We start from the raw sequence: 72,089 nt of genomic DNA on the forward strand, positions 1-72,089 counted from the left end.
AAACTAGCTCATAAAAGGAGATATTTCATCTCTCCTCTCTTCTCTTTCAAACTAGATCAAAAAAGTGAGCCAAACTGGTCCAAAACTTGTCCAAAATGGATCAAGCTGAAGCTGGAAGCCTCTAGATCCCAGTTGGACTTGGTTGGTGGCCTCCCTCTCTTATAAATAGAGCCCCATTCCTTTATATTTTTATCTTAGTGTATTTACATGCCAGTATAATCTTCAATTTAGTGTAATTTTATTATCCCTCTACTTGCCTCTCCATTGTGAAGCTTTGGAGCTTCACTAAACCTCTTCCTGTCTTGGAGATTACCCTCTGCTTATTATTGGTGACCAAGCTTTCTCTTGTGGACTTTACTTCTCTCTAAAGAATCAAGAGAAAAACCAAGGGTAAGCCTAACACAAAGGTGTTTTTCTCTCTTTTTCAATGGTAATCTTCTTCCCAACCTCTCTAATTATTGGGAAGCATTTCAATCCATGGTTTCTTCTTAAAACCATGCTTTTATTATTTTATATTATTTAAATTGATTAATATTCATATATCGAGGAAGATATTCATGGATTGACAAGAGAATTATTTAAGTGAACTGTAAAACTATGAAATTAGATCTCATTGGTTGACTATCTGGTCTTCAATGGAGAGTCCGGATGAGACTTGTTTGTAAAACAATGAAACTGGAACATTGAGAATCACGATGGAAACACTATGGTTTTATTCTAATTCTGTCTTGAAGATAGTTGAATCTGAGAAAAAGGTAATTTCATATTGGGTGTATAAGTGGTGTGTCTGTTTAATATAATTGCATGCTAGGGGGCCTGGGAACTCTTTCCCTTGGTACCTAGGAGACAAGCACAACCTAATTTTTATAAAAAGGGATCCCACCAATTCAATGGTGGCTGGCGGTTGGCTAACCCATGGGCTGTTGGGGTTAGGCTAGATCGGTGGATTCCTATAACAAAATTCAGTTCGGTTTAAGTTATAATAGTTAAAGTAAGTCACAGGGAGATTTTGTTCTATGGAAAAGAATCAACGACTGTGCCTCGCTTCAGGGAAAAAAAGTGATGATTTCTATGAGCCAAGTGCAAGTTCCTCCTTGATTCGGCCATGTGACTTGCGGGTTTGGTCGGAATACAAAGGATAGATAAGGCCCTTGACTACGTTAAAAGATTTTCCTGTAGGAATCGCCTATGCTTCTGGGCGAGGGAAGTTTTTTTCGAGAACCGTCGGATTAGTCTCTTGTCCGGACATTCATGGGCGAGGCCCTGAAGTGGGAAGCTCTGCCCTAAGTGCAAGGCTACTACTTCCACTCTGCGAGCACTCCAGAGTTCGATGCACAGAGGGGGTAGGGCTCTCACAACTTAAAAGTCTAAGAGAAGTTAAGGACTGTTTGACTTAAAAGCTTGTTTTATACTTGAAGTTGATTTTTATTGATTTGAGTATGCATGCCCTGAAAGATTATGGACTAGAGATGAACGTAAGATGATATGTATGACTTGTGTTTGCTTTATTTTAGAATGAATGATTGATATGCATGTGTTTGATGAGACTCGACATGAGATTTTGAGATTCGGGCCAGCTATCCTTAGATAGGGAATGTCGGACAGAGAATGAGATTTATATCCTATGGGAACTATGTGGTAGAACCCAGAGAGGACGAGATTCAAAAAGAGGCATACTCGGGATAGCTGTGATGTCCAATGTAGAGGTTGGGTAGACGGGCATTGAAGAAAGTCCTAGATTGGCTGGATTTTGGTCATTATGAGTAACCATGTTCTCGAGCATGGTGTGATGACAAAATCTTTTAGATAGACACATACATGTACTTATTGAGATGCTATACTTTAATTGATAAAGATTTATAGTATGTGAATGTTTGTTTGAGATTACATGAATCTTTGCTTATGTGATAAGAATCTTGGATATGGTATGCATACTTGAGAGAATGCTTGTTTAAGATATGAGAGAGAGAAAGAGAGAGAATGCTTGTTGAAGAGAGCGTACTCGTGAGAGAGATACGCGTACGTGTGAGCGAGAAGAGAGTGTGTACGCGTGTGAGAGAGAGAGAGAGATGGAGGCTGAAGCTGCAGGGGTCAAGCTGTCCTAATCTGCTGTGTTCCCTGCTGCTGCAGTCGCGGCTGTCACCAGCAGCCCACCAACCTGTTCTGCTGTGTCTCCTGCGGCCGCGGCTGTCATCAGCAGCCCACCTAGCAGCTTCCGCTTACCTTCTGGTGAAGACCTCAGCTTCCGAGTGCCCCCGCTGCGCTGCTCGTTCCCCTCACTGTTGCATCCGGAATACGAGGTCGTGAGGCAGCACTGCGAGGGGTGGATCCTAGGTGTGGCGCAGCCTCCATCCGCCGCCGCCCGCCAGTTCCTCGTCGACTGCCTGCTGCTCTGGCGAAGCATACCCAACGGCATTCTGACACGCCTCATCCACGTCACCAAGATTATATGTTGGCTCATCATCGCCGACGATGATGACGACCAGCCCGATGCCCTCGGCTCCGACTACGCATCCAGCGCGCAGCACGCTGACCTTGTCATGGAGATCCTCCGCAACGGTCACACTGATCACCAAGACCGCCCCCATCAGTTTGATTACTCCCCTTCTGCATCCAAGGCCACGAGAAAGAGTAGAGGGGGGATGGAGGCACTCGCCGAGGTGTGGGAGGAAGCGTGCAAGGACATGCCGACTGGACTCCGCGCCCGATTCACTGCCACCATGGCCGACTACTTTGATGCCGTCAAGGTGCAGACGGTCTTCCGCAGCGCACATCGGCTGCCGGACGTGGAGGCCTACATGGACATCCGCCGCCAAGCCTCTTTCGTTCTTTTTTCATTCGCCCTCGTGGAGTATGCAGCCGGCATCGATTTGGACGAGGACACGTATGCCAACCCCCTCATTCAGCAGTTCCGCAACACTGCCATGGACTACATCTGCTTATGCAATGACCTCATCTCCTGCCGCGTTGAGAACGCTGAGGACTCACCTTGCCCCACATTCCAAGATGCCATCAATCGTGTCGCCCGAATGACGGAAAGCCTGGACGCTTGCTGTGTCTCTCTCATCGTGAAAGCAGTCGTGACACTTCATGCACTTGAATGCCATGCCATAATATTTTAAGCTCATTAATTAAAGGCTCAAAGTACACATCTATATTATTCACCTTGTTTTCGTTGGGCATAACAAGGGCAAGCGTCACATGATCTTTCTGATGGACTTCCAAGGAGGGAGCTTATAGCTCACCACCATGATCATCCATATGCTCCATGATGTCAATCTAACACCGAATGGATTAAATGAAGTCATCCCTAATCCTAGCCTCAAGTGATTGGATCCTCTTTGAATTTAAGCCATTGCTTGTTAATATGTTTCCAAGCATGTGAATCCATCGGGACTCTCATTATACCATCGATGGATTGATGTTGTGCACTCCATGTGATCAATGAGCTCGAAAATGAATTTGCATCAAAACATGTGTGAATGCATACAATAATGGGAAATTGCCTTAAAATCCTTTTGAGGAATCCTTGTAAGTTGCAAATCATTTTGATACCAAGGTGTTATGCACTTTGGAAAATTGATGGCCTTGTTTATGAACACCTCGAAAGAGAATATAATCATCAGTACATGCATCTATCCATTTGTAATCCATGCCAAATGTAGCTGGATTTCCTCTTGTTTTTTCCATTTATTTGAGTATACTATTATTTGGAGGAAGCATCTTCTTTAAAAGTTTGTCAAAGATTGTACATTTAGAACCTACACGTCAAAAGCTTTCTAATGATATGCTACATGAGGGGGTTTTGACAAAATATTGATAGGGGGAATTATAAATTTCCTAAACTCCCTAATATTGTCTTAGATTTGAAAAAAAACATATCTTGAACAAAGTTCCACAAGCACCGTAGGGTGCAATAGCAAAGAGCATGGTGGTGAGATATCTTATTACCAAAAAATAAAGAGAGCTTGACGAAGATCATAAAAACCTAAAAAAATAAAATACATAAGGCGATACTTTAGCAACATATGCATACATAATTGCATTTTAGAAATCATGGTGGATACAAAAAGGAAAAGGATCATAGAGTCAGAGCATAGAGTCATATGCATAAGGGTTATATATAAGACTATGCAATAGAGTCTTATGCATAAGGGTATACAAAAGACTCTTCTGCATACGACTTTGTAAAGAGTCTTATGCATATGACTTTGTAAAGAGTCTTGTGCATAAGATTATGCATAGTGTCTTACGCATAGAATCTTATGTATAAGATTATGCATAGGACTATATATAGACTCCATGCATAAGAATGGAAAGCCTAAACCCACTACACTCACTAGCTCAAGGATAACCAAAAGAAGAAAGCTTACCTTTAACGTGTCATTGGGAAGATATTAGGGAAAACCGAAACTCATTTTGGGAACTTCTAAGAAATTCTATATTTTCCTATTTATTTGATGTCAAGAATGTCTAAAAAGGAAAAACATGATCCAAAAGAAACATTATAATATCCCCACATAGTACTGAAAAGGTGAATCTATTTAGATTCTCATGCATTTAAGATGGAATATATGACACTAACTACGTTACACATCATATTAATGAACACTAACTATTGTACACACCATACTGAAGGTATTTTCTATTGTACACACCACACTGAAAACATGAATCTATTTAGATTCTCGTGCATTTAAGATGGAATATGTGACACTAACTACATTACACATCATATTAATGAACACTAACTATTGTACACATCATACTGAAGGTATTTAGTATCAAATATTAAATTCATCAAATTGTTAAAATTTGGAGGGAAACAAATAAGTTTTGCGCCATTATTCCTAGTTTGGTACGATAAAAGGTCTCATTTGCATTAGCCAACAGACAACTTAAAAAATAGAAGGAGGTGAACTTTCAAACCCAAAGAGGCTTTATCATCTTCATAATATAGATATTGAAGCAGATTATGCTCTAGTTTAGAAAAGGAGAAATAGTCCACGCATTGGTGCTATGGAGAGAGAGAACATGAGCTCATTCGGATATTGCACCATATTGATCTATGGTGTGATGGCTCAATTTATCACAAATGCCCAATTACAAACTCTACTTTCTCTTTTTTCAATCCAAAATCACACTTAAGATTTGTAGGGGATGGTTACCAAGGTCTACTTGGGTATATATCAGGTCACTCGACAGTTGTTGCAGATGTGTACAAACACTTATATCAACAAGAAGCAATAGACAAATGTGAAAAGATTGTTGAGTGTTCAAAGTTGAAGGAACTACTTTGCAAGAACTTGTTAAAGCAACATAGAAATAATACATTTAAGTCTAGTATGATTGTCAACTTTGGCACTCTGGCTTGTCCACATAGTTACTTTCTATTGTCTCAAATACAATTCTTGTTATTCCTTCCACTGCAAACATTGGATTGGCATGAACACTACTTGTTCTTGTCTCCATTGTCAACCCCTCGCTTGCTTTTTTCTATCAACATTAGGAACAATAACAATGCGTTATATAGCTAGATGCAAGGTGAAACATGCTACAAAATCAATGATTTAGTTTTATCTCATGAAAACACTTTGATGTATGTTTCTAAGTCCACAAGGATTGTTAATGACAAGTCTTAATGTACATTTAGTATTGCATCTAAATCCATGTAGCTGAGCAGATAACTTCATGAAGATCTTTCCATGTAGCCAAAATTTTGGAGACCTAGCTATGTGACCAAATCTCCAATGTACATAGCTTTGAGATCTAGGATTGCTCAATGAGATTGAGAAGATTTGTATTTACTTTTAAATCTTCTAAGCATAAGGAAATGAGCACAATCCATATGTCCAAATCACAAGACATTGAAAAGGATTTGGCAAGGGGGGGTGACCATAGAACCTAAGCATAAAAACACTTTGGCAAGGGGGTGACCATAGAGCCTAAGCATAAAAACACTTTGATATATGTTTCTAATTCCACAAGGATTGTTAAGGACACAAGGCTTAATGAACATTTAATATTGCTTCTAAATCCATGTAGCTGAGCAGATGAGTTCATGAAGATCTTTCCATGCGGGCAAAGATTTTGGAGACCTAGCTATGTGACCAAATGTCCAACGTACAAGGCTTTGAGATCTAAGATTTCTCAATGAGATTGAGAATATTTGGCTTTACTTTCAAATCTTCTAAGAACAATCCATATCTCCATATCCCAAGGCATTGAAAAGGCTTTGGCAAGGGGGTGACCGTAGAGCCAAAGCATAGAGATTTAGAAGATTGCATTGTGAATTTACCATGGTAACCAAATCTCCTATTTACAAGGGATTGATCCCAATCCAAGGGTATTTGGCTTAACCATAAGCAATGAATTGAGAAGAATTAACATGTAATCAAATCTATGATTCACTATTACATGCTACACTATCCTCTCCCAAAGCATCTCCCAAAGCAATGTACAATGCTTACCTTCACATGCTAGTATCTAAGCTTGTATCTCTGAAAACTCCAAGCTATGCTTGTGGTAGCTATCTCTAATCCTTTGCCTCCTCCTCAAGCTATCACCATGAGGTTCCCTCTCTTGTCATAAGGACACTCACTCCTCTCTACTCTTAGACTCATGGGCATAAGTATAAGAGGAACATATACCGAGAATAACTCTCTCTCTCTCTCTCTCTCTCTCTCTCTCTCTCTCTCTCTCTCTCTCTCTCACCATAGACATAAGAGAGCAAGGAGATAAGTGTAGAGTCAATTGGCATAAAGGGGGATTTTGTCTTGCATTATAAGCATGTTGTTATTTATACAATTGGCCCTTGTTCACAATTGGGCACCCAAAACTTAATGAAAGATAACCTAAAAGCTTACAAGATACATAGAATTGTGGAATTACTAGCCATTCTCATAATTACAACATTTATAGTGCCATTTCATGACACTTATTGTGCTATCTCTCTTATGTAATGGAGAGATGCTAAGTTAACCCAGAATGGGGTTAACATCCCCCCTACTTGATGGAGAGATGCTAAGTTAACCCAGAATGGGGTTAATATCCCCCCTATTTGATGGAGATTCCATCCTTGGAATCTATTGCCAACAGGGCATGCTGCCCTAGATATTCTTTATAGTGGCTTTTCCTTATCTAGAGAACACAAAGGGTGCAGTGAAGAAAGTATAATGACCTCCAAAATTTGGTATTAATAATGTCTTCAAAGGTGGTGTGCATGTACGATGGCAAGGCAGTGCATCCACTGTCGATGATAGTAGTACATGATTCTATTGTCAGAGGACCATTTATTGAGGTCAAAGCACATGTTTTACTAGTTCTAGTTGTGGACATAATCATCTTGAATGGCATGAAACCACCATCATGGGAGCACCATGGACCATGGATAAACCATGGTAAAATTCTTATCAAAAAATCAAGCTTAAAGTACACCCTCACATATGATTATAATACATCATGAAGTTCTCCACCCAAAACCTGTTTATTGAACCAAGAAAACCACCCACAAGCACACTCAACAATTAGATGATAGATTCAAGAAATTGTCATCATCATCTTCACTCTCACTATCACTCTCTTCTTCCATATTGCAAGAAAGAGCACACACACGAGAGACAATTTGCTATAAGAACCAAAAGAGAGAAAAAACTTGTGTGAGAGAGATAAAGGAAACAAAGTTGTAACTTCCTTCTCCCTAACCACCCATCATACGACTTCCAACTTCTTTTTGTATTATTCAAAAAAAATTATCATTATGGATGTTTTTAGGACCTTAGAAGTAAGTCTTGATCCAAATGACAAAAGCTTCGACCCTTCAAAAAAAATTTGGAAAACACACACATTGTCCATGGCTCTACAAAATGTGTCCTAAAGTACTCAACTTGTTTTACCTCGACTATTAAAAGCCCATTTGCCATCCCTCCCTTAAAAAAAATTGGATTCCCAAAAACCTTCAATTATTGGACTCTACCTCAGGAAGGGGGAAGCCGAGCATGCTTCTACTTTAGTTGCTTCTACTTCAATAAGAGAAGCTTCATATGTAGTTCCTTCATCAAGATCACCCTTACATTAACAAGCCTCTCACATAAAATATCTACTACGCTAGAGATGCTTGATGTCTAACCCAAAATAACACTTCCCACATCTCTTCTAGAGGAAGAACCAATAAGCGTGATTCAATCTTAGAGAGTCCCTTTCCACCCTTATGCCTCAATGTCAACATTCCTATGGTGCCAAAGTGTTCTTCATTGCACCTACCTCATCATCAAGAAAAAAGGAAAAATTGGCTTCAAAAGGCATACATCATCCTTTAAGAAGTCTATGGTGGGGATGACGGCAAATAAGAAGAGGGATGTACAACCAAATTCTATATTTGTACCCCAAATACTATTTTGTTCCTTGACAACTTAAGTTCACACAAAGGAGGAACCTGTTGGGAAAAAACAACTCCTACATGTACAATAAAATATCACTTATACTAACAAACATAAAAAATTAACTATTAAAAAAAAGCATCTAAAAAATAGAACTGAGCACACATATGAGAAGAAGAGAATGCTTAAAATATGGCAAATTATGTTCTCATTACTTCTTTACGTGTAACCTACAAGTCTGAAGCAATGGATTTCCCTTGGTGTGACAGTAGTGCACCTATTCTAAATCCAAATTGTTAAGAATAGCATTATCAGGGAGTGTCTAGCATACCATCTTTGTAGACCTACTTTCATTACTTTTATGCATCTTTAGAAGCAACTTATAGTGTAAATAATTTCATTGATTTGTTTTTATTGCAATTCCATCCCACTGCTCTATGCCATGCATGTAGAATATATATGCTCTTTGCTGCGTCCCATCTTTGTTAGCAATGTAGGAAATATTTCCAAAGCTATAGGACTACTTTACTCTAATCCATTGGTAGGAGTAACGCTGCAAAGTCGTGTGATGAGCTAAGTGTTCTATATGCGATTGGTGGACCTAACCAAGTACGAACATCCCAAGAGGAAGTAATCGAGCAAGGAAGGTAAGAGCGTTACCTTGCACTCACCCCACCACTTTATGAGATGCCTTCACCAATACCATGTCCATTCTAGGTAGCAGTAGTAGTAGGTGAGTTTATCAATGCTTTTTAGGGAGTAAGATGCTTGACCAACTTACCTGTAATACCTATGCCCTTCCATAGCCGGATACACTGTGACCATTTCCTACTCTTCCACAAGAAGGTTATGTTTTAGGAAGCCTAAATGAGGGGAAAGATCAACCAAGTGATGTCAAATCAGAGCTTACTTATTCAACTATGGTTATTTGATGATGAGCTTCTAGATGGAATTGTTTTATAGATTATCAAGTTGTAGTCCAAGAACCAAATCCAGATTCTATGACTTGAAAACACATGCAACAGAGTGAGATGGACACATATCCTCCATATGGGCCGAATTTTCCACTTGCTCAAGTGTACCCTACCTTAAATTTAGCTTCAAAATTGTTTCTTTACTTTTGAAAACTTGCATTCATGGAACTAACTCAATGAATAGAATGAACTACTTCGCAAACATGCATTCATGGAGCTAACTCAATGACTTTATGACTAGAAGGACCTACTTTCTACTTGTCATCACTTAGAGGAACTCTAAGGCCATATTATTTCTTTGTGATGTCCCTATTTGACTATGACTAATCTTACAATATGCCCATGGAGTGTGCCAAGTACTTCCACTCAAGCTTTAGTGAACTTTAGGTGAGCTGTAGGTTTAAAAAATAATAATACTAAAAGAGGAAAAAAAAAGGGAAAATAGAGACCAAGAAGATAATTATCGGCATATAGGATCCTGGTAAGACTCTTGGTTACTTATGGTGGTGCCAATACCTTGGTTCTCATGGGATAACTATCGCCATATAGGACTCTTGGTTACTCATGGTGGTACCTTGAGGCCGATGCCTTAGTTCTCATGGGATAGGACCTTGTGTCACTAATAAACTAATATAAAGAAAAAGGCTAAGCCATCGCCATAATTAGTGAATACAACTCAAACAATTGGGTACTTGTCGATGAAGTCTGGACAGTCGAAGAAGTCCCAAGTCATAGGCACACTCCCACCTTCATTGGGTGCACCTGCCTTTCACTGGTCTTCCAGGATTGTGCACCATCAGGCATGCTTGTACTAGCTCAGGCAAAAGGGTACAACGCGGAGGAAACATTGCCGTGTTCTCCCAGATAAGCTTTGCTTCCGGATTCCCTAGTGTTTCTAAACTTCACTGGCTCTCACAAATTTTGAGGGCGTTGTTAGCACTACCACTCAAGAGATTCTTGGTGGTCCTTAGATACTCTTAGTAGAGATCTCTGTCTTTGGAGCTCCTTGGCTTCTTTCTAGTTAATCTTAAAGCTTTTACTTTGGTATTGAGGTGGTGAGAACCTGAGCAACAATATTGATTCTTGTGAGCTCAGCTCTTGCATAGCGAGGCCTCCCTTAGCGAGATGAAACACTTTGAATTTGGGCTACATTGTTTAGACTCTTAAAGTTTTTTTAGCTTCCTTAGATTTGGGGCTACGCTGTTTAGACTCTTTAATTTTTTTAGCCTACCTCTTTCAAGGCCTATTCATAAGTGGTTTGTAAACTATTTCTTATCCTTTGCTTGACTTGGGTTGTGGTGATGAATTCTAGAACTATTGTCTGTCTAAGTTTTCTTCAACTCTTTCTTGGCCTCTTCATCTGCTTTTCTTGCTCTCTCGATTTTAGCTTTGGCTCTTTCTTTTCGTAGCCTCTGTGCTTCCTGTGCTTTTTGCTCTAATTCCTTTTCTTGCACGTTCTATTGTGCTAACTGGTTTGTTTGCTCACGAGCTTTGTTCTTGGGAGTTATCTTCCGCCTCCTTATCTTTTCTTTGACTTGCCTCAGCCTCTTTTATGATTTATTGTTCTAAACTTTTGATCGAAATTTGTGCTCGGTCCATTGAGGCTCTGGGTTGTGATCTCTTCTTCTCGATTTCCATCCCTTCTCACATGATGTAAGAATTATTATTTAAAAATTTAATTCTTCTTTAATGTAATTTTGAATGAGTAATAGTTCAGTAAGGCAGTGTTTTGTCAGATATTGAGAACATAATTTATTCTTTAGAAACATATTGGAATCAAACAAAGAAAACGTGAATCCTAATAACCTTCGATCAAATAGATGAAATGATTGGTGCCTTATAGTATTGCAAAGGACATGATTGAAGATAAAAAATATAAAAAGGTGAAAATCAATGTTGTGAAACAATTTGTTGATAGCAACAAAGTTGATGTTTATACAATTCAGGAAGCATTAGATGAGAGTGGTGTTAGCAAAAAAGGGTATATTTCTATCTTCAAAACAATATCCAGAAAAATGCAAGACCAAATAATCAAACGCATGCTTCTACCAAGACTTGTAGAATTATGGAGACCAAGAAGCCTCTTAAATTAATAGGTGGATGAGTATATTGGACAATGTTTCCATATCGAAGGTTCTTTTTGAAGGTATAAAAGGCAGCACAATATACAATGCATGGAATAAGATTTTCCTTGACTTACAACAACTTCAAAAAAGAATAGCCAAATTATACAGTATCTTGTTTAAGGAATGTAAAGGTCTTTTTAAGTTTGTCATCAAATTGGATGAATGTGAGATAGTAAAGGAAAAGAAGGTGGAATGCGTGACAGACACATTGTTGGTGAAAAGGCCACTTGATCCATCCATGGTAGAAGATAACCCAAAGTCTTTGTGTTCATTCAGAGAAAAATATATGGTGGTTAGGATCATTTAAGGTAAGAAAATTTTTCAAACGTATGTCATCTGTATTAAGACCACTATTGAAGATCTACTTATGTTATCTATATTAAGACCACTATTGAAGATCTACTTATGCTATTTATATATTTACAGTTTAAGATAGAGGATCAGGAGACCCTAAATTGGTTGTTTCATCAAACTAAAATACCATCTATTATAAAAAGTCAAGTTCAAGAGGAACTACTTCATGTAGAAGGGAGAAATGATTTTCAAGTTGAATGACCTCAAAACACTGAAGTGTATGCATAACATTAGCAAAGGAGGTAACTCAAAGTCCCCATGCATATATTGTAACGAGCCAGCATCAAAGTTCAGCTAAAAGTGGTGCAAGAAAGCCCCCAATAGAAATAAGGTTGATCCAAAGTACAAGCCTGTCCCTTTATCTAATGTACACCATTAGGAACTCAATGGAGTCTTTTTGGGCCCTTTAATTTGCCATGAGGTTATGGAAACGTTTAACTTTTTGACAAATAGGAGCCCGCCATGTAAGCAAAAACCAATGGTTTGTAAGAGAGGTGTAAGAGTGGTCAAAGGGTGCACTTTTTCCCCCAAAAAGGGGAGGGGGCAATTTTACAATTTTCGGACCTCCATAACTTCTACATACAAGCTCCGATTTGAGCGGAGATTACAGATCCGTGATCTACGCATCAAGAGCTTTCCATAGATATGTTACATGATATGGTTTTATCCGCTAGATTTTAAATTCCATTTTCCCCCCAAAATTCAAATTCGAATAAAGTAGCCGTTTTGAAGCTTCTAATTAGAAAACGTTTCTTCTTAAGAGAAAAGGTTTGACTCCCTTAAACTGCCAAATAAAAGGGCCCAAGAAGACTCCATTGAGTTCCTAATGCATGTGCACATTGCGTGCTTTATGTCAAATCATTGAAAAACTTGTATTCATGTACATTGGATTTGCTTGGAAACTTCATGTAGAAAAGCAAAGAAAGTAGGCAATCTAGGCATTGGAAAAAGTTAAAAGTCAGGTCCTTGAGCTCATTTGGCTACTCTAGCTAGTGTAAACACCTATTATAAAGCTAGGATCCTGTGACCCTCACTCTAGGATCCTGTGGCGCACCTTTGTAGACAAGCGGTGATCGCACATACAAAATAATAAATTACAAGTTTCTTTTAAGTGAAAACTAGCATTTTCGATGACATCGACCAAATTGGTTGAAAATTGTAGGATGGCCAACATTGGCTACGTAGAAGGATCTGGTAATAGTACTTAACAGTGAATAATATGAGTTTCCAACATGAAATCCAATGCTAATGAGACACCTGCTACTCATGTCACTCCATGCACGTGGTGCGTGCTTCAGCCCATAAAATGCTTTCTTCAATCTATATACATATGTGGGAAAATTTGGGTGTACACATAACCCTATGGCTATTCAAAAAAACACCTCTTCTTACAACTCTCCATTCAAGAAAGTATCCTTGACATCCATTTAAATGTAATTCCCAACCTTTAGATGTAGCCAATGAAATCACAGATATCTTACAGTATAGCCATCTTAGCCATTGGGCTTTGTGTATATCCCTTGGCAACTAGCCTTGACTTTTAACTTTCCACAGATCCATCCGACTTACATTTTTTGACCTTATAAACCCATTTATAGCCAATCACATTCTTGCCACTTAGTGATTGATGAGACTAAATCCCATGTATCATATGTACCAATGCATCCATCTCTTCATCCATAGCTTTGTTCTAGCTTCTTTGCCAAAAGCCTCATCAAAATAAGTAGGATCCACATGCTTCACCATAGATGTCATGTATGCATAATGCATAGCATATACTCTATATGTCAATCTCTACACTAGATATCTCCTTGATATCTCACCCTTTGTAGGCTCTTGAATGGCTATGGGTCACTACTAGATCCATGAACTCTAGCATGATGTGGTGATACATAATTATTATATCCCATAGCTGTCCTAATCATTGGAATTCCCAAGTCATCATCCAGACTCTCTAAACTAGATGAGTCAAAATATAAATTCCCAATGCCGATTTCTTCAACCTTCTTCTTGTCTTCGTCCAATGCACTACTCTTAGTGCTCACATGATGTCTAAATCTCCTTGACCATGGATTTACATCATCACTACTAGATGTCTCATGTAGCCTAGACATACTAGTAGACTTCTCCAAAGGTAGGTGTGCATTCACATCGATAATTGCACCAAAGGATCAACATAAAACTACTTTCACCACCACATGGGGGACCTTTGTGTATAAGGTCATTCCCTTTGGACTGACCAATTCTCCCATAACATTCTAGAGGTTAATGAGTATCGCTTTCAAGGATTACGTACAAAAGTGGCCAGAAGTGTTCATCCTACGATGACCTTTGTGTGCATTTGTAATGGTTGGAACATCTATCTTGTCCGAAAAAGGGTGTTTAAATGGTCTCAATTCTATCATATATCCTAAAATCCTCTGAAATGCCAAATTTGGGTAAAGCATGGAGTGATATTGGGACATATAGTGTCCAAAAATGGGATTTCCATAGATGATACTAAGGTAAAACTCATACTAGAGCTGCCACTGCACCCCTCAACTAAAAGCGAGTATAACGGTTTACGAGACACATGGTCTATTACCGATGCTTCATCGTGTTTTATGTTGATATTACTAGGTCATTGTATAAGATTTTTATTATCTTTGAATAGACTGAGGAGTGTCATGAGGCTTATGATGAATGGAAGAGGGCATTAGCTAGTGTACGTATTTTGACACCACCTAATTGGGATCTCATATTCCGTGTGTATATCAATAGATCATACTTCATAATTAGGTGTGTTTGGCGCAACCCTAGAGAGCATAAATTAGATTACCCAATCTACTTTGTGAGTTGACATCTTAATGAAGCTGAGATGAATTATACTATAACCAAGAGAGGGAAGGACTAGCTGCCACACGGAGTATGTAGTAAAAAAGTACAGACACTACTTATTGGCTAATAATTTTTTTTTCTTTATAGATCATGTGCTTTGTTATATCTTGTTTATAGGGCCTTGCATGATGGGGTGAATTACTCGTGTTTGTTATTGTTGCTATTAATGGAGTTTGGCTTTACTGTCATAGTAAGGAAAGGTTCGCAGCATATAGTAGTATACCACATGTTGAATTAACCTAATGGAAAACTTGCCACCACTAGTATTGATGATGAACTACCAGATGATACTCTATTCAAATTATATTGGTTACTAAATGGAGTGAATAATTCTCTAAGTATCTTGTCTATGGAACTAGAAGCCTCATGTTCATCACTATTGGGGGTTCCCAAATGATTGTTAAAGGTATTGGGATACTATGAAGGGAATAGAAAAGTATAGGTACTCGAACAACAAAGCCCTGAAGTAAAGCCATCTGTATAACTTGTCACATCAACCACCAGTTACCCAATCTACCACAATCAAACCATTAGGAAAAGTTGAAAAAGGAACAAAAATTAGGAATGGGTCCTAGCCATTAATCCACAAATCACCCAAACTACCACAACCAAACCAGTTATAGGAAAAAATGGAAAAGGAATGAAAAGCAAGAATGGGTCCTAGTGAAGAACACCACCTTTCTAAATTAAGTAACAAAGTAGGTATGGGTACTCAAAAGAGGACCAAGTTGAAAAACTGAGCTCACTAAGTTTGACGATTTGCAGGGTTGAGCCTAGGTGGGAATGGCGATGGAAATTAGTGCCCTACTGAAAATGTGACTGGGAAGCCAGAAGAACCTAAACAAGATCCAGAACAACCTTCCCAACTCAACATCACAAAACATGCCAACCAAAGTGGGGTAAAATAGGTGAACTCCAAAATTCCCTACCCCAAGTGTAAAGTTGTCACCAACAAACACACAACACATGTCCAAAAAGGACATGTTCACACAAGAACCTACTATAGATTCTATGGATGGAGCAAGAGTTGTGTTCCATAGAAGAATTGTAGATGGTACATCAACACACCCTTTCTATAATAAGAGCTTTATCTAGATATACTTGGGTTTATTCATGGAGCATCAGGCAAGAAAATCATGATAATCTTGAAGCATAAGCCCCAGAGGACTAACTTGCTAACAATCTAACACCCCTTTGGAAAGCTTGAGATTCTCCGCCGCCGTGATTTTGTAGAATCATGTTCCATAACATTTTCTCAAGTCATCCTGAAAGTCTATAATCACTCCTACATTGCACCATGATCAGATATGGATCCTAACATGGCCATAACCTCACAGTCTTGCCACTATGATTTTGGTTGAATCACGACCGCCGTGATTCCTACACCTACATAATCACACCATAAAGAATGGGCAAAGGTAATCTTTTTCGAACCCTAAGGGATGTTTTCTGACTAGTAAGGATGGGATCACATAATATATTTTCCTCTCACTTGATGTGAGTGTACCATTGTTCACGGTTGTGATCACGGCTACTGTTGACATGATCATGCCAATCATTGGTGTGATCACAGTGCATGCAGTCCCATGCCAAGCAACCCTACACGCCTTCTCTACAACCCTACACGCCTTCTCTAGCTTGGGATCTTTGAGGAGGGCAGTGAACTTAGATCCATTGTCGTTGACCTTCTTGGGTGGGTAAATGTCAGAGAAATCCATCTTCTTTGAGAGAAATATGTGGGCCTAGATCTGATGAGCAGGCATAGGGCATCTCTAATAAGGTTTTCTATAGAAAAACAGGCCTCTTGGATCCATCCACACCTATAACCATGTCCCTCTTAGTGCCTTGTTGGTAGGAGGCTAGAAACTCAGTATAGAGTTTTATGCTGATCTTGCATTATAGGCCTCTGCGAGGGTCTTGCCAAGCCTTATTTTCTCCAGCTTCTCCTTGACCTCGATGTCATTCACCAACTACATGCATCTAGGTCAATTATACTAAAAGGAAACTTTTTGTTATCCACTATCTCGTTGTGGTTGAGGATTGTGCTCTAGCACTAGTGCATGAGTGCTGGTCCATGAGTGGTTTGAGATGTCCAAGACAGCTTGCTTTTTGGTGGACCTACTTGGCTTTTCCCTTGGATCGCTTCTTAGGGGTCTCCTCCCATTGACATCGAAGATGAGGAAATGGGTGACCCTGGTTCCTTATACAATGGATCAAGTTGGTATCTTTGCACCATGATGCTAGTGAGGGTTTGTGGTCATGGGACTCGAATGTCATGCAGATAGCAGGCAGGCACACAGGTGGAACAACTGAATTCGAAGAAAGGTAAAAAGTCAAAAATAGAAAGAACAATGCTAATAGAAGGGGTACTTGTCTATTTATAGGCAAGGAGAATCATGACTACTAAGGACTTAATTCAAAGGATGATCATGCAAGTGAAGCCCGTCGATAGCTATAACAAAGTGGATATGCACAAGGTCTATCGTCTACTCGTCCTACCTAGGCCCACATCTTTCTCTCAAAGAAGCAAGATTTCTCTAACATCTGCCCACCTAAGAAGGTCAACAACAATGGAGCTAAGTTCACTACCCTCAAAGATACCAAGCTCGAGAAGGCTTGTAGGGTTTCCTCCATGATCACATAAGTGAAGCCCATCAAGTGGATATGCACAAGTTTATTTCTTGCACAAGTGAAGCTCGTCGTCACGCGATAGGAATAACAGAGTGGATATGCACAAGATCTAGTGCTTGCACAAGGGTGAACAAGAAGATTGAGAAAGCATGCTCCACAAGGGTTTCACACACTACCTCATGAAGCATGGCAACAAGGGTGAACAAGACGATTGGGCAAGATGCTCCATAGGGCTTTCACACACTACCTCACAAAGCATGGCAACAAGGTGGTGAACCCCTATATCCTAAAACAAATTTTATGCCATGCTCTTGGGATTCCATTGTCGGAAGGTTAGCTCAAAGAACCCAAAGAACCCAAGTTTGCCACCCTAGAACATGATACAATAAGAATGGAACTATCGGAGGGTTCAAAAATCATAGCAAATATAAAGAAGTTGGTGGCGCAACTTGGCTTAAGCTCTCTAGAATAAGCAACAAAGAAAAGACTAAACAAGATCCCTAAACAACCCCTTTTTGTTTACCCGCCCGCTTCCACTCATCTTGAAGAACATGAGAGTATTGTCGAAGAAGCCCCAAGTCCTCCTCCACCATCTTCTCTAATCCCACAAGAACTTGCCACTCTAGAGTGCACGTACAAGCCACTTTACCTAGCATGCCACTCTAGGAGCCTCCTCTAGTTATTAATTGAAGCATAGAGCCACCAGAAAAGCTAACCTCTACCACACCATCCAATTCCCTTTGTCCCCCCTTGAGATTCAATGGACCCATTTGAATTGGAAGATCTGATCGCCCAAGTCCAAACCCGAGCCTCTATCGAACCCTCGTCTTCTAAGAGGCATGCATGAGAGATCATTCAAGTAAGTTCTAGAGAAGATGTGGACATTTTAGCCAAGTGGCGCTAGAAGTAAAAAGCAACATAGCGCGAAGAAGAAAGCTTCAAACAACTCATCCTATAGCTACAAGATATCGGCATAACAACCAAGCAGGTTGTGGCAGTCCAGGAACTAGAAAAGGGCCTTCTCCACTACCTGAAGCCGAAGTAAAATAGGGTGGAGGATATCTGAAGCAAGGAGAGCAAGAAGATTATGAGATGAAGGCGTACATATCCAACCTTAGTATCCTTTCTGCCCAAATGGAGTGTATTTTCCATATGCAAGATTTTTAATTGCCATAACAACAAGGCTCAATGCATAATTGATGGGGTAGAAATAGATAAAGGAGGTTGAGAAAAGGCAAAAGGAGATCACAGAAGCCAACCAATGACCTCACACACAGTAGGTTCAAGAACTTCTCGACCATATAGCTGGAATCTCAGAGGCAAGAGGCGATTGAAGAAATATCATAACCCACTACAAATCCAAGTAGAAGGCCTCACAATATAGAAGGACAAAACTAAGGTGGTGGAGCAACAGGGGCTAAAGCCCAAAAATAATTATTGGATCTACAGACAAAGCTTTCCAATGCCAAAGATGATCATAAAGCCATGGAGAAGGAGTTAGAAGAGAAAGACAAAGAACTCAAGGCTACCATCAAAGCACAAATTGTGGCTTAGGGGCATCTGGTGCAAGCAAATGATATGTATGAAATTAGATGCTCTGGTGATGATGACTATGAGATCCAGGTTAAAGATCTTAAGGACACACTGCATGGCTTACAAACAAAATGGGTGACAATGTTACAGACAAACACCGAAAAGTCATTTCTCACCTAAATGAGAAAATACTGAGTGAAATCAAGCTTACAGGTGGAAATGAAAGTGCTCCAAAAAGATACCCTCCAAATTTGTGCATTATTTAGTACATTTTATGACTCTCTACATTGAAAATTATCAAGATTTTTGGCTATTAAAATTATTTATTTCATGAGATTTATTGTAAAAATCATTGTAAATTGACATGGCATATAGCTGGTCCGCACTTTGTAAAGCCATGGCCAATATGTGTGCTTCCAAAAAATATTTCAAAGGGTTGAAAATTTTCCCTTTTTGATCAAGGCTTATTTCTAAGGTCCTAAAAACATATATAATGACAAATTGTTTTGAATAATATAAAAAGAAGTCAGAGGACTTGTATGATGGGTGGTTGGGGAGAAGGAAGTTATAAATCCTATTCCTTTATCTCTCTCACATGAGTCTTTTCCCTCTCTCTTGGTTCTTGCAGCAAATTGTCTCTTTTGTGTGTGTGCTTTCTTGTAATATAGAAGAAGAGAGTGATAGTGAGAGTGAAGAGGATGATGACAATTTATTGAATCTATCATCTAATTGCAGAGAGTGTGTTTGTGGGTTGTTTATCTTAGTTCAAGAGAGGGAAAGTGTACTTACTATGCCAAAAGCCCAATTTTTGTGGGAGAAATGTACCGTGTCGTAGGGTGCTATAGCCTCCAAATTTGTGTATTATTTGGCACATTTTATTGGTCTACATCGATAATTATCAAGCTTTTTGGCTATTAAATTATTTTTTTCATGAGCTTTATTGTAAAAATCTATGTAAATTGACATGGCATATAGTAGGAAACCAATTGAATGATCTAGTCTAGTATATCTCCTTGGGGTGGCTATGTGATTTTTCAAAAGAAGAAAGATGGAACCTTAAGGTTATGTATTGATTAAATCAGCTAATAATAAGTATCTAATCCCCAAGATAGACGAGTGTTTGGACCATCTTTGTAGTGCTCAAATATTCACAAATATTTATCTAAAATCTGGGTACTATTAGATTAGAATTAAGGAGAAAGCTAATAGTACCCCACTAATGTTGATATTCCAAAGACCGCCTTTAATACACGGTATGGACATTATGAATTCATAGTAATGCCCTTGGCTCTCACAAATGCTCCTTTAACTTTTAATCAAATGGTGCAAGAAATCTTCAGGGGGTATTTAAAGGCAACATTAGATCATTTGGGAAAAATCTTGTTTCCCACTTTGGGAAGATTTGGCCGTATTTACAACTAGTACTGTCCAATTTTTCATTGAAATATCAAGTACAAATTATACAATATTTTGCCTCAATCACTATTTCGAACTAGTAGTGTCAATTTTATTTATCGAAATATCAAGTACAAAGTATATAATATTTTACCTCAATCACCATAACTTTTTATAGATACAATTTTGCAAAAACCAATATAAAATTAATTTGGCTACCCTTTGGCATGAGCTAGTAGCATGATAGGATGCTCAAGAATCGGCTAAATGGCCATATGTTTTAAGAAAATATTTCAAACCATGATAAGGCAAACAAATTATTGTAAAGCTACATACTTCAAGCCTACGAAGGATAGATTGTCCCATGGTTCATGGTTAACTTTAGAAATCTTCTATGTTGAATATTTGGCAAAGTTTTGAGCACTTGGAAAAAATCTTCCCTTGTTTTTGCATGAGTTTAAAATTGGTTGCAAATGATGTTAGATGTGTTGTTTAGAAACACCATTTGAAAATTTTGAATACCCACATTCTCTTAGGATGTAGTTTTCAAAGTACTTGTACACACAATTAAAAATAATTCTCATAGATGATGTGGTGTTCAAAATACCTTATTAGCTATTCAAACACCCATTTTGTATGCACATAACAAATTATCTAAGGTAAACATGAACAATAAAATTGATGGGACTCATTGCATTGACAAGGAATAATTAATTTTCAAGTAGAATTATAGTGATTAATTATCTAAGGTAAACATGAACAATAAAATTGATGGGACTCATTGCATTGACAAGGAATAATTAATTTTCAAGTAGAATTATAGTGATTAATCGAAGTCATAATCAACAAATAGCTCTTCTCCTACATATATATTTTAAATTGTTTCAATAATATCATGCATGTCCATAATAGAATATGCTTACATTAGTCTTTGATTTTGACCATCTTGGTAAATCAGGTGCAAGAACAAAATAGACATTTTATTTCACATTTGAGGTCTTATAGCTATTGATGTATCCTACAACATTACCATCTCCTACACATCACCAACAATACACACCTTATCTTGAGTACATGTGACCCCTAGATCTTCAAGCATTGAGTAACTTCTTATCCTTAGACAAATTGAACACATTTGTAACCAATGTGAGAATGTGTATTTATCTCCTCTGTAATGTAGGATACTAGTTCCCTTCCTTACACTTGTCTACAAGAACAACCCTAGATCATCTCCTAATATAGTTGAAGCATGTACCATGTAACTCACATTATTAATCTAGAATATTTATCCAACTTGGATAGGAAAATTTAATACTTGAAGAGTATCATCCCTTAACACATATCTACTTAAGTACGTCGTTAAAGCTCCCAAAATATTTGAGCCAAAAATTGTGCATTTGGTTGGTTTTGGAATACACAAGTCAAGCTTAAGTTGGTCCCTTGCAAATATCTTATACCTTAGGTGATTTATTCACCATATGAGATGCTAGGCTTTACACATTTATGCTAGTAGTAGGGATAGTAGGTCTTAGTTGCATGTGGTGTGATCCATTTACTAGTGTATCCTAGATTTGTAGCATAATCTTTAATCTCATATATAGGTGGAACTCTCTTTAAAATCAACATCATGGCACTAAGTATTATAATTAAAGTGTGGACCTTACTTGATGTAGGGCATACACCTTGTATCTCTTTGCTAGTAGCGTGCTTCACTTCTTTTGGTTGGCCAAGAATTTTTTCACTACTGAAATTGTATGTAATACTTGACCATTCTTTATTCTTCTCCTCCCATTCAGTAACAACATTGATTCAACCTCTTTGTACCATGGGTGTCCATCTAATTCTTGTCCATATCAGTCAATTGCTATGACAATGCATGCGTCATAAGCATAAGAAAAATTCTATAAGTATAGTAGTAACTTATCTTTAAGAACATTATCATTTGCATTAATGTTAAATATGGGTGAAAAGATATCATTTAATGCAGGGTTAACATATCCCTTGTAAGGAGAGTCATTGATGAGGATTGTCTACCTTGCATCGCATCTAAATGCAATTGAAGCTTTAGTTAAGGGTTAACATATCCCTTGTAAGGAGAGTCATCAATGAGGATTGTCTACCTTGCATCGCATCTAAATGCAATTGAAGCTTTAGTTAAGGGTTTCCTCCCCACAGCTAACTTATCTGGTCAATAAATCCTTTTTTTGTGATAGATGTAGCATGCTTCCTAGCCCCAAACCATGAAGAAAGGGAACTCTCTTCTTGTATAGTTTTCCAATGTTGCCACTATAGGCATTACATTATGCTTTATCACAGTTGACCAAATACCAGATCAAATACTTATGCACCAAGGCCTCTAATAAATCAATGCATCTTGGATGAAGTACAACCCGCATTTTGCTACATTTTAAGTTTGCATATCTATTTAACTTGTTAAAGCAACTAACTTGTTAAAGCAACACTACATAGTAATAATACATTTAAATCTAGTATGATTGTCAACTTTGGCTTATCCATGACTGCCAACTCTGGCTTGTTGTCTACATAGTTACTTTCTATTGTCTCAAATACCATTCTTGTTATTCCTTGAACCACTGCCAACATTGGATTGGCATGAACACTACTTTTTCTTGTCTCTATTGTCAACCCCTCGCTTGCTTTTTTCTATCAACATTAAGAACAATAACAATGTGTTATATAGCTAGATGCAAGGTGAAACATGCTACAAATTAAATCAATGATTTAGTTTTATCATGAAAACACTTTGATGTATGTTTCTAAGTCCACAAGGATTGTTAATGACAAGTCTTAATGAACATTTAGTATTGCATCTAAATCCATGTAGCTGAGCAGATAACTTCATGAAGATCTTTCCATGTAGCCAAAATTTTGGAGACCTAGCTATCCGACCAAATCTCCGACGTACATAGCTTTAAGATCTAGGATTGCTTAATGAGATTAAGAAGATTTGCTTTACTTTTAAATCTTCTAAGCATAAGGAAATGAGCACAATCCATATGTCCAAATCACAAGGCATTGAAAAGGCTTTGGCAAGGAGGTGACCATAGAACCTAAGCATAAAAACACTTTGGCAAGGGGGTGACCATAGAGCATAAGCATAAAAACACTTTGATATATGTTTCTAACTCCACAAGGATTGTTAAGGACAAGGCTCAATGAACATTTAATATTGCTTTTAAATCCATGTTGCTGAGCAGATGACTTCATGAAGATCTTTCCATGCGGGCAAAGATTTTGGAGACCTAGCTATGTGACCAAATGTCCAACGTATAAGGCTTTGAGATCTAGGATTTCTCAATGAGATTGAGAAGATTTGGCTTTACTTGCAAATCTTCTAAGAACAATCTATATCTCCAAATCACAAGGCATTGAAAAGGCTTTGGCAAGGGGCTGACCGTAGAGCCAGAGCATAGAGATTTAGAAGATTTCATGGTTACCATGGTGACCAAATCTCCTATTTACAAGGGATTGATCCCAATCCAAGGGTATTTGGCTTAACCCCATAATCAATGAATTGAGAAGAATTAACATGTAATCAAATCTATGATTAACTATTACTACATGCTACACTATCCTCTCCCAAAGCAATGTACAATGCTTACCTTCACATGCTAGTATCTTTAAAAATTCCAAGCTATGCTAGTGGTAGCTATCTCTAATCCTTTGCCTCCTCCTCAAGCTATCACCATGAGGTTGCCTCTCTTCTCATAAGGACACTCACTCCTCTCTACTCTCACACTCATGGGAATAAGTATAAGAGGAACATATACCAAGAATAATGCTCTCTCTCTCTCTCTCTCTCTCTCTCTCTCTCTCTCTCTCTCTCTCCCCATAGACATAAGAGAGCAAGGAGATAAGCGTAGACTCAATTGGCATAAAGGGGGGTTTTGTCTTGCATTATAAGCATGTTGTTATTTATACAATTGGCCCTTGTTCACAATTGGGAACCAAAAACTTAATGAAAGATAAACTAAAAGCTTACAAGATACATAGAATTGTGGCATTACTAGCCATTCTCATAATTAAAAAATTAATAGTGCCATTTCATGACACTTATTGTGCTATCTCTCTTATGTAATGCAGAGATGCTAAGTTAACCCAGAATGGGGTTAACATCCCCCCTACTTGATGGAGAGATGCTAAGTTAACCCAAAATGGGGTTAACATCCCCCCTAAGGGTTTGATTTTTTTGCGAGCTTTATTTGGCGAGCTTTTTGGAGATAAGAGAGTTTTATGCGAGCTTGTAAGAAAAATGATACATTTTGGTGAGCTTTTATATAGTAAAGTATTTATGAAAGAGAAATAAATACATTCACATACATACATACATATATACATGCATATTCTCAAACACACCTACCTACCTACCTACCTACCTTCCTACATATATACATACATATATACATACATACATATACATTATGTTTGGATCCACATGCCATGTGTGTGAAACATCTAAAGGACAAAACCACATCATCTGAGCCTTTGGCCCTCTCGGACCAGGATGTCGTCGCTCGCTCTGAGTAGAAGCTAGGGGCAACAACTCCAATAGAGCTTCCCTGTATGTATTAGTTGCACTTAAGTCTTCCATCAATACCTCCCAAACATTTGACTTTTGAGTTTAATGGGGTTCGTCTAATGGCCCACATTGTGCATCCAACGGCCTCTTTCTTTACATGCATTTGTCCTTCGCTCATTGTGCCATAATGTTGTTTAGGCTCTTCATGTCCAACATCTTTGTTTCCTCCAGTCATTGGACTTTTTGGTCCTCCCCTTGAAGCGTGACTTGCTGCACTGTTTGTTCTAGATCTATCTCCAAAACTTACTCTTCTTGCTGTTCCCCGATTTTGACGATGTCTGCTCTGCATGACATAACCTGGTTGATGTGAGCATTGGTCTACTTCCATTGTCCTCACCCTCTTCCATTGAATAGTCTCCTTATCTCCATGTAGAGGCCTTGATTCCTCATACATAGGAGTATTAGCTACTGTTTCATGGACCATGCGAGCCACTTGTGGTGGTGTCGGTCTTGACCTTGCTGCCACCCTGTCCAGTAATCTTGCTCAAGCTTGGTCCCTCACCTTTGTGCTTCCCCATCTGATATGCATATTGCTTTGCACTTTGTAGTAAAGCGTTTGCCATATCTGAAATGCATGCATCATACAAGCTAACCTTTTCCTTGTATCCTTCACCAGCAAGCCAACTCCCATGTACACTTTCAGATAAGTTTGTTCGAGGGGTTTGTGCTAAATCCACCGAGCTTAAGACCACCTGCACACAAGAGGTTTCATACATGAATTCACAAAATTGACTCCAATGCAAATACATCCATACAACATATCATTTCTCCATAAAATTTCTCACCCTTGACATGAGGTTGCCCCAATGTGCTATTCGTACTTCCCACCAACTCATCCACGTATCCATTTACTGATAGTTTTTCCTCATGAACATGTCCATTTCTCCACCACTCACGAATCTCTTTACTTTTTAAGAAAAGTGACTCCTTATTGGTTGCCAATCTCCATTCTTCACACAAGTCAATATGGTGTTGTCGACTTTCTGCCTTCATGCATTGTTTAGCATGCTTCATCAAACTTTGTTTCCAATGGAATAAGCACGTTCGCTCCCTGTCCTCCATAATGTTGTGCGGACCCCCATTAAAAACGGTCCTAACTACACACCAACTTGACCCTGCTTCTTCAGCCATAAACCCATAGAAGTGTGCGGGTGCATAACCGCATTGCTCCATTGTGCTATTCAGCATTTCTCAAAATAGCACTCAATGGCTTTTTGTATCCTCCTCCTTCATTTCGCATGTGGCAATTGTCAACACCTGTTGAACACTATAGGATTTTGGAGAGAATTTTTTTCAATCAACTATCATTCAAGGTAAATGAAAGAAAGGAAAAAATTGAAGTACGTAGTCTCACCTTGGGTCGTAAACATGACAAGCCATTGTTGACCAACCAGAAACTCGATGAGTGTGATCAAACAAAACCTAGGACTTTGACAAGTCACCTCCACTATCACACCGCATGCGATTCACTAAGTCCACGCTTGATGCTGGTCCTCGCAAAGATATCTTAAAGACATAACATTTGTCATCAGGGCCACCTTGTCCTGGGAAACGGCTACCTTGTATAAATGAATATTTAGATCTTCTCTGTATAAGAAGAATGCTATCAAAGCCCTCTCCTGCCGGCATCAATTTTATTTTCTCCTGGGATACAATGCGTCCAAACCTAGAAAACATAATTTCACAATAAAGCGAGATCTTCTCTGTATAAGAAGGATGCTATCAAAGCCCTCTCCTGCCGGCATCAATTTTATTTTCTCCTGGGATACAATGCGTCCAAACCTAGAAAACATAATTTCACAATAAAGAGAGGACCGAATGTAGAAAAATACATCCAAATATAATTAAGTTACAGAATGAATACTCACCTCTGGTTTTCCACAAGAGGACTCAACTCCTCCAAAAAATTGCAGAGCTCATGATCCCCAATACTTGTAGGTAGCTCATCATTTTGATTCATCATGGAGGAAAATAGCATATCCTTCACAATATCCATATGTATTTTTCGAGGACCTGCACTTCTCTGGGCTTTCAACACTTGAGAAACAAACATTTTCACGTGCTCTAACATTGACCTTGAAGTTCCTGGCTGAACTGGATGTTTATGCAGCCCAGTGTGGAGCATCATTCTTGTAATAGTTGTGTCACGAGGCATTACGTAATACACAACACATCTACACACTTGCACACAGTGTGCAGTTTTGCGACAAAAGTGGCAAACTATTTTAGTTTTCTCATCCTCTGTCAGAAGTCCAACTGCAATCTTTTTTGTCAGATGTCCATGAAAGAAGGTGCTTTTCTTGAGTTCTTTGTCTGGTTGTCCGTACCTATGAGAAATCTATATCTAGTTACTCATCAGCAGCAAAGATTTCATTCTTCATGCGAAGGATATGTGGAAGCACCACCCTGCCACAAACAATCTCAAAAGGTGCTTTTCCAATGGTGGTGTGCACCATATTGTTATAAGCAAGCTCCACAAGAGACAAGTACTTCTCCCAATCTAATTTCCACTTAGCATTTGAGCAAATCAGGTACAATTGCATTTGCAATTTCACTTTGCCCATCTGTCTAAGGATGACAAGCTGATGAAAAATTCAGCTTTGTGCCCATATTATCAAACAAAGCCCGCCAAAACAAACTTGTGGTTCTCGGATTCCGATCACCCACAATAGTCTTGGATATACCATGATGCTTGAAAATATGGGCCAAGAATATTCTCACCACGTAATATTCTTTCGCACAGGAATGAAATGAGCCTACTTCCTAAACCTGTCAATGATAGTCCATACGGCATTATTCCCCTCTCACGTTTTAGGCAAATCCATGATAAAATCCATGGCCATGGACTCCCTGATCCGGAATAGGCAATGGTTGAAACAAACCAGGTGCCTTATGCTTGTTACGTGTATTCATCACATGCTCATCATCACTCACATGTTCAGCCATGATTGCAAACCACAAATTTATGCCAACACAACAATTTATGTGCTCGGAACGTTCTATCTACTACTCCCCGAAAAGAGGATTTACCATAGACTAGAGAACCGATGCTCCAATACCATTGTCACAATCTGAAAACCTATGCATAGAAAATCTTAATCCATGCATAACATAATGGCATAATACATAGGCATCTGGCAATACATAAACCTGGTTTGAAAACCACTGAAACACTAATATGAAAGCTTGCACAAGACACAACACTAGGGGCTGAAGTTAGCCCAGCACCCTCCCCCCCCGGTGAGGTATCTTTATTACCACAACAGAGTGTTCCAGTACAAGAGAACAAATGGCAGTGAGTAAGTACTCTACAGGGGCTGGCACCAAATACATCCAGAATATGATGAAAACAAGAAAAATAATTTGCCTAAGGCCTTGATCACAACCATACTCTAGTACGTGATCACACCCTCTAGCAATAGTAATGTCCCAAATAACCAGCCATGAAAACCTTAGCTCTAGCCACTCAAAGGTTCCACCCTAGAGCCACAAGCCTCACGCAGGTTTAAATAATGTTTGCCTTCGATTTTGTCATGAAGAACCTTGCTGAATTTGACTCAACAGCGCTCTTTTATTGGCATATATGCTATGAGTTATGCCACATATGCTATGAGTAATGCCACATGTGAACATGGGTTAACCAAGGGCACTTTTATCCCTTTGGGTTTTTCCCCTTGGATATTACGTGTGAAAGGACACCACACTTATTTTGATTGTATTATGATATTGTGGAGTCAACTCCCTTGCTCCACACATCTTTGTACCTCATCTACTTTGAGTAGCAATATTCATCTCTCACTCTCTTGAGAGCTTGCTGCTATGTACCATCTTTGTGTGTGTGTGTCTTTGTTTCTCTGAAACCCTAACCCCCCCCAACAATGGTATCAGAGCCTGCCTCTGCAGGTCCCTAGCCGTGGAGTACCCGACCCCCTCTTCCCTGTGCGTTTCCATATGTCGAAACTAATACAATCTGTCCATTGCCTGGCGCTCTTGCTGCCCGTTTCAGCCTCCAAGAGGGGTGGAGTTAGTGGGGAGGGCTCCACCACCGCCTTGCCAGTCGACGGAGCTCGCAGCTCATGAGGAGCCCCACGCAGAGAGCTTAGCCCCCCTTTTGGGCTCACGTGCAATAGGCCACAGATTTCAAAAATTTGGGTCCAACATCCATCGCTGTTAGCAGCTCCGACCGACATCCGTGCCAAGTGTCATTGCCAAAATTTGGATCCAATGTCCATCCTTGTAGTAGCAGCTGTGATCGGCGTCAGTGCCAGGTGTCATCATTGTCCAGACGTCTACGCACCCGCCTGGCCTACCACGTTGCCATCCAGCCGTCTTCGTGGGTCCCAAACTGCCATGTCACCATCTTCGCACCCTCGCTGGCCTGCCTCATCACCCAATTCCACCGCTCTGCTCGTCGTCGTCGCGTGCACAACCGGCTGCTCTGGTCAGCGAGTCTGCCTGCTCTAGTTCTAGTGCTCACCACACTTGGAGCCGTCGCGTGCACACCTGGCTGCTCTGGTCAGCGAGTCTGCCTGCTCTAGTTCTAGTGCTCACCACACGTGGAGCTTGCCGCGCTCCGATTCTAGCTAGCTCCTACACGTCACCTCCCCGCCTACTCGCCATCAGCTGGCCACCTGTCGTGTCAACAGTAGAGAATGCTATAATCACCTAAACTGGCCAACGACTCCCGCGCTAGTTGCCCCCCTTGCTGCAGCCACTCCAGGCTCTGCTGGGAGTCTGGAGTGGCTGGAGCAAGCAATGTATGTTACATTACAACATTTTTGGCTAGCAACAATTAGTGCATGGCCATGGATTATTTCATAAAATGTATGGACCTCTACTTCCTAAACATTGAGTTGCAAATCCTCATATAGACCATGTTATGCCACTCCAGGCTCTCGGCAGAGCCTGGGGATGGTATGCCCCAGGCTCTGCCGGGAGCCTGGAGTGGCTGGAGCAAGCAATGTATGTTACATTATAACATTTTTGGCCAGCAACAATTAGTGCATGGCCATGGAGTATTTCATAAAATGTATGGACCTCTACTTCCTAAACATTCAGTTGCAAATCCTCATATAGACCATGTTGTGCCACTCTAGGCTCTCCGCAGAGCCTGGGGATGGTCTGCGCTAGCGCAGACCATCCGCAGAGCCGTCGCTAGCGCAGACCATCCCCAGGCTCTGCCGAGAGCTTGGAGTGGCTGGAGCAAGGGGGATGTAAGGAATTTCTAGGGCCAACATTTTTGTATATAGCCCAACATTTTCCTTTGAATTTCTAGGGCATACTATCATTATGGAAGCTTTTGGGTAACCTATTTTTTTGAAATATTTTTTCTGCTGTAGTCTACGAAGAAGGTCACGTGGAAACTAAATACCCAAACATAACCCAAGGAGAACCAAAAGTGCCGATGAACAAGCCGGGCCACTATTTTGGAAGCATATTTTGTGGGATTCAGGGTTAACAAAATCAAACAATTAGGACTAAATGAAATTCTTGAAAACTAAGCATATTCCCTAGTAGTGGATAAAGACTCTTAGTAGAAATCTAAGTGCATATCTAGCTATACCCTTTTTCTCTGTAATCTAAATAAAATTTCACATAATATCCACGCAAGGCCTAAGTGTTTAGGGGAGATAAGAGAGTAAGCACAAATAATACGAGGAATACAATTTTCATTAAAACTAAAGTAGCTTATCTTTTAGTGCAACCAAACTCAAATTATTTGCTTTACTAGAATTACCATGCATAGCTATTTATTATCAACATGGAAAGATTCACCACTAACATGATGTTGTCCATTCAAAATTAAGTACAATAGTCATAACCACCAGAGAGCATTAAAAAGACCCTATACAAAGATAAATATAAACTTGTCTATAAATCTTGTCTCCTAGTAGCTAGTTTGTTTTACATTCAATTCATGATGATGCAAATTCATATTTGTGAAAAAAAACTTATGTGTGAACTTGTAAAATTTACTGCTTACACTCAATACATAATTGAAGACAAATTAGATGTGTTTGCATGCCATGTAGACCTTCAATTGACCAAAAAGGGCTATATGTGAGTAAGTGTCCCCTTTGTTCTCATGCCCCCCTCATGAGGAGTCACATCCTCATGCAAAATAAACCCCAAAATTTGCTCTCTAATTATGTAGATCTTAACTTCTTTATGATATTCTAAAAGCAACAAGATCCATTCCCAAAGTTGAATGGTCCAAAATCCAAAATCCAAGTGTGACAAAATAAGCTATTACGTAAAGTCCTCTAGCATGCCTTGTGCTGCCTTTTTTCCAAGTACTATTATTGAAGTTCCATAAGGAGCATTGGCTTGAGCCAAGTAACCTAGTTACATAATCATTTTATTGGACTCTAGCCTTCTTATAGCCTAATTAGAATCATTTTCTCCTATCATTCATACATGCCACATTTGTGAATGCCTTTTTATCTTATTGAAGAGAGATTAAAGAAAGTTTCCTTTTATCGAATGGCCCCCTTTTTTGTCTCTATTTTAATACTTCATGTAAACTTCTTCAATCATCACCATGTGTGTCAAGTCTACCAAATTCACGTTGGACATAGAAATTATCTCTATCGACATAAAATTCTCTCAAAGTTTCTCTAAGATTGGGTTTATCAACCAAGTGCATACATGTCAAATAGGAATCTCAATATGAACTTGGCATCTGACCATTCCTAGATCCATTGAAGCTTCATATATAAGCATACGTGCGTTCCAAATTATGAGTATACTCTATGATACTTTGTCTGTCACATTATCAGTTAGTGGCAAATGCTTCATTCTCAAATGCCTAACTATGAGGACCATCCTTTACAATGCAAAGAGCTCTACATCCTAGTGTGCACTATTACTACTCTTCAAAGAGGGTAAACTTGCCATCCCTCACTCACATGAGTGGTGTTTCACCACTTACATATAGGATATTTGTAAATGTCACATCAATTTAATGGTGTAAATTTCTACTTGTAACGCAGGACTTTGTGATCTTATATAGACGTACCTTCTTATTACATATATATTTGCATGATCCCTCTTGAACAAATGAGGATTCTTAGCACCCTATAATAAATAATACTCTCTATAAAAATGGGATATCTACATGTTATCTCAAAGTCTATTATCCTTTTTTTGAAAGGAATGTAATGTTCTCCAAGCTTTCTTCAAGAGAGTAATGGTGGAGCTTAACATCTTTTGTTTTGAAAGGGATGTAATGGTGTCCAAGCTTTCATTGACCTCTACTAAAGAGTAATGGTGGAACTTGGCATCTTTTTTTTTTTGTTGAAAGGGAGGTAATGGTCTCCAAGATTTCTTGGAGGTATGTTTATTTAAGCTTTTTTACTTTAGTCCCATGTTTTTTAATCGTGTGAGTGATAATGAGTCCTTTTCGTTATACATAGACATCGTTTGAAAATGCGGTGAAGCAAGCTATATCATGCGTTGATAGACATGCCATGGGGTTGCAAGAATATGAGACAAAATGTGAGAAACCCGGACGTGGTGTAGAGCAAACATTTCGAGATAGAGCATACAAGATGCTCATAATTGCAAACCCATCCAATGGTGATGCATTCTTTCAACTCGTATATAACTATGATCTATTTCTTGAAGAATTTAAGAATTACCAATCTGAGCTTGAAAGAGAGCCCCCAACTCAAGAAGACTCTAGAATACCTTCCTCACAGCCAACAAACTTGACCCAGTCTCCAGTAGTTGGATCCTCACACGTGGCCCCAAAACCATCCACACCACTGTCACGAGTGCCACAATCACACTAAGAGCATACATCTACATCGTCTCAAGTGCAACGTGAGAGGTGAACAAAGAGACGTCTTGACATTATGCATGATGTTCAAGAGGGAGACCCCACAAATGAAGATCAAGAGAGAGACCCTCCACAGAGCATCTTCAAGAGGGGGAGGTGTCAGGAAAACGTGACATCATGGACATGACTAGTAAGGGTACTTTCCAAAGCAAATTTATTTTGTTAAGTGTGTGCTTTCAAAATGCATCTCATTTTTTGTCTTGTTTACAGGTGAGAGATGTTCTTCACACATATTGTTGCTGGTAGACGTCCACACTCTTTCCGAGCACTCAGATAGGTAAAAAGAATAATTTCACCATATAATTAGTTTTCCAAGTTATACTTACCAAAACCAAACATCATAAATCTTTTTTGTAGTGTGGAAGAATTCTTGATGAACATTCCCAAGGCTCTATCTCATAGAGGTGCTCCCTCAGATATAGTGGCTCGCCTCATATGGGGGCTGACTTTCCTACAGGTTTACAGGTTGTTGATGTAGATACAGATGGGTGTCCCTCATGGAATCAAGTTTCTTCATCATTGATATGTGCCACACTCAGTTTTGTTGGTTTGTTTGTGGGGTGGCTGATGAGGGTTGGTTTGTGTGTTTGAGTCTAATGGATCAACTTCCTAAAATATATTCCATGGGAAAGAAAATTGCATTGGTCATGCATCGAACAATGTTTGTTCATGTGGAATCAAGTTATTTGTATGAGAATGGAGAACGGGTAAGTCATAATCTCTCAAATATTTCCCTTTATGTATACATGTTATGTGGTATGGATATCCAAACATAATGTTTTCTCGTTATGGTAGGTGGATACATTGGCGCTTAGTATGTTCTATCGAGTTAATTGCCATGTCCCTATTATTGATCGTGAGGCTGGGCAAACTGTTTCGAAGATGTTATTCAACGCTCTACGAAATTTCATTTTTGAGAAGAATAAGAAGCATCCATTCCAACGCACAATGGTCTTGGAGCGCTACAGTCGAGGTGGTGCAGAAAGATCTCCTATGTTCTTTAGGTGAGACAATTTTCATAGCTACTTTTTCAAAATACTTAGATGCACGTTTATGATTGCATTTCATTGTAGGTGGCTAGTGGAGACCTTCTCAAGTGAAGGAGATGGTGTCTTGGATGTTTTTGCGGGATGTGGAGGCTTGGGACATGCATGCCAAGAGTTAAAAAGGCACTATATGGGGATAGGGAATGACATGGAGGTAGCCAAAGCATGTCTGGAAGATTTCTCATTAGGTCGGGATGACACGTAGAAGAATGCTATAATTTGTGGATCAAAAGACTTTGTAATCGAGGTTGTCATGGTTTGGAAGTTTAAAGATCGATATATACATTTTTTATCTTTAAAAGATTGTGTTATATATTTAAGTAAGTAAGAAAGTATGTATGTAATGTATATATGTTAGTGCTGCGTAGGTAGCTCTTGTATGTATGTATGTATATGTATATGTACGAGGTGTATGAATTTAGGTAGATATATGTATATATATAATTATATCAATACGTATGATGTGGATCAAAAGACTTTGTAATCGATATTTTCATGGTTTAAAGGATTGTTTTTTATATTTAAGTAAGAAAGTATGTATGTATGTATGTATGTATATATGTTAGTATGTAGGTAGCTCTTGCATGTATGTATGTATATGTATATTTTGTATGTATATATGTATGAGGTGCATGAATTTAGATAGGTATATGTATATGTATATTTTGTATGTTGATCTTTCAAAGCTTGTTATTTATATGTAAGTAAGTTCTTGGTCCTTTACAAAGCTCATAGTAAGTTCATGGTCCTTTGCAAAGCTCGGACTCCTTGTTCATTGCTCCAAAAAGCTCGGCAAAAAAAGCTCGCAAAAAAAAATCCCCCCCCCTAATTGATGGAGATTCCATCCTTGGAATCTATTGCCACAACAAGGCATGCTACCCTAGATATTCTTTATAGTGTATTTTCCTTATCTAGAGAACACAAAGGGTGTAGTGAAGAAAGTATAATGACCTCCAAAATTTGGTATTGATAATGTCTTCAAAGGTGGTGTGCATGTATGGTGGCAGGGCAGTGCATCCGTTTGTCGATGATAGTAGTACATGATTCTATTGTCAGAGGGCCATTTATTAAGGGAGGTCAAAGCACGTGTCTTCCTAGTTGTAGTGGTGGACATAATCATCTTGAATGGCATGAAACCACCATCATGGGAGCACCATGGACCATGGATAAACCATGGTAAAATTCCTATCAAAAAATCAAGCTTAAAGTACACCCTCACATATGATTATAATACATCATGAAGTTCTCCACCCAAAACATGTCTCTTGAACCAAGAAAACCACCCACAAACACACTCAACAATTAGATGATATATTCAAGAAATTTTCATCATCATCTTCACTCTCACTATCACTATCACTCTCTTCTTCCATATTGCAAGAAAGAGCAAACACATAAGAGACAATTTGCTATAAGAACCAAAAGAGAGAAAAAACTTGTGTGAGAGAGATAAAGGAAAAGAAGTTGTAACTTCCTTCTGCCTAACCACCCATCATACGACCTCTCCAACTTCTTTTTGTATTATTCAAAAAAATTTATCATTATGTATGTTTTTAGGACCTTAGAAATAAGTCTTGATCCAAATGACAAAAGCTTCGACCCTTCAAATTTTTTTTGGAAAACACACACATTGTTCATGGCTTTACAAAATGCGGACCTACTATATGCCATGTCAATTTACATATATTTTTACAATAAAGCTCATGAAATAAATAATTTTAATAACAAGCTTGATAAATTATCAACGTAGACTAATAAAATGTGCCAAATAATACACAAATTTGGAGGCTATAGCACCTACCACACAGTACATTTCTCCCACATAAATCCGGCTTTTGGCATAGTGAGTACACTTTCCCTCTCTTGAACTAAGATAAACAACCCACAAACACACTCTCTGCACTTAGATGATAAATTCAATAAATTGTCATCATCCTCTTCACTCTCACTATCACTCTCTTCTTCTATATTGCAAGAAAGCAAACACACAAAAGAGACAATTTGTTGCAAGAACCAAGAGAGAGGGAAAAGACTCGTGTGAGAGAGATAAAGGAATAGGATTTATAACTTCCTTCTCCCCAACCACCCATCATACGAGTCCTCTAACTTCTTTTTATATTATTCAAAAAAATTTGTCATTATATATGTTTTTAGGACCTTAGAAATAAGCCTTGATCAAAATGAGAAAATTTTCAACCCTTTGAAATATTTTTTGGAAGCACACATATTGGCCATGGCTTTACAATGTGCGGACTAGCTATATGCCATGTCAATTTACAATGATTTTTACAATAAATCTCATGAAATAAATAATTTTAATAGCCAAAAATCTTGATAATTTTCAATGTAGAGACCAATAAAATGTACTAAATAATGCACAAATTTGGAGGGTATCTTTTTGGAGCACTTTCATTTCCACCTGTAAACTTGATTTCACTGAGTATTTTCTCATTAAGGTGAGAAATGACTTTTCGGTGTTTGTCTGTAACATTGTCACCCATTTTGTTTGTAAGCCATGCCGTGTGTCCTTAAGATCTTTAACCTGGATCTCATAGTAATCATCACCAGAGCATCTAATTTCATACATATCATTTGCTTGCACTAGATGCCCCAAAGCCACAATTTGTGCAAGCATGGTAGCCTTGAGTTCTCTGTCTTTCTCTTCTAACTGCTTCTCCATGGCTTTATGATCATCTTTGGCATTGGAAAGCTTTGTCTGTAGATCCAATAATTATGTTTGGGCTTTAGCGTAGGCATTGTGGATTCCTTAATGGAAAGTTGAGCCAAGGTTCGAAAGCTAAAGTTACTGCTCGTGGGCTCAACCTGCATTGAGACTCCAGGCGAAACAACATATGAAGGGTCTATGGGACTCACTGAGGGAGTCTCCAATTGTGATAGGGTTGGTTTTTTGGCCTTGCCTGTATCCAAAAATCTCATAGGGCCAGTGGAACCTAAGTTCACTCCCCTATTTTGCCTCTCAATTTGGATAATTCTATGAATAACCTCACATATCATTTGTTGTTGCTCCTCTAGATTAGTGGCGCTAGATGTAGATCGTAGGACTTCTAACCAGCCTACATGGTATGTGTAGCCTGTGTATACGTCAGTTAGAGTCTCTGTGTGTAGATCATATTCCCAATTTTCATTGAGAAATATCCCATCCAGACTTGGTGTGCCAAACGGTTCTCTTGAAGTGGACGCAATGTCACTTCTTATGGATTGGCTTCTAGGGACCTCTACTTTAGGAGGCGCGTCGGAAGGTGGTAGCTCATTAGGGCCCTCATTAAACGAAGTGAGTAGAATATCCACATGGACACTCTTTGGGAGGGTAGGGTCTACATTAGATGTGAATGGCGAATCCACTACCCCTCCTTCTTCATTTACTTCGCTTGTTGCATGTTCAGAGCGTGTAGCTCTACTAAAGGTCTCTATTAGACGACTAAACATGCTAGATCCGGGTTGTGGGGCCCAAACTGGCATGTTTTGGCTTGTCTCCTCAGGGTTCTTGGTAGGGTGCCCTTCCATGCTTCTGAGTCAGAGGACGAGTCACTATCCACTATTCGTGGATCTTGGGTTGCACTCCCTTGGGTTCCAGCCGAAGGCCAAGATGCCAACGTGGAGGGATGGTGTGAGCCTGCATAAACTGAAATGCTTTCTAGTGGCTCAGGCTCTAGTACCCGACCAGAGCGTAGATGCATGTGACGTGGGTACCCTACGGGCATTGATAACTACCCTTGAAGTCCACACAAGTGGTTTCTTAGGTGTTTCACACCCCGTTTTTACTTGTTTTTGTATTGTTTTTAACCCGTTTCTAACCCCCTTACTTATGGTCGAACCGGAACTAGGGCGTGTGATAGCTCGAAACGAGTGTATCGTTTAAAGGGTCTTAGCGTGCTTTATAGCACCGTGTTCACCTATCTAGAGCTCCTGTGGTCCTCAAAACGATCTGTTTCCTTGTGGGGAAAAGGGTGAAGGCCTATTTGCTTGTGGAGGAAAGGGTGAAGGCTTTATCCCACATGCTCACTTCACTCCTTGGGGAGTGGGCTACATATAGGGCTCAACTTCCCATAAGCTCTCACTTGAAAGAAAGCTATGGAGGCTCACTCTCTTATATATATATATCAAAAGATCGAGACCGAGACCGAGGCCGGGGTCAATTGGGGGTTTTTCTTTTCAAAAAAATTTTCTCCAAATAAAAAATCTTTCCTCTCCACACGTTTGGTTTTTTTTAAAGATAAAATTTAATTTTTTATTAAATTTTTTTCTCAAAATTAATTTTTTCTCTCTTTTTTTTGAGATAAGTTTTCTAGGGTTCAGCCTTGGTCGTCGTGGCACAGTTCGCACACAGCGCAGGCCTGGGGATTCAGAAATCCCCCCTTACACGTAGAAAACCAGAGAGCAGTACACTCGCGGAGCAAAAAAATAACAAAAGAAACAGAATTGCAGAAGACAAATTGTAGAAACAGATTGCGAAATACGAAAACACCTCAACAACAAACACACAGTCGCCTTTCCTACAATGTAAATTTCACTTCATGCAGCAGCCCGAGCTGCAAACTAGAGCTTGGTGCAGGGCACTTCCCCGGTAGCGGTGCCGTGACGGATTCTTGTGTCGCAGCAGTGAAGAAGGAGCCGCCGTTCACCGCTCTATCACCTCGCCGCCGCCGTGCCGCTACACAGTGCTCGATCGCTCTCTCTCTCTCTCTCTCTCTCTCTCTTGACTCAGAATACTTAAACTAATTACATGACGTAAAACATAGTACGTCTCAATGTTCGTCATAGGTTAACACAGGTATACACCTCAGCAAAATGGTATTGCTGAGAGAGGAAAAATAGAGTCATTTGTGATGTGGCCAGGGCGATGCTCAATGAAAAGAGCATGCCATAATTATTATTGGGAAGAAGCATGTGCCATAGCGGTGTATGTACTTAATAAGACACCCACAGTAGCCATACATGGAAGTACGCCAGAGATGCGTCTTATAGGTTTAGGCCAGACTTTGGACACCTCAAAGTGTTTGGTTGCATAGCTTATGTGCATGTGCCAGACGAGAGAAGGAAGAAGTTGGATCCTAAGGCAGAAAAGTACATTTTTGTTGGGTATGCACAGGATTGCAAGGCATATAAATGTTACAATCTGCATACTAGGCAAGTGGTTATCTCATGAGATGTGGTTTTTGATTCCGTTGATGTTGATGTGCATGTGAACTTGCCACAAGCAAGTTCTATTTCTATGTCTGGTGGACCAGCAGAGTCTGAGAGTAGCACTATACGTCCATGGTCAGGATGCTTGAGACATGAGAGTGTGAGCACTGGGAGTAGTGTTGTGGATAAAGGGAAAAAGAAGGTTGAAGGAATTGGCATTACAGGTTATGAGTCGTCAAGTCCAGAAAAAGTTTGGATGAGGAACTTGGCATACCAGTTTTACACACACCAGGTGCAAGGCAAGATAGATATGTGCCTCCACATGCTAGAGTGACAGGTGTTCAGAGTGATCCGCATGCATTGTGGAGGTCCCAAAGGGTTAGGTATCCAGTTGACAGGTTGACATATCGTGACTTTGCTATGCATTATGCATATATGACCTCTTTGGTGAAGCATGTGAAACCTACATGCTATACAGAAGCTATTGGGAAGCATGTATGGGAGAAGGCAATGGATGTTGAGATGGACGCATTGGTTCATAATGAAACATGGGATTTGGTTGCCTTACAACAAGGCAAAAATGTCATTGGTTGCAAATGGGTTTATCAGGTGAAATGCAAATCAGATGGTTCCATTGAGTGCCATAAAGCGCGGTTGGTAGCTAAGGGTTGTGCACAAACCCAAGGCTTGGACTATGATGAAACATTTAGTCTGGTTGCAAAGATGGGAATAGTGAGAGCAATCATTGCTATGGCTGCAGCAAATGGTTGGGAAATGCATCAAATGGATATGAAAAATGCATTTCTAAATGGTGATTTACAAGAGAAAGTTTATATGGCACAGTCAGAAGGATATGTACACCCAAGGTACCCCACTCATGTATGCAGATTAAAGAAAGCATTATATGGTTTGAAGCAAGCACCTCATGCTCGGAGTGATAAGATAAGCCGATATCTTATCTCCCTTGGATTTCAGGTTTCTTTAGCAGATTCTTCACTCTATGTGAAGACAGTAGATCATGGGATTGTCTTACTTGTCATCTATGTGGATGACTTAATTGTCATAGGAGATCATGCTACTACAGATGTTATGCATGTCAAGAAGACATTGAGTGGGCAGTTTGATATGAAAGACTTGGGTGAATTGAGATATTTTCTTGGGATTGAAGTGATCAAAAACCATGCAAGGACATCGTTAGTGCAACTCTAATATGCACTGGATATGTTGGCAAAATATGGGATGACAGGGTGTAAGCCAATGAGTACACCTTTGGAGCAGAATGTGAAGCTGTGGGCTGATTTTGGTGAAGAGTTGGATGATCCATCTATGTATAGAAAGATGGTTGGCAATCTTATTTGCATGACTATCACATGCATGGATCTCAGTTATGCTGTGGGGCTAGTAAGCCAATTTATGCAGAGCCCCAGAAAACCTCGTTTGGATGCAGTGAGACGCATTATGCGATATGTAAAGACCACTGCACATTATGGTCTTCTTTATGTGCATGGTAAAGGATTAGATGTACATGGCTACACAGACGCAGATTGGGCAGGTAGCTTGTATGACAAGAGGTCTACTAGTGGTTATGCCTTTACATTTGGAAGTGCAGTGGTGAGTTGGAGCAGTAAGAAGCAACCTACTGTTGCTTTATCTAATACCAGAGGCTGAATACAGAGGTGCAGCCATTGCTACATGTGAAGGAGTATGGTTAAAGAGTCTCTTGGGGCTGATTTGGGTAAGCCTATTGATGGCAAGATTGTCATTCATTGTGACAACATGAGCAGCATACAGTTGGCCAAGAATCCAGTTTTTCATGTGCCGACCAAACATATAGAGGTCCACTCTCATTTTGTCAGAGAGAAAGTGTTGGATGGTACAATGGATTTGCAGTATGTGATGACTGAAGAACAGGTGGCCGACATCTTTACAAAGCCACTTAGTAGGGAGAAGTTTAAGTACTTCCGTACTATGTTGAAAGTACATGGAATGAGCTTGAGGGGGAGTGTTGAGAGCTTTGATAGCCCAAGCTCATCTACATCTTCATCTGTGGTGGCAGTACATCATGAGCTTGAGAGGGGCTGTTGAGATTTAAGCTCAATTTTACCTTGTGCGATTTCCACTATGTGCTGGCATGTTAGGTAGTAACATGTGTGGGACATGAATGACCACGTCCAGCTGGTCATAGTGTGTGGACATTAGCTAGGGTTAGCAGTGTGTGGACACAACACATGTAGTGTGTTGTAGATTATGGATTATGGCTTTATGCATTGTGTGGGAAGGGAGATGGCTTCCCTCTATGGTTAGGGTTTGATAATACATTAGGGTTTGCTCCTGTGTGTGTGTCTCCTCTCCCTCTACCTATTTTTCATCATAAATAATAAGAAGAGTTTAATTAATCCCTTAGTTAAACTTTCTAGGACTAAGAACGGCTGGAATGTAAAGAAGAGAAGGGGGTGGCCTTTTCCTCAAAGGCATAGCATTTGAATTTAATTCAATCAACTGTAAAACATGAAAATCAAGAAAACCATAGATTTAAAATTAAACAAGTAAGAAAAATGAGCTTACATGAAGCTTGTAAGATCTCCTTTGGCTTGAGGGATTGAGGGTTCTACTCTTGTTTGAAGCAAGAGTGGCCACCAATTCACTTTGGAGAGGATTAGGCCAAAAACAATTGAATTATTAAGAAATTCAATGTAGATGGCTCAAGACAGGAGTAGAGTAACAGTGCATAAACACCATTAAGCTTTTACAAAGGGGGAGGCTTCTATTTATAGGAAAAAGTGAGCCTCTAACCAAGCAATTGATTCTAGAAGTCTCCAAATCAGTTTGGTCTATTTTTGACCATTTTTGGGTCAGTTCAACTTTCTTTTTGGATCTAGTTTTGAAATAGGAGAGAGGAGAGATGAAATATCTCATTTTATTAATTAAAATTTGAGGGTAATGATGAGAAAAAAGGTGCCTCTTTCATGAGGGAAGATCCCCACTCTAAGGTGTTAAAATTCAGTTTTTTATTTGTTTTCTTTGGTCCTTAGTCCACTCTTCATCTTATGTGAGCATCTACTCATTTTTGGGGGGTTTTTCCTTGATTCTTCAATTTATCTCCTCCTACAGTTGGATTAATCTTATTGGCCCATAAGAACCTTAATCCAAAATTTTCAAAAAATCTGGACCCTTAGGCTAAGGTCTTTTGTGCACATTATAATTTATTTTTAATGCACCTTAGGAATTTCTTTTTAAACTTCTGTTTTGGGGAAATTTATTTTAATAAAAAGGGATATTTTTTCATCCAAAGATATCTAAAAACTGAATTATCTCTCTCTAGAATATTTTCTCTCTCTAGGCCAGGTAGAAACAAGATCTCTTATTATTCTGAAAAGGGGGTTGATTATAGGGGAAGAAACTCGACATCTTGAGGGGCTGGGGAGTAATCTTACATTCTCTCCCACTTGAAAAACACAAGATGTCCTCATCTCGCAAACTGGGGGTAATCCCATAACAGTTCGGCTTCTTTCTCCCAGGTGGCATCTTCAAAAGGATAGAACTTCCATTTGACTAATAATTTAACTCATGGTGGTACCTTGAGGCTGATGCCTTGGTTCTCATGGGATAGGACCTTGTGTCACCAATAAACTAATAAAAAGAAAAAGGCTAAGCCATCGCCATAATTAGGAGTTTCCTGGTGGTCCTTAGATACTCTTAGTAGAGATCTCTGTCTTTGGAGCTCCTTGGCTTCTTTCTAGTTAATCTTCAAGCTTTTACTTTGGTATTAGTGGTGAGAACCTGAGCAACAATATTGATTCTTGTGAGCTCAGCTCTTGTAGATCGAGGCCTCCCTTAGCGATGAAACACTTCCAATTTGGGCCACATTGTTTAGACTCTTAAAGTTTTTTAGCTTCTTTAGATTTGGGGCTGCGCTGTTTAGACTCTTAAATTTTTTTACCCTACCTCTTTCAAGGCCTGGTCATAAGTGGTTTGTAAACTATTTCTTATTCTTTGCTTGACTTGGGTTGTGGTGATGAATTCTAGAACTATTATCTGTCTCAGTTTTCTTCAACTCTTTCTTGGCCTCTTCATCTGCTTTTCTTGCTCTCTTGGTTTTAGCTTCGGCTCTTTCTTTTCGTAGCCTCTGGTCTTCCTGTGCTTTTTACTCTAATTCCTTTTCTTGCACGTTCTATTGTGCTACTTGCTTTGCTTGCTCACGAGCTTTGTTCTTGGATTATCTCCTTTCTTGTTCTTGGGAGTTATCTTCCACCTCCTTATCTTTTCTTTGACTCGCCGCAGCCTCTTTTATGATTTATTGTTCTAAACTTTTGATCAAAATTTGTGCTCGGTCCATTGAGGCTCTGGGTTGTGATCTCTTCTTCTCGATTTCCATCCCTTAGTGATTTAACCTTTGCAAATATTTTTATAAAGTTCATAGTTAATAATGAAAATGTCTCTGAGGGGGGCTGGTATTGAAATACAACTACATGGGGAGTGCCATTAGATAGGAGATCTACCAACGGCTTTATGTTTCCTTGAGTGCTGTTATGAGTTGGAACGCCAAGAAACAACTAATAATCTTGCCAAGAATAGAGTAGAGTATAGGGGTGCTCTAATGGTAGCTTAGAGAGTCTTGATGATGAGTTGAGAATTCCAATAATTAGGATAGTTATGGGATATAATAATTATGTACCACCACATGATGCTAGAGTTTATGGATCTAGTAGTAGACCCATAGCCATTGAGGAGGTCACAAAGGGTGAGATATCGAGGAGATATATAGTGTAGAGATTGACATATAGAGTATATGCTATGCATTATGCATACATGACATCTATGGTGAAGCATGTGGATCCTACTTATTTTGATGAGGCTTTTGGCAAAGAAGCTAGGACAAAGCTATGGATGAAGAGATGGATGCATTGGCACATAATGATACATGAGATTTAGTCTCATCACTAAGTGGCAAGAATGTGATTGGCTATAAATGGTTTTATAAGGTCAAATGTAAGTTGGATGGATCTGTGGAAAGTTATAAGTCAAGGCTAGTTGCCAAGGGATATACGCAAAGCCCAATGGCTAAGATGGCTATACTGTAAGATCTCTGATTTCATTGGCTACATCTAAAGGTTGGGAATTACATTTGTATGTCAAGGATGCTTTCTTAAATGGAGAGTTGTAAGAAGAGGTGTTTTTTTGAATAGCCATAGGGTTATGTGTACACCCAAATTTTCCCACATATGTATATAGATTGAAGAAAGCATTTTATGGGCTGAAGCACGCACCACATGCATGGAGTGACATGATTAGAAGGTATCTCATTAGCATTGGATTTCATGTTAGAAACTCATATTATTCACTGTTAAGTACTATTAGTAGATACTTCTACGTAGCCAATGTTGGCCATCCTACAATTTTCAACCAGTTCGGTCGATGTCATCGAAAATGCTAGTTTTCACTTAAAGGAAACTTGTAATGTATTATTTTGTATGTGCAATCACCACTTGTCTACAAAGTTGCACCACAGGATCCTAGAGTGAGGGTGCTAGCTTTATAATAGGTGTTTACACTAGTTAGAGTAGCCAAATGAGCTCAATGACCTGACTTTTAACTTTGGCCACCCAAGAGTGTAAACCCTAGAGGTAACTCTCACCACTCATTCTCTTATGCATTATCTAGTGTTCTCTTCTCTACTCTCTTATATCCTTGCCTCTTATTCTTGAGCTCTAGTGTGCCCATATATTGTTGTGAGTGAGTGAGTGAGAGGATTGAGCTACGAGGAGCGTGTGGAGGCAAGGACGACAGATCGAGCTCCCAAGTGCTCTTCACAATCACGCTTCCTCTACCAGAATCTCGAATACAAGCAATTTGAGGTGAGTGACCCGCCACGACCTCATTTATGTGAGCTAGCTATAGCATAATAGTTGTTGATTCGAGTTTTTGTGTTCTCTTAAAACGATGGAGGAGAAAAGTCTCCACGACATTGTGAGTATAGCCTATGCCTTGTGGCATATAAGGAGCTCCAAGGTGGTGTCACTGTCGAGGAAAAATCCCCACCACTTAGCCCCATAGTGGTTGAATGCTTGCGCTTGCTTCAAATTTTTAATTTTTGCTTGAACTGACCCAAAAATCGTCAAAAATTGACCAAACTGATTTGGAAAATTCTAGAATCAGTTTTCTTGGTTAGAGGCTCACTTTTTCCTATAAATAGAAGCCCCCCCCTTTGTAAAAGCTTAATGGTGTTTATGCACTGTTACTCTACTACTGTCCTCAGCCATCTACATTGAATTTCTTAATAAATCAATTGTTTTTGGCCTAATCCTCTCCAAAGTGAATTGGTGGCCACTCTTGCTTCAAACAAGAGTAGAACCCTCAATCCCTTAAGGTAAAGGAGAGCTTACAAGCTTCATGTAAGCTAATTTTTCTTGCTTGTTTAATTTTAAATCTATGGTTTTCTTGATTTTCATGTTTTACAGTTGATTGAATTAAATTCAAATGCCATGCCTTTGAGGAAAAGGCCACCCCCCTTCTCTTCTTTACATTTGAGCCTTTCTTAATCCTAGAAAGTTTAACTAAGGGACTAATTAAACTCTTCTTATTGTTTACTCTCTTGAATTTAGAAAATTGTGCAGATTGGGTTATTTTAAGTTAAAAATAGAATGATAAAAATGAGAAATGGTCAGCCATACAAAGGAGGTTATGGCAAAATTTTCTAGAATTTTGTGGAAAAGAAAGTTTATTTTTTATGTTATTCTAAAAGGGTAATTCCCACCATTTTTTCATCTAAAAGAAATATTCTAATTACTCCATGTACATATTCACCTATGAATATGCATGGATATCACTTATATTAATTATTAATTGGATTTCTATGCATAGAAAGATGCGTAATAGAAATTTTTTATTATAAAAGTGTTATTCTCATTAAATTTAATTTTTATGCATAGAAAGATGCATAATGGAAATTTTTATTATTATAAAAGTGTTACTCTCATTAAAATTGATTTTTATGCTTAGAAAGATGCATAATGGAATTTTTTTTAAAAGTGATATTCTCATTAAATTTGATTTTTATGCATAGAAAGATGCATAATGGATTTTTTTAAATTATAAAAGTGTTATTCTTATTAAAATTAAATTTTTATGCATAGAAATATGCATAAAGGATTTTATTATAAAAGTATTTTTCTTATAAAAATAGATTTTTGTGCATAAATAGATGCATAAAGAAATTAATTTTATTTTAAAAGTGTTATTCCTATTAAATTTGATTTTATGCATAAATAGATGCATAAAAGGATTTTCTTTTTTTATAAAAGTGTTATTCCCATTGAAGTTGATTTTTATGCATAAATAGATGCATAAAGAATTTTTATATCAAAATTAGAATTCTCTTAAATTCTATGTTTAATTTCTATGAGTAATTGATAAATGAATAATTAAATACTCTAAGAGAGAAATTTCTATCATTTTATATTCACACAGTTTGTAAAAAGAAAATTCAAAAAATCTATCGAGATCGAAATATTCAAATAAATGATTAATTTATTCCTCATTGGAATTCGTAACTAATTTAGAAATTAGTTAAGTGTATATTCAAAGAAAGAAATTCAATAAAATAGTAGCTGAATTATCAAACCTTTTCGAGAAAGATAGTTTAACCCTGAATTAGACTATGACCAAGACCAATATCTCTGGTGCACGGAGGGGGCAGAGAGGATTCATAGCTGGTATCAGAGCGCTGTTGTAAACTTACAAAACAGCAACAGAAATTGCCTAAAATTTTAAAGTAAATCTGGGAAATAATGTTTTCACTTGTTAAGATTATGTTTGAAATGAACTTCATAAATTGAAAACTCATAAATTGAACTGGATTTTTAGATGGATAACCCAAATCTGTCTAGCATTCCTCGACTCTCCCAGAGTCAGGATATGATCGCCTTTGCCTTCGAAAATCTCATCAACTCCGCTACAACGCGAGTAAGCAAAGTGAGACTCACTCGTCACTTTGAAGATCTATACTTTCCTGATCTAGTAGAGTGACGTCAGCATATGTGGTTCTCTGGAGGGCAAAGTATTCACGTCAACACCAATCAACGACAGAGACTAAGACATAATATCTCGCTAGCCATGAACTTTATAAGGCTAGGAGTTGTTCATTATATGTACAACTCTATAATCATTCACCCCGAAATCTTAGAATTTCTTATCGTATTTTTAGACTTCTTAGCCACTTTATTCCTAAGAGAAGAATTACAGCACCATTATCAATGATGAATCGTGTATGTCATAGCATGTCTCCATTGCAGTATCGCCTTTTTATGCATACGCGATTGAGGCAGTGACTTTTGGAGCCGAGACGCTCTATGTATATGTCAAAAACGTTTGATAAATGATGTTTTGCAAAAGATTCCAAATTGTTTTCGTGGTTATGAATATTGGTTGATAAAATTATCAGAGTGAATCTTGTTTTCAAGAATTATGATGGAATATATATTTGTTTAAGAAATAAATCTCAAAAATTAAATAGTCATAATCTGATGACAAAGCTAAGTTGACAAAAATATTATTTTGTCAGAATCATGAGGCGCACGGCCCGTGCTAGGCAGCTGGGTCCTCTTACTGTGAGATGAAGAGTTAGATCTCGACATTCCTAAAGCCCTGCACCGATCCCAACCTGGTCCCTTCAAGGGTGAAGGGGAACAGTTAAGAGAAGTAGTGGAAAAATGGATCGAGGCAATGGAAGAGTATTTTGATGTAACCGGTTATAACGAGAGGAGCAAGATGGCTCTCGCTAGATTAAAAATTGTGGAAACGGCCAAGGTTGCATGGAGGAACCATTAGGAGACAAACCGTCTCGACCGAAATACCCAGACCTGGTTAGATCTTAAAGCTTACCTCAGGAAGAGGTTAGATCTTAAAGCTTACCTCAGGAAGAGGTTCTGTCCTCCGGGCTTCTTGGAAATCAAAATGAATGAGTTCTTGGAACTGAAGCAGGATAGCCGGGCGATTGACGAATACCATCAGGCATTTTCCCTTCTCCTCAAATATTCTCCAATTTTGGATGAAGAGCAGCTGATGGCCAGATTCATTCGAGGGATGAACGAGCCATTGGACACTTTAGTGAAAAATGCCAAACCAATCTCGATGGCAGAAGCTGTGAGGATGGCAAAGGACTTTGCCAAAGCATTTGATGTTAAGTTCCCACCGAAGCCTGAACCCTCAAACTTTAAAAGTTTCCAAACCTCGAGAAGTGCTTCAAACTTTCCACCCCCAAGGCCCTAATCAGAATCAAGATGCTCAGAGATTCAGAAGTGAAGGAAGACCCTTCCCTCAGAACACTTTCTCAGGAGTCCCACCTCTTTCAAGGATTCAAAGGGATAAGCTTAGAAGTGAGAACAGGTGTTTTGGGTGTCAGGGTTTTGGTCACCAGCTTATAGACTACCCGACTCCTGCCATGTCAAGAGGACACGGAAGTCAAGGACCCAGAGTGCAGAGACCAAATTAGGGTCCGTCTCACCAAAATTAGGGCAATCCCAGGAGGACTCCAGCTCTCAACCATCTGCCTCTATTCAGAGTAGTCTCAAAACTCCCTCCCAGAACTGGGGTAACTAAAGAGAAAGAGTTCCACTCCAATCTGCAATAGCCAGAGCAGTTACGATAGGAGAAGTAGTGGAAGAGGAAAGAGGTCAGATTTATGCCCCGATTGAAAACCAAGGGCCGAATCGTCAATTCTCTGTCATCCATACTCTAGCTCAGTATAAGGGTAAGCCATTCAAGCTTTTGATTGATTCAGGTAGTACTCATTCATTTATTTCCCCAGGATGCTTGCATAAGCTAGTCTTAGAGCAGAAATCAAGGAAACCTATGCAAGTTGAATTGGCCAGTCGGAAGATTCTTTTCACTCACCATCATTAGGGGAAGGTTGAGGTCTATGGGGGCCCTTTAAGCTGCCATGAGATTAAGGAGATGATTAGTGTGAAGGCCAATAGGAAAAATACATGTGTACAAAAACGTTGGGTTGATTAAGACCCTAAATCTTGTGGTCAAAGGTGGAATCTTACCTTTTTCAGATCTGCCAGCAAAGAAAATCTTCAATATCTTTTTTTTAAATATTTTTTTAAAGGAAAAGTTTCAAAAAGTTACCCCCCCTCACTTCCCTCTTCCCTCCAAAAGTAGGGGCGTGTTTCTCTCTCCTCCCTTTTAGACTAACCCACTTTCCCCATCTACCACTCACTACACCCTCACTTGCAGCCCTATCTTCATCCCCAACTTGAGGAAAGCTCTTTGCTACCACCTACTCAGAGAAAGCTCTGTTATCAGCCTCTTTCTCTCTCTAGAGGAAGCTCTGTTATCAGACTCTATCTCTAGGTCTCTCTCTCTCTCTGTGCAAGCAGGCACCTAATGCAATCTCTCATTAGATTTCTTTTGAGGAAAGCTCTTTGCTACCAGCTACTCAGAGGAAGCTCTGTTATCAGCCCTTCTCTCTCTCTCTAGAGGAAGCTCTGTTATCAGACTCTTTCTCTCTCTCTCTCTCTCTCTCTCTCTCTCTCTGCATGCAGGCACCTAATGCAATCTCTCATTTGCTTTCTTTTGAAGGTTTAGCTTTCTGTGTGTGTGTGCATGTGTGTGTGTGTGTGTGTGTGTATTGTGTGTGTGTGTGTATGGATTTGCAGCAAACTTCTTTGAAGCTTTAGCTAGCTCTCTCTCTCTCTGTCTCTGAGCAGGTATTTGCTTTTTTGCCATATTCTTAACATTCACTTTCTTTTCATTTGGGCCATCTATGGCTCTTCAGTGTGTACGCAGGCCATCATCCACTATCGAGTCCATGGCTATTTCCACAGTACAGGATGATGAAGGTTATTGGATTCCTACCGTTTTTAAGCGGTTCATGTGGATAACAATGCAGCCCAGTTTAAGGGGTGCACACAAGGTTCCTCGAAGGCACATGGCTTCCACAAGCCATCACTGGAAAGGAAGGATCTTAGAATTCAAAGTTTGCAACAAGGATGGAAAGCGGCTTGCAAAGGTGCAACATGTTTACACCTCAAGCCAAATACATCTTGAAGATGAGAACTCACCACGGTTCCCAACTAACTGTAAGTTTCAGTCCTTGTTTAATGTTTCTTTGCTTTGGAGAAATGCTTGCATGAAGACTATGTGAATATCAAGAACTCCAATGTATTCTATTGTATGCAGATGTTTTCCCTTCAACATGTGTGGAATGGCAGCCTCTAGAATGTTTTACAGGGACCTTCGAAGCATGTCATGTTGATCTAGGTAGGCTTATGTATGCTGGGGAAACAAGTTCCGAACTTGCAAATAGAGGAGTATTTTTCATTGCTGCAACATATGTTGTGCCACAGAGGGGAAGGTTTGGAGCACTTGAGCCAATTTCTCCTCCTGCACGAAATAGCCCGGAATGGCCCATTCCAGACCCCACTACAATGGAGAGCTTTCAACGCAGGATTTTCCATGACATTCAGTCAAGCCTAAAGGCTGCATATGGATCCCACAGGATAAGTGTATCTCTTTTCATGCCTTTACATGTGTTTATTGCTATTTTCAAAGCAGGCAAGTTCCATCGCACCCCAACAATGTGGATAAGCAAAGATGGGGCCTTTGAAGCTCTAGATACATTTCTAAAAGGCGATTGGACCACCAAGGTGGCAGAACATAAGGGCGATGTAATAAAGTGCTCAGCGGTAATGTCAATGGTAAGATGCAGGTATCAGATAGGCAAGCAAAATCTAACTATGGTGTACCCTATTAGAAGGTGGAAATGCTCGCATGGTGAATGGGAGGCTTTGGACTCTGATCTCTATGCTAGGGAGGAGGTAGAACTTCATATTGAAGTTCACCCAGGAGAGGAGCATACAGTGGTAGTTAATGATGATTGGAATTTTGCTCAGTTGAGAGATCGTATTGTCATGTCCTTTAATGTAAGGAACCAATTCAAGTTTGTTGTTTCTAATCGACCCATGCGTCAAAGGTCAGAGAAACATACACTCTGTGTGTCATTGGAGCCCCCTAGGGTCCTTAGCTTGAAAGACTGTTAAGTTGCAGACTTAGGTAACATTTTGAGTGATTTTGGGCGATAATTTGTAGCGGTGTACTTCTGAATACAAAATTATTAATTGCACCATAGTCCCAATGTCCTCTCTATTTCACTGCAATTTGGATTTTAATTTTGTTAATTTTAAAATTTTTAAGTATGTTCTATAAATTTATTAAACTTTATAGTGGAATGCTTTATAAGAATAGGTTTTGCTCTATAAAGCTCATTTCATTCTTAAGATCTTGCAGTTTCTATTTCCCTTCAATATCCCGCCATGGCTTCAAGCTCTAACTCGCTACGCGCAAAACTTGAGAAAATTGGGCTCTCAGCAGGTGCAGGTGAGAACATCGCCATTTTTGAGGGGGTGATCGATATGCAAAAAACTATAGACCTTCATGCAGAGGCTTTTCAAGAGCAGGTCCAGTACATGAATGATGTAGTGGCACAATATGTCGTGCAATTGCCTGAATCCACCACTAAATGGGTTCCAGTGGACTTAATCAGGCATCTGTACCATGGTGACAAGTCGTTCCGATTCAGGCTCAACCGATTTTTGAAAGGGCTTACATCTAGCAATTATAGGGTCGAAGATGATGACACCGTTTATGAATTGCAGGTTGGTAATGTAGGCACCACCTTCCTTTCATGGGATATGACGTTAGCACTGTTTCTGCAAGAAGCCAGGGATACAGAAAAAAAGAAGGGAAAGGCAGTGAAAAAGGAAGTAGCTCTTGTGAAGGAATCCAAAGGCGAGGTGGAAGAGGTTTTCTCAGAAGAAGCTGAAGCGTCCATGGCCTTGGTGCTTCTCCAACAAGGGTCAACTGAGGATGAAGAGCCTCATCGTGACCTCGAAGGGGATGAAATTGTGGAAGAGATCCCTGAGTTGCATGTAACCACTTTGAATCCCATCATCATGGATAACAAGGAATTTCTTTTCCTTGATGACATTTGTAAATCCTTGGGGTTAAGGGAGGATGAGGCCTTAAGCATATTAGCAATTGGGTCTGGTTTCTGCAAAGAAGACACACTTGAGCAACAGACTGCAGGTGTACAGATTGATTTTGATGACCATGATCTTACCAAAGCGCTAGCATTCCAAGGTTATGATACAGAACGTACAATTGAGGAAACTGTTTCCAATGCTCTTGTTGCTATAGAAAATGTAGCAGCAGAGTATGAAAGTGTCCCTCAAGAAGCATTTCAACCACATAAGCGCTTGCATGTAGATACATCAGTTGAGCAGCGTGGAAGCAGTATAGACATATGCAACCCACGCATTAGCCAATGTGATGATGACATTGAGGTGGGTTTAAATCAAAGTTGTGCCTTCATATTTATAAGTGAGTTATTACTAACACCTGATTTTTTTCTCTTGTAGAAAGCTTATATTTTTGACAAGTTTGCTGCACGTGGAGGTGGAGTTCGTGTGCAATCTGATGGACGAGACACCTCCCTGATTCATTACCTTCCTAGCCTCTCTCCATCATTTATTCGAGTAATCCATTTAGAGTACTCTGAGGAGGCACAAGCAGAGCTCATCAAGTGTAAAGCTCTAAGTGGGGTTCTCACCGAAGATGGGCTAGCAAATAATGCAAACAAATGTATACTTATTAGCAGGGAGGCAGCCATGTACACATTTGCAGGCAACTACACCGGCCACATGCTAAGCCACTGTGCCACTTCAATCTCCAAAGGTGTAACCAATCCTATTATTATAGCTAATAGCCTAGGTGAGAAAACCACACAGAGTGACGAAGCTAAAGAAGCTCTCAGAAATCTTCTCAGGAACTTGTAATTTTCTTTCTACGAAATCAATACAAAATGTATACTTTTTTAATTGTAATGTTTCTAAGAAGTCTGAACCATTTCTCTTGTTTATTTGTTGTGTCAGCACTGTGCCCTCTCAACTTTTGGCAGGCATGTGAATGTGTAGGAAATTTCATTGATAATGATCAAATATTTGTTCTTTGAATGTCACTTAACATCCAGCTGAAATCTGGCAGTACAAAATCTGAACAATTTTTAAAAAATCAGAATTTTTTATGTTTTTTGATATTTGTAAGCATATTTTTCATCAAAAAAGTGCACATAATGCTGGATAGAGTCAAAAAATTAAAAAAAAGGGCTGTGCGCTACGGCGCGAATTTCAGCCTTTCAAATTGCAGGCCAGGCTTAAATTCGCGCCGTAGCGCACAGCCCTTTTTTTGATCATTTTTTCACCCAAAAATGCATTGTGTGCACTTTATTTTGATGATTACTCTGCCTAGAACCATAAAAAAAAGAAAACTGTTGCTTTTTTAAAAAATGTTCTATCTAATGCCAGACTTCACCAGGTGATTTTGAGCCCCAAATAACTTTTTTTTTGTCCCTGAGCTTTTCTAAGGCCTTATTGAGCTTTAAGCCTTTTTTTCGGACCGAAAATAAATTCAATATAATTTTGTTTCTGCACTATGTAAGGATCCTCTGTTCAATGCCAACAACAATGCCACGTGTAACAAGATAATGTTTCACAATCACCTTATCAATAATATAAATTTTGTTCCTGTTTAACTAAGGCTCTTAATACATGATCAACGGTTTCTCTCATTCAAACAACAGTACAAGAAATGAAATGTCTGCTTTTATAACAGTTGAAACAAATGAATACGTTGGTTAACGAGTCATTGACAATATCTTATAGATTCAAAAAAAATGTATTACAATGTCGAGATTACAAAAGGCACAAAGGCCGCCGCCTAAAAGCTTAATCCTATCCTATAAAGCCTTCCTTATGGAGCGCTTTATCCTGACGTAAACGTAGTGCAAGTGCCATGTCAACAGGCTTTAGGGTCACCCTTTTGGCGTGAGCATGGCACAGCACCGAATCTTGAAACAGAGAGACCAAAATTGTTTCTGACGCCTCTTGGAGGGCCTCCAGTGCCGTACTCTGTACCCGAGTGACCCTGTCTCACTGTACTTGTCGATGACTTCTTTTACAACTCTTGCAAAGGGGGCCTTCGCCATGATGGGGTCTGTGCTCTTTTGGTACTTTCTGATTTCTCGCAGAGCCACGGTCCCTGGTTTCCATCTTCTCTTCTTGTTGGCTACAGGGGGTGGTGGTGGATGCGACCTCTCTTCCCATGGTTGTCTATCATTTCTAAATTTTTTTCGCCTTTCTTGCTCGGCTGGATCTAGATTTAGTCTTCTCTTACTTGCTTCTGCCTTCTTCTTTTCTTGTTCTTGTTTTAGTCTGCGTGCTTCTTGAATTCTTTGTTCCCGTCTTTCCCTCTCCCTTTGCACCTCCTGCTCCAGTCTTTCCCTCTCCCTTTGCTCCTCCTGCTCCAGTCTTTCCCTCTCCCTTTGCTCCTCTACTTGTCGTCGATCCTCCTCTTCCATCTCCACCTCTTGTTGCCTGTTTGCACGTTCCTTCTTTCTCTTGACACGAATCTTTATTCTTTGTTTTTTAGGTGGAGACGGGGGCTGACGCCTCTCAAGTTCCTCATGTAGTGTTTGTGCTAAGAGCCTATCCTGCTCTTCACGATGGCTTATTTCCTCTGCTTCATAGAAGTCAGCAGCCTGTTGAAACTGCTCTTGCTCAATACACAGAAGTGCTTCCTGGTCTTCCTCAAATGCGACCCTTAGCTCCTCTTATAGCTGTTGAGGGAATAGGGCTTGCTGTTGCTCTCTTCTTCTATGCTCCTCCTCATCAATCTGGCGTTGTTGCTCTTCCAGCACACGCTCCTGCTGCTCAGCCTCTGAGAGAGGTCGGGGGAATGGTGTACGCGTGGCTCTAAATGAGCCGGTGTCTCCAGGCTGCTTGGAGACATCCTCAATATTGTCTAGTCCTGAGAACACATCCGGCTGTACATCTTCCTGTCGGGTCTCTACCTCTCTGTCCACGCTTGTATGCTTCTTTTTGATACGTTTTTGCACTTGTTGAAATGCCTGTGCCGCGGCTACTGCGTGTATTAAGTTGTGTGCACCAGACGGTACGTTTGGGTTCTCAGTTTTGCGTGCAGTGTGCTTAGTTCTAGCCATCCATTGACTTACACGAGTGAATGAACGTGAAAATGTAATTTTAAAACTCACTTTCACAGGTTTATATAGTTTTTGAAAAAAAACTTATTAATAAAAAAAATCTCGACATTAATAAAAAAAGCTCTAACTTAAAAAAGGTTACAATTTTCTAATATGGAACCCATTTTCGACCCATACGCCTCCGCGCAGCGAACCACTCACGCATCCCATGCATGGCACTTGATGCTCGCCATGCAATTGCTCGTTGCAGATTGACATTTTTTACAACCCTTCGTAGTAATGACACCTGCCCTTTTGGTTTCTGTCGGCGTCGACCTCCCAAACTGCGATAAAACCAATTAAACATCTCATGCAAGGCATTACTTTTTTCCTTACCACCTCCACCATGTCGCGTGTTCTTAAAGTATGCTGCCTTAGCTTGATAATGAGAGCGCTCCATTCCTTGCGTGCTCCAAATTGCCATTGGACCATATTCGTCGAGAAAAAACTGTGCGTGGGCAAATATAATGTGCTGCAACAAAGATCATATCAGAATTTTACTGTTTGGCGATTAATATCAGTAAATAGATAGAAAGGTAAATACCATATAGTGGGTGATATGTGTTTCTCCCCATGCATCAACCATTTGCTGAGTAAATGTATGTATTGCAGTCTTCAAGTTTGCAATCTCCTCAGCAACAAGTGGAGCCTTTTCTAGCAATTGAATCATTTTGTCAAGTGACTCCCACAGCCTTGCCCGCTTGAGACCAAGCTCTGCATTATTCCCACGATAAGTGGTGCATTCACAAATGGCCTTCCATAATTCATATTTTGTGTGACTATTGTACCCCTCGTAATTTGAGAGAAGGTGTCTTGCTTTGGACCCACCCATGCATATTTTGTTTGGATTATCCTGACCCGGTCCTGACTTTTTAGTATCCTTAGTCAACTTTACAGCACCACCATGAAGCCCCACACTTGAAAGGACATCTTCCAGCTTACTGATGCATTCATTGCGAAGATGTTCAGGCTCCATATTCCATGCATAATTGATATGTAACTTCAGTAATTTGTCCATTATGCGTAACCTAGCATGAAGCGTGCAAATATGAACACGGGAAAGTGGAATCTCTAATATAGGGCTCCATGAGATATCTTCTTGATCACGATTAGGCGGACAATTGGTATTACAATTCATGATGCCATTAACCCACTGCATAGGTTTCTTTGGATCTTTGTTTTGCGTTGCACTCATTGAAGTTGGTTGTACATTTTTCTTGCCCTTTGCATGAGATTTGGTCGTCTTGGTGGCTGCAACCTTGCCTGAAGCTTTGCCGCGATCAATATACTCTGATTTTGAATGGCAGCAATAAATACATGGAAAAAAAGTATTTGCTCCTAGCTTGCATCCCAGCATACACTTCAATGTCTTTAAATCACCTGCCATGTGCCACTCAACTGTAAATGTTCCTACATCTTCCACATGCAAAGTTTCTCCTTTTGATTGCAATGATATGACATTTGGGATGCCTGTTCGGGTAAGGTACCATCGCAATGTATCATCCGTCTCCTGTGGAAGCTCAAATGCTGCCAACCACCATATATTCTTTTCTGATTGCACTCCATAGTAATCTTTTCCCTGAGATTGACTTCCCTTGTTGGAATTTGAGGCTTGTGCACTACAGTCAAGAAGATTATCATCCTGTTCCAGATTTCCTTTGATAGCCCTGTTCATAAGTGTTAGGCTGACTCTTTCTAATTTTCGTCCTTTTACAATTTGACACTCATCAAGCTTTAACACAAACACAGCCTGACCTTGGCACTCCTCAATGCGTAGACCATAATAAGAAATCATAGCTCTTTGAAGGGTCCTTTAATCAATAAAGACATTGTTGTACTTGTTGTATTCAAATACCTTTGTAGTACATACAGGCAGAGCATCCTCCACATGACGGTAGCCACCTAACGTGGTCGCAATTTCTGAGTTTGCACTTTTTCTTGCCATGGTTACACTGTATGGAGTTGGTAGCATGGGTCGAAGAAAACCTTTAGCACGATGACCTAGTGTAAACACCCTGTAGATGTCTTCATATCCCTTCCTACTGACACCAGCACTATCACATGCATCCATAATCTGTATGGGGCTTACCATATTTTGCAGCTCTCCAGAAATTCTGTTTCGGATTTGCTTAGATATTTTGCATGTGGGATCTTCTAGCAGCTTATATATGTCTGATAACTTAACAACATGTTTCAATAGGCCTGCTCTACATTCCTCAGCACCACCTTCATATCCCATCATATCCCCAGCAATATCTCTACATGGAACATAAAAACAAAATAACATCAATATGTTTCACAAAACAGAAAGGCCTGCAAAACAATGGCAAGAATAGAAGTTACCTTGTTGCTCGTACACGTCGTTTTCTTGCTCCACTTAGGATTGCCAAGGTTTCTAGGGACTGACGCTTTCTTTTCCGTTGTCGAAAGCCTACTGGAAGCTTCTTCAGGCTTGCAAGATGTCGTTGCTTGTTTCGTGCATCCTGTTTGGCTGCATTCACCTTGTCCCGTTCAGTATCAAAGGCCTGCTTAAGCAAAAAGTTGTTCTGCTGGAGCTCCTGATTCTGAGTTTTCAAGTTGTTCACCACTTCTTCAAGCCTATCAATGTCCTTCTTGTGTTGCTTCTGCAACTCAAGCCATAAGCCTCGGAAATGCAGTCTTGAATGCGATTCCTGAGCTGCAACAAAAGAAAGCCTCCTACAATAGCCAAATAGACCATTAGCTCCATCACCTACATAACTAAGAAATGTAGTGATATTAACAAAATGAGGTGGAGCATTGGTGAGCGGGTCAATAGGGTATATGAATCCATTCGTCCAGAGGTCAATACATTTTCGCCCTTGTGATCGAAGAGTACCCAATGGCACATCGGTCACACCACTTGATTTTGTGCTGCGGATTGTAGCATACTCAGCAGCCAAATCTACATGTAACCTGAACTTTGGTGCTCTGTTAGATATATCTTCAAGTGGCATTTTCTTTAGGGTTAGGCAATGCTGAAAAGAGCTTCTTGTAGAACACAATGCAAGAGTGAGGATAGGGTATTCTGAGGAGAGTGCAATGAAGTTTTGCTGTAAAAAATATTAGAAGGTCATAGATCTTCAAATTAGGTAATAGGAGAAAGGACAAGGAAGATGGCAAGAGGCATAGAAAATGGTAGATTGAGGTTTTGCAGCATAATGCAATAGAGAGAGAGAGAGAGATGTAGATTGCAGACAGAAGTAGGGGATATGTATGGTAAACAATGCAAGAATGGAAAATGGTAAGCTTTGAAGCTATGGAGGTTGACAGAGGGATTTTCTGCACTTCAATGGGGGAAAGACATGAGAGAGAGAGAGAGAGAGAGAGAGAGAGAGAGAGAGAGCAGAAAATGATAAAAAGATGAGGCATGGAGGATGAGAGAGTGTGAGATATCTGCATTTGGAAGTTCAGAGGTTATGGAAGCTTACTAATCAGAGATGCAGAGCCATGGCACACCCAAATGTAAGAAAGGGGAAGAGAGAGAGTGGTAGAGAAACGAGGGCATCTTAGAGAGAGAATATAGAGAGAGAAAGTGGGGGGGACCTAAACATGGAGGGAAGAGAGGAGGGAAGGCTTTCCAGCCATTTTGAATTTGGGGAAACCAAAAAGTTACCCCCATTTTAGCTCAAGCAAATATATATTTGAAAAAATAGAAATTCAAATAATGATTGCATAAAGATCCCCTTGTCAGGCCTAGTCAAAGTATGCTTAGAGTCCTTAAGCAAAAGTACTTAAAAACATAATATGGCAGCTTAAAGAGCCCCCATAGACCTCAACCTTCCCCTAATGGAGACAGATCGTATTTAATTTAATCTAGATGGGAATGTAATTGACCCCAGTTCAGAGTCTTGCCTTTGGAAGTTTTTGATAGAATCCTTGGAATGGATTGGCTCCACAAAAATCAAGCTGACATTCATTGTCACAATGGAACCATTTCCTTTAGTGACCTTCACAGGAAAAAAGTTCAAGGAACTAGAATTTCTGAATCTCCAGATCTGCAATTAGTAAAAGGTTCTAGGTTACTGAAAGGACTTAGAAAGAAGCAGCTCATTTATGTTGTCAAAATGAATCCGATAGAAACAAAGTTAAAGCTAAAGAACCAGAATGGTTAAGTGAGTATGATGATTTATTCCCACAGCAAAGCTAACTGAGATGCCTACGATTCAGGAAGTAGATCATGAGATAGAATTGACCCTCGAAGCTCAGCCAGTAGCCCAGGGCACATACAAAATGCCAGTCCGTGAAGCCATTGAACTTAAGGAATAGCTTAGGTAGCTGTTAGAACACAAGGGTTTGGAAGACCCATTGTTTCACCTTGGGGAGAGCCAGTTCTCTTTTAGAAAAAGAAGGATGGAACGTTAAGACTCTGTGTGGATTACAGAGGTCTCAATCAGCTGAGAGTTAAGAATAAGTATCCTATCCCCAGAATTGATGAGCTTCTAGACAGGCTAAATGGAGCCCAGATCTTCACAAAGATAGAGATCTCAAATCAAGGTATTACCAGATCAAGATTAATGATCAAGATATCCTGAAGACAACCATCAATACTCGCTCTGGCCACTATGAATTTACTGTTATGCCGTTTGGATTGACAAATGCCCTAGCTACATTCAATCGCCTAATGCATGACATTCTCAGAGAATACTTGGATGATTTTGTTCTTGTTTTCTTTGATGATATTCTAATTTACTCAAAGAATGCAACTGACCATGAAGCTCATGTCCGTAAAGTTCTTGAGATTCTAAGGAAGCACAAACTCTTTGGAAAAAGATCAAATGCACTTTCTTTGTCGACCATGTTGAATACTTGGGCATCCAAAGACAGAATTTCTCCAGATTCTGCAAAAGTCCAAGCAGTCATAGATTGGCCTGAAACAAAGAGTGTGAAAGAAGTCAGAGGATTCTTGGTATTTAACTGGTTGGTATAGAATTTTTATACCTAAGTATGCTCTCATAGCTTCCCCCATGACTAATCTTCTCAAGAAGAATACCCCGTTTCAATGGTCTGCTTGAAGACCGCCTTGGAAACCAATCCTGTTCTGAAGCTGCCAAATTTCTCTCTACCCTTTGAGGTAGTAATTGATGCCAATGGTTTTGCCCTGGGAGGTGCGCTCATGCAGGAAGGTCATGCACTGGCCTATGAATCCCGAAAACTCAGAATGCATGAGAGAAATTATGCTATCCTCCTCCTGGAGCTACTTTCAATAGTCTATGCCGTGAAGTTGTAGAGACATTACCTACTAGGTCAAAGATTCACTTAGATGACAAATCATCAAAACTTAAAGTGGATCTTCACTTAAAAGGATCTCAACATGGGCCAAAGAAGGTGGATGCAGACCCTATAGGAATTTGATTTTGAAATCAAGTACTACCCAGGCAAAGAAAATGTGGTAGCAGATGCCCTCAACAAAAAAGCCTCCTTGCTCTTGCAATCACAGTGGTGTCAAATCCATTGATTAATGAAGCAAGAGAGAAGATCATGCAGGATCGATACTTTGGCCCTATTGCTACCCTACTTATGTAGGAAAGCAAAACTCCTCAGGAGTTGAATCGAGTTCAGGATACAGCCTCGATGAAGAAATTTTGTATTATAATAGCAGGCTATGCATTCCCAATGATGAGGGAACTAAGGTCAAATTTTGAATGAAGCCTTATATCCTTATAGCAGGACATCCAGGTTTCATCAAGACCTACATGTCTGTAAAGAAAAGCTTCTTTTGGCCTAGACTAAAAAAGGATGTACTTAATCATGTATGTCAATGCTTGATATGTCATAAAGTCAAAGCCGAGAGAGTAAAAATTCCTGGGAAGTTACATCCATTAGACATCCCCCAGATGAAGTGGGAATGTATCAGTATGGATTTTATTACTGGACTACCTTCAGTGCAATCAGGTTACAACTCCATCTTCGTGGTAGTTGACAAACTAACCAAAGTTGCCCATCTGATTCTAGTAAAAGAAACTTACACTACCGTAGATGTGGCCAGAGTGTTCCTCAAGGAATTCGTTAGATTGCATGGCCTACCCAACCAGGAGAATAGTAAGTGATCGAGATCCCAAATTCACGTCAAGATTCTGGACTGCATTCTTTGAAGCAGTAGGAACTTTCTTGGATCTCAGTATAGCTTACCACCCCGAGACCGATGGTGGTCAAACAGAAAGGGTGAACCAAGTAATCGAAGATATACTTCAGTCATGCTGTGGCAGGGAACCCAAGAAGTGGCTAAGCTAACTACACCTAGTCGAATTCACCTACAATGCTTCTTATCATCAAAGTATCGGGATGAGCCCTTTCAAAGCTCTACATGGACAAGACTGCCTACACCATTAAATTGGTCCAACCCATTGATTAGGGTCGAGATGTCCAGGCAGATGCTTGATGACAAGGAGCAACAGATGCAGTCAATTCGCAAGGATATAAAAGGTACCCAGGATAAACAAAAGCAGTATGCAGATAAGAAATGCAGATAAGAAGAGGTCAGATAGAAAATTCAAAGAAGCAAATATGGTCTTCATTCGAGTATGCCCCAAAAGAAGTTCTCTATCTCTTGGGAAGTACAAGAAGTTATCCCCCAGAATCTATGGGCCATATCTAATTACAAATAAAGTAGGTGACTTAGCCTATGAACTTCTTCTGCCTCCTCATCTCAAAGTACATAATGTATTTCATGTCAGCCTACTTAAGAAGTATGTACCGAGCCCGAATCATGTGCTTAATGATGACTCTTAACTTCTTCAACCCAAGGGCAGATGGAACTCCAACCTGAGAAATCCTTGATGTTCAAGAGAAGGTTCTCATCAAGAACAGAATTTTGAGAGATTATTAGTCAAACCAAGAGTCCTATATGGCGATAGTTATCCCATGAGAACCAAGGTATTGGCACCACGATGAGTAACCAAGAGTCTTACTAGGATCCTATATGGCGATAGTTATCTTCTTGGTCTCTATTTTTCTTTTGTTTTCCCTCTTTTAGTATTATTATTTTTTAAACCTACAGTGCACCTAAAGTTCACTAAAGCTTGAGTGGAAGTTCACTAAAGCTTGAGTGGAAGTACTTGGCATACTCCATGGGCATATTGTAAGGTTAGTCATGGTCAAATAGGGACATCACAAAGAAATAATATGGCCTTAGAGTTCCTCTAAGTGATGACAAATAGAAAGTAGGTCCTTCTGTCATAAAGTCATTGAGTTAGTTCCATGAATGCATGTTTGCGAAGTAGTTCATTCTAGTCATTGAGTTAGTTCCATAAATGCAAGTTTTCAAAGTAAAGAAACAATTTTGAAGCTAAATTTAAGGTAGGGTACACTTGAGCAAGTGGAAAATTCAGCCCATATTGAGGATGTGTGTCTGTCTTGCTCTGGTGCATGTGTTTTCAAGTCATAGAATCTGGATTTGGTTCCTGGACTACAACTTGATAATCTATAAGACAATTCCATCTAGAAGCTCATCGTCAAATAACCATAGTTGAATAAGTAAGCTTTGATTTGACATCACTTGGTTGATCTTTCCCCTCATTTAGGCTTCCTAAAACATAACCTTCTTGTGGAAGAGTAGGAAATGGTCACAGTATATCCTGGCTATGGAAGGGCATAGGTATTATAGGTAAGTTGGTCATGCATCTCACTCCCTGAAAAGCATCGATAAACTCACCTACTACTACTGCTACCTAGAATGGACATGTTATTGGTGAAGGAAGCTCATAAAGTGGTGGGGTGAGTGCAAGGTAACGCTCTTACCTTCCTTGCTCGATTGCTTCCTCTTGGGATGTTCGTACTTGGTTAGGTCCACTAATCGCATATAGAACACTTATCTCATCGAGCATTACTCCCACCAATGGATTAGAGTAAAGTAGTCCTATAGCATTGGAAATATTTCCTACATTGCTAACAAAGATGGGACGCAGCAAAGAGCATATATCATTTACATTGCATGGCACGGAGGAGTGGGATGGAATTGCAATAAAAACAAATCAATGAAATTATTTACACTATAAGTTGCTTCTAAAGATGCATAAAAGTAATGAAAGTAGGTCTAGAAAGATGGTATGCTAGACACTCCCTGATAATACTATTCTTCACAATTTGGATTTAGAATAGGTGCACTACTGTCACACCAAGGGAAATCCATTGCTTCAGACTTGTAGGTTATGTAAAGAAGTAATGAGAACCTCATTTACCATATTTTAAGCATTCTCTTCTTCTCATATGTGTGCTCAGTTCTATAGTTAATTTTTTATGTTTGTTATTAGTATAAGTGATATTTTATTGTACATGTAGGAGTTGCTTTTTCCCAATAGGTTCCTCCTTTGTGTGAGCTTAAGTTGTCAAGGAACAAAATAGTATTTGGGGTACAAATATAGAATTTGGTAACATCCCTCTTCTTGTTTCCCTTCATCCCCACCATAGATTTCTTAAAGGATGATGTATGCCTTTTGAAGCCAATTTTTCCATTTTTCTTGATGATGAGGTAGGTGCAATGAAGAACACTTTGGCACCATAGGAATGTTGACATTGAGACATAAGGGTGGATACGGACTCTCTAAGTGTTATTTTGGGTCAAACATCAAGCATCTGCGTAGTATATATTTTATGTGAGGCTTGTTAATGTAAGGGTGATCTTGATGAAGGAACTACATATGAAGCTTCTCTTATTGAAGTAGAATCAACTAAAGTAGAAGCATGATCGGCTTCCCCCTTCCTGAGGTAGATTCCAATAATCGAAGGTTTTTGGGAATCCAATTTTTTTGAGGGAGGGATGGTAAAGATTCCATCATGACCTACTTTCCCTTGTTTACTTTTGAACTATTAGAGTTGGTAGCTGTTGGCAAGGCTTGTACATTGGCATCGCTTTTGGAATGACTAGATTGTGCTTTGAAACCCAAATCTAGTTGTTACTATGGTGGAAGCCTTGAGCCTGAAGAAGACACGTGGGAATCCATCTTGAAGTAATTTTAAATTTGGCTTGATTGTAGCAACAATTTTGTGTAGGTTTTCGGGCTTTTAAGAGTCGAGGTAAAACAAGTTGAGTACTTTAGGAAACCATTTGAATGTAGGTTGGGGTTTTCCTTGCTTGGATCTTCTTCACAGAATATGTGGATGGAGAGTTGTCAATGGATGTTGGTGAGAAGGACGTAACCTTGTGTTGAGTTGATGGGGAGGCTTCATCCTTTGCGGCACTCAAGTGCTAGGTGCTATAGTGATTGGGTGTGGAGGTAGGGATTTTTTCCACGGAAATTCTCCATGTGGCCCAACCAATTCTACATTGAGTTGCGTTCATCCATGTCCATCCGATAATTACATGTTGACCAAAAAATTACCAACTAAGTACCCATTATCACCGTATATGATAGTTTTAAGTAAGCCAAGCACTTTGGTGTTTTTGGAGTTATACCTTCTACTCTCAAGTTTGTTTTTTCAAGTTAAGGTTTACCCAAGCAGTGCATTATAGTAGGAAACCTTACCATAAGGGCTAGGTAATTCAATTAGTGTCTTGAGAGGTGGAATATGATCCTCCTTGTCATCCCCTACTACCTCTCTAATGTATGCTTGTGAAATTTCCATAGGATTTGATTGAAATGCCCCTAGTTCATGAAGTGGATCATGAAATTGAGCTGATACTAAGAGCACAACTTACTACAAAGAGGACACATAAGATGTATATTCTTGAAGCCATTGAGCTTCAGGAACAATTGTGGTAGCGCTTCGAATATAACTTCATCTAGTCTAGTATATCTCCTTGGGGGTGGCTATGTGATTTTTCAAAAGAAGAAAGATGGAACCTTAAGGTGAGATCCAGTAACATGGTGTTGCAACCAAACTTCCCTTAGAAAAACATATACCAAATGCTCCCTCCAGCATTCTGGCGTAAGACAGTCTGTTTATTGTTGCCTTGCAAAGTAGTATTCCTCCATTCTTTTAGGTTTGACACTTCACAAATGACACTCACTCTGACAAACCAAAATAGTTCATCTTACTCCTAACATTTACTACAATTCGACACACATGGTTTACACAAACATGGTTTACACAACACGCAGCTGCACTTACACTACTCTCAAAAACACAGAATACAGAATGAACATGACTAGAATAAGTGAAGTACAAAATCTGTCTACTATGTTGCCATTACAAGATCCGCCATAACTACTCACAAAATCCGCCAAGAACCCCATTCATGTATTACTAAACAAAATGGCTCCAGCTATGTAAGCCTCCCACGACTCTTTGCCTTCCAAGATCCCAAAACTAACCGACTTCCTAAAATACCAAAAATTCATACACATAAAGCTTGATAAATAATCCACCTAAGGTCTACCCCAAACACCTGGCACAGCTCGGTGGCTTGAGCCAATGGCTAACCTCGGACCCACAGTCCCTTGATCCAGTCAGCCACTTGCTGAATCCACCAAATCCGCCATTTGCACTCCTACACTTGCCTTTCCACTTTCCTCCTATGCTTCCACTACTGTAATCACTTCCGCCGCCTTATCTCTGCCGCGACCTTCTCAACACCAACCATTTAGGACTTCTTGTTACCATCTCCCTGCTCATCCACAGTTTCCAAAGGCGAACTGGCCCTCTTTAGCATTGCTTCCTTCTTTAGTGTCTCCACCTGCAATTCTAATTCTGCAATTTTGGTCTTCAGCGCCATATTTTCCATCCAAACAGCCTGCTCTCCCACTGCAGCTTCAAACCAAACTTTAAACGTATCACTAGGTAATGCTAGATGGTCTTGAAACAGCTGAGAAGTTTGAGTCCAAAGCTCCTTCACATACTCAAAAACCTCTAAGCGAAGTGAATCCGCATCAGCATCCGACACCAAAACCCCAATGACTCCCTGGTCACCCAAAGTAGCCTTCTCCAACTCCACCACCAATGGTGTTAACCGATTCCGCAGAAAATTATTCTCTTCAAGAAGCTGAGTGATCCTGTCCTCTGTCTCATGAAATTGACACTCTGTCGCTGCTTTCAAACCATCTTCCCAACTTCCAAAATCATGTGCAGCCCCAAGCAACTCCAGATACCGATCCTGCATTTCTGTCTCTACATGCACCTTTTCCTCCTGCAACACTCTCCTTTCATTCAGCCCCTCTTCTACCTTACTCCTCAATTTTTTAACCTCTCTTTCCAACATCTCCAACCTTTGGCCATCCACCTTTTTGGATTCCCCAGCCACAATTGTAGCCTCCTGATTTTTGATGAAACTATTCAAGTCTGACAGACTCTGCAATGCATCTTGGACAAAAAAGATCCCAGATAACTTCTCACTAGGCCGCTGTGCTAATGGAGTGATATTAACAGCCGACATACCTGGGGTCATCTCCACTAAACTCTCCCCTACTTTATTTGGAAAGAATGTAATGGACCTCTTGCGTGCCTCCGCCTTAGCTGCCATCGGCGGCGGTTGAGGAAACAAGGACAACTTGCCTACACCTTGCGGCAAACCAGGACTTCCTTCATGCTCCTGTGATCCCAAACGCACAGCACTCTTCCCTTTATCCCAAAGACACTGTGTCCCAGACCAATTTCCGCTTCTTAACAACACTCACCTGCCCTTGCTCCACCCCTTTACACAAACTCACTTTTGGCACTGATGATGCCAAAGGCACATTCAAAACATAAGAAAAAAGAGCTGACAAATAGGGTGAGAGTTTTGTCATCGAAGGAGATCTACGCTTATCTCTGAGCTCTGCCAACTGCAACCGGTAAAAAATAAAAGTTGCCCAGTCTATCTTAGACCCACGCTCCGCATGAAAGACGGGTGCGAAGGCCTCCTTTGACATGTAAGCGGATTTGGCCAATAGACAAACTCTATCAAGGTACCAAAAGAGGTGAGTATTGCGGAGCTTACCACAATTTCTTACCATGTAATACGATCTAGATCCCTCTGGTGCGCCGAACTCCGAGCGCATACTAGCATCTGTAATCTTCTTCACCCGGTGACTCGGATTATGCAGCACCTTGAAAACCTCTACACGACCAGCTTCGGTGTGACCTCTTTATCATCCACAATATAGCCTGCGTTTTCCCACAGATGCCCAAGCTGTCGCTCTGCAAACTCATTCTTTTCCCACTGCTCCCATGGCAAACAAGCATATTCATAAAGGCCAACTTGGCGAAGTCAGGATTCTGTGTCCTTATCATACACATCCAACTTGCCTTCCACCTCTAGTTCCTCTACTACATCATCCCCACCAGACTCAGCTTCCTCACCCTCTTCGACACTCTGCAAACCGTCCCTTCTAGGACACAACAACTCATCCATAGCAATCCGCATGAAACGCGTCTGCATCATGGACTCGCTAGTGAGCTCTAAGGCACTCTCGGCTTGCTTAAGCCTTAAACTATTAGAAAACATGTTGGCGAGGGTGCTAAGTACTAGTGAGACTGCTTGCAAGGATGTTTTGCATGCTTGAGCGAACAGGGCGATCTGATCGCATGCAATTTTATCATGGTGAAGTGGCCGGTTAGGTGAGTCGCTCCCATAATGACCTTCCTCAAAAAACGCACCCAACTCAAGTCGACTCACACTAACATGAATAAGATCCCGCAGTTTAAGAATTCCCCCTTGCGCACATGACGCTGCAATTGGATGACTTTTCAAATGACAAAATGGCTCTGGACGGCCCAGCTGCAAAACATCATGCTGCTCTGCAATCCGCCTGCCACACACCTTCCAGAATCCGCTGCAACAATCCGACCAGCCAGCCCCACGGCTTTCTTCACAAAAACCAAAAAATCCGCCTGGACTTCCCTTGACACATAGGGAACAACCTCAATCCATTTAACTAATATCTCCTCAGCCTTATTTACCATCCAATGAGGAATCTCTAGAACCTTCCCATAAAACTTTTTCAACCTGAAGCCATTAACTGGTTTTACTACTGGAGTTCCAAACACATCTCTCAACCTAAAGGTACCTTGCCCCAATTCTTCAATAATCTGATAAGGCCCAAAATATCTCAATTTTAACTTACCTGGATGTGGCCCCAACTTGGAATTATATAACATCACCCAATCATCTTTCTTGAAAATTTTAAACTTCACTTGCCTTGACAACCATGCCTGTCTTCTATTCTGAGCTATCTCCACTGCATAAGCACTCCAAATCCGATCCTCCTCTAGTCTCAGCAACTCCCTTTGCCGATGCAAAACTGAATCCTCAGGGCTCAACCTATGCTGAACTACTAGCCGCAAACTGGGAACCACATATTCCATTGGAACAACAGCTTCTATACCATAAACCAGCTTGAAAGGTGTCATCCCAGTGATGACTTTATATGCTGTTCGGAATGACCATAGTGCGGAATCTAGTTTGTCATCCCAATCGGATCGATTTTGTGGCATAATCCGTTGCTACTAGGATATATCGTGGACCAGTTCTCCTTGCTTTGGGCTTTATGGGTCCAACAAAATCCAGCCCAACACAGGGTGGTCCTGCATCCTATCCATTGAGGTTGGCTGCCCAATCTTCTGACATTGCAGACACTCCCTCGCAAACCGATGTGCATCCTTGAGCAACAATGGCCACCATAGACCAGCTTGCATTATCTTTCGTCCTGTAATCTCTCCGAAAAAATATCCTCTAGCTGCTCCAAAATGTGCCTCCTGCAAAACAGCTCTCTTCTCCTCATCCGCCGGTACACATCTCCTGATAATCTGATCTGGTCCCTTCCGGTATAGTGCACCAGCAATAATTAAAAAATGGTCTGCTTCTCAATGAAAATTTCTTCTTCTGATCTGTTGACATACTAGAAGGCAAAACTCCATCTGTCAAAAACTAGAACATTTGATCATACCAGTTGTCAAACTCTTGTCCCTGTACATGAAACAATTCCGCATCTGGAAGCTGATCCGACACCCCAGGCACGTCCTGCATATTTTCCAATCTGCTAAGGTAATCTGCTACTGCATGCTTGTTCCCTGGTGTATGCAACACTGTATAGTCAAATTCTTGAAGCAAAAGCATCCACCTTGCCAATCTGCCTTCGAGCTTTGGCTTAATCTTCTCTAAGAAAATCAGCGCGCTTGGTGATCAACATGAAATATTAATTTGTTCCCTAGCAAGTAATGCCAAAATTTTTCCAATGCAAAAATCATTTCTAAAGCTTCCCTCTCAGTAACTGTGTAATTCTTTTCAGCCGGTTTCAACATCCGACTGGCATAATACACTGGTCGAAACCACCCACGGATCTTTTCCTGCATCAAAACAGCTCCGACCGCCATATTCGATGCATCCACAAACACATGAAATGGCAACTGCCAATTTGGTGGTTGAATGATAGGAGAAACAACAAGCATCTTCTTCATAACCTCAAATGCCTTCTCCTGAGGGTCTCCCCATACAAACTCAACATCCTTCTTTGTCAAATGAGTCAAAGGTGCACTGACATCTGCAAGATACCTTAAGTACCTATTGTGCCACTTTATCTGCCCCATAAATCTTGATACTGCCTTCAAATTATCAGGTGCTACTGCTTTTTGAATTGCACTAATTTTGTCAGAGTCAATTGACATACCTTCTTCCGAGATGATGTGACCTAACAGCTTCCCTCTTTGGACTGCAATTTGTATGGATTCAGAGACATCCAAAACAGCCGACACCTTTCCAAACATTTCCTAAGATACTCCAAGTGTTTTGCCTTCTTGCCAAATACAGAAAAATCATCCATGAAAATCTGCATGAATTCCGTCAAATACGGCTTAAAAGTTTTGAAAGCTGCTTTGGAAAATGATGGTGGCCCATTCTTCAATCCAAAACTCATGACGGTATATGCAAATGCACCTCATTCTGTGATGAATGCGGTTTTAGCAACATCTTCCTCCGCCATCCGGATCTGGTTATATCCTCAAAAACCATCTGGTTATATCCGGATCTGGTTATATCCTAAAAAACCATCAAGAAAACTATACATTTCATGACCTGCAACGACATCATCCAAGATTGAATCCATAAACGGCAATGGAAATGGATCAGCAACAGTTGCTGCATTCAATTTTTTGTATCCACACACACCCTGATTTTTCCAGACTTCTTTGGTATGACAACTATTGGTGACAACCATTCTGCCTGATTTATTGGTATAATGAAACCTACATGCAAAAGCTTATCCAACTCTTCCTTCACCTACTTTGCATAATTTGGATTCATTCTATACCGTTGTTTACTAAATCACCGGCACCGCATCTTCCTTCAGATTGATCTGGTGTTTATACACCTCCGGATCCATGCCGGTCAAATCCGAATAATCCCAGGCAAACACATCAATAAACTCTTGCAGCAACCTCTTAAGATCCTCCTTAAACCTCTCATCCAAATTTACACTGACTTTGACCACTTTTGGGTTAACCTCATATCCCAAATTCAACTCCTGCAAATCATCTTCTTTCACTCTTGACACCTTTTCCATCAACTTATCATATAGAAACTTAGCTCTGGTTATTGCTTCTTTGGGTGACACTTCATCATCACAATACTCCAAATCCTCTTTCATCTTGGACACAGAGCTGACTTCTAATTCCTGAATTGATCCCTGACCTGTATCCACTTCACTTGACTTAACAGGTGACTTCCTGTCAGACTTTGCAGAATCCTCCTAAAAAACATACTTCTCCATAATCCGTTCCACATCAACTTCAAATACTGGAATGACAGTAGGGTTTGCCTCCATAAAACATGCTTCTTCATCATCTTCAACTTCATCTGCCAAATTAATTGTGTGAGCCATCATTGGCTTTACTGACATTGACAATTTCTTCTTTGCAGTCATTGGAATCCTTACAGAATGTTTGCCTTTTTTCAAAATCACTTCATTTCTTTCCCAATCTTGTTTAAGCTTTGCGGACTTAAACCATGGTCTCCCTACTAATAGCATTGAGAATAAGCATTCCCTGCATCTTGCATCTTCAAAACAACAAAATTTGCTTGAAATGGCAATCTATGCACCTTGAGGATTTGACCTCACAACATCCCAATTGGCTGTACTCTCCGCTGATCTGCCATCCGCACTTGGAACGGTGTAGGCTCAAGCTTAACATCCGGCATCCTTGAAAATTCAGCTTCAGACAAAATATTCACACCGGATCCCCCATCTAATAGAACATCAGAAAACATATGACCATCAAATTCCAGCTTCAGAGTTAGGATAGTAAAATCCACATCATCTGGACTAATCTGATAAGTCCCAACACTTTCCTTAAATGCACTTGGCACGTCAGGACTGGTTGACTTTCTTGTTACTGAATAAAGTTTGTCCCTAAAAATTGGAACCAATGAAAGCAACTGATCCAATGTAAACTGCATAGGAGTATTCAGTAATTCCTCAAACAATGCACATGATGCTAATTCTAAATTCCCCACTATCTTAAGCTACTTTTCCTTCTGTCGAGATGTCATTTCTTCCTTTCCGGATTTCTCCACTTCATCTGCTACCTCATCTTGAACTTCCTTCTGTGCTTCCCAATCCAATGGTGGTTTAAGCCTTGCCTTTGAACGTGTAACTGCCATTGCCTCAGGCTCACTAGACTTGCATTGCGAACAATCACACTCCGGAGAACACTCCGCTGACACTTGATTTGTCTCCTGATCCTCCACAACTTCAACATCAATAAAATTACTCTGAGGTGTTTTCTCTACCTCCCCCTGCTGTGCAGGTGGTGCAGGTAACTGTGGTAACTAAGTATTTGGTGACTGCTAATCCCATGCCTACGGATTCCAATTTGGCGGACTCCAATTTGGGGGTTGTTGCCATCCCTGCTGTGTCGCCATCCCTGCTGTGTTGCTACCAATTTCCTCCCCAAGGCCTGAAATTTGAATAACTGCCATATCGGGGTCGGTAACCTTGATTAAAATTTCCTCTGTATGACCTATTTTGATTAAAAGGTGGCCTCCACTGCTGCTGTTGTCCACGCCAACCCGAATTATTAAATGTCCTCTGCTGTCCCGCAGCATCCAAAAATACTCCACTTGCATGTGGCAAATTTTGCTGAATCCTTGAATGCGCTCCAGAATTGGTCCCCTAAAATTAGGATTGTACCAACAATTAGTGGTTTTATGACCATCAATGTCACCGA

The 72,089-nt window shown here is 39.9% G+C and overlaps 1 protein-coding gene across 1 annotated transcript; it reads right to left on the minus strand.

The window, feature by feature from the left end:
- Window positions 1-27,216: 27,216 nt before the first annotated feature.
- LOC147618545 (uncharacterized) lies at window positions 27,217-58,087 on the minus strand. The gene is made up of 4 exons (XM_086775264.1): window positions 57,339-58,087; window positions 57,184-57,253; window positions 36,297-36,470; window positions 27,217-27,450 (listed from the first exon to the last, which is right to left on the minus strand). Exons 1-4 carry the CDS (start codon window positions 57,968-57,970, stop codon window positions 27,217-27,219), a joined length of 1,110 nt encoding a protein of 369 aa, XP_086631390.1. The 5' UTR covers window positions 57,971-58,087.
- Between the last annotated feature and the right edge of the window lie 14,002 nt (window positions 58,088-72,089).

Source organism: Cibotium barometz, chromosome 35, assembly GCF_041138505.1.
Source record: "Cibotium barometz isolate CiBa-2024 chromosome 35, ASM4113850v1, whole genome shotgun sequence".
NCBI classification, from domain to species: domain Eukaryota; kingdom Viridiplantae; phylum Streptophyta; class Polypodiopsida; order Cyatheales; family Cibotiaceae; genus Cibotium; species Cibotium barometz.

Coding starts and splice junctions, on each gene's coding strand:
- LOC147618545 (XM_086775264.1), bottom strand. CDS start 57,970: ATGCCACTTGAAGATATATCTAACAGAGCACCAAAGTTCAGGTTACAT. Junction 36,471..57,183: donor GAGCAGGCCTATTGAAACAT/GTTGTTAAGTTA, acceptor TTGGATCTACAG/ACAAAGCTTTCCAATGCCAA. Junction 27,451..36,296: donor ATGATTACTATGAGATCCAG/GTTAAAGATCTT, acceptor ATTTTTCATCAG/CTTGTCATCCTTAGACAGAT.